Source organism: Cryptomeria japonica, chromosome 2 (genome assembly GCF_030272615.1).
Source record: "Cryptomeria japonica chromosome 2, Sugi_1.0, whole genome shotgun sequence".
Classification (NCBI taxonomy): Eukaryota; Viridiplantae; Streptophyta; class Pinopsida; order Cupressales; family Cupressaceae; genus Cryptomeria; species Cryptomeria japonica.
The window spans coordinates 322,373,888-322,445,976 of record NC_081406.1 but is presented as its reverse complement, the minus strand read 5'-3'; the positions used below and the strand labels follow the sequence as shown (position 1 = coordinate 322,445,976).

The following is a 72,089-nucleotide window of genomic DNA, read 5'->3' as shown; positions in this document are numbered from 1 at the left end:
TAGCGAGTGTATTATGAATGAGGACTTCAATATACAAGGGAGTGTTATGGGGATGTTGCAAGGACATGTCATCTTCTTCAGTGAATGATAAGCAGTGAGGGGTTGTGAGGTGTCCCACCATGGTTTGGAATTGATCTACATCAAGATCTTTGGACATTGTCGTATCTACTAATTCTCTTTCAATAATTTCTTTGTGTGCAAATGAAAGCCTCAAAAGTTCTAAGATGGATATTTGCATTGGAGTTTTTTGTAGTTGATCCACTAGACTGTATTGTTCTGAAGTGGATGGCATGTTAGTTGTAGGACCCGGCAAAACAACTTTGGCTTTGCTTCTTGTGATGGCATGAGCGGGTTCTTGATGTTGTTTCTCTTTAACCACAATCACATTTACCACATTGTCATATGCATGAGCATAGTTCACCTTTTCTTTACCCTTACCATTATGTGTTGATGATGATTCACCCTTCTCATAGTTAGGAAGCAGAGTTTTGAAAGTTGTATGATATTTGTTTGTCATATGTCCATCCACAGTTATCACTCCATTATCAATAAAATCTTGGATGACATGTTTCAACCGTTGACAATTATCCATTTGGTGTCCCTTGTTTCGATGAAAATCGCAATAATGGTTGTCATTCCACCAAGAGGGTTTCACCTGGGGTTCAAATTTTCTTCCTTCTGGCAAGGTAATTAACTTGTTTGCAAGAAGCGTCTTTAATGCTGACCCAAGTGGTTCACCAATGTTTGTAAATTTCCTTCAAAAGAAATTGTTGAAAGTTGATTTTTGGTGATTGTTGTTTTGTTGAGCAGATGTTGAGTGATTGGATAAATTGAAAACCAGTTGCTTTGGTTTTACATTTTTGTTATCCACTATCCCATCGTTGACTACATTTCAATTTCTATTCCAAAATTTGGGCTTACCATTGTTTTTGTTGCTAGTAGTGTTGTTAGGAGGATTAACTCCTTTGTATAGCTTCAACTCACCCTTCTTTACCATAGCTTCCTCCATTCTGATTCCATTATCAATCATCTTTTCAAAAATTTGATGGCATTGCATCTGTAAATGATATCTCATTTGTCCGTTTATATTATCGATGAATATGTCCATTTTCTCGTATTTTGGCACTCTACGAGGATATCATGAAGCTAATTGTCTCCATCTCTATAGAAACATCATGAAAGATTATCCACTCTTTTGTTTAGTATTACATAGGTCTAGCATTGTGACCTCATTTTGTATGTTGTAAAAGTATTGTGAAACAAACTTATCCATCAATTCTAGAATGATCTAATTCTAGGTGGAAGTTTGGAGAACCATTCCATAGCTAGTCCACTTAAGCTCTTTGGAAATAATCTCATCAGGTATGTATCTTCATGTGAAAACTCCATACTCATCGTGCAAAATTACCGTATATGATCCTAGGGATTAGTGCTTTCATTATATTTATCATATCTAGGAGTTTCAGAACCTGTAGGAAATGGTATCATGTTTAGATTTATGTCGAATGGGTAAGGATAGATCTATTGAAGCGAGTACCTTCTAACAATTCCTCTCTACATATCTTGAATTTGTGTTTGCAGCGTTTGTATTTGTTGTGTAAGAGTTGTGAGAGGATTATCCACATGATTTAATCTTGTATAACCATGAGTTTGCGTTCTAGTATGATCTTGATCTCTTCTTATATCATCCCTACTCTTTCTTGTATCCTCATTAGATTTGGCATTGTTGAGAATTTCTACGTCATCCTTTTTGGGAATGGAAGTTTCCTCATTAGTTCTTGTGTTATCAGGAATTGATGTGTCATCCTTTTTGTGAATGGAAATCTCCTCATGTTGTTCATTATCATGGAAAGGGTCAATTCTCTTTTGTCCTAAATTGCTCACATCAAAATCTTGGGGGAGTGTAGCACCAGATTTTGCTAACATTAGGAAGTATTTTTCTTTTTCTCCCTCCAATATTTTCTCCATAAATTTATCGAATTTAGGCTCTTGTTTGATTTCTTTGATATGTTGATATGTTATGTCCTCTTTTTGTATTTCGCTTTGGTATGCCATGTTCCTATGATCTTTAGTTATTTCAAATGTTTCTATTTCTGTTTCTGCAATCTTATGTCTATGCGCTCTAGTTAAAATGGGCATACACGTGTGTTGAATATTGTTCAAGGATTCGATTGTCTAAAAGGTGTTGTGATAAGTGACTGGCTGTCAATGTAGATATGATAGATTGATATGACACGAAAAGATAATTCAAGTATTTGTAAGTTTGTAAGTTTTTTGATCTTAGGTTGGAGTGCAATGATGATTTTGATAAGACCAAGTCCAATAGGAACGATATATCCTATCATATGGGAAGAGGTTATCCTGATCAAACATTATAATTTTGTGATAAAGGATGATAGATCCTGATGAGAAACTATGTTTTGACTGATCAATTTATCAAAGAAGGTGATGATGCACTTTGAGATTTAGATCGATACTTGAAAATTTTGGGGTGTCTAGTTCTAGAATTCATTTTGACAGAAGATTACTTAACTAAGAGAACGAAGAAGACAACCTAAGCACAGGATGACAAATATCAGGTGTATGCACTCACTGTAAATTGACCAAGCAAACATGACAGATCTGGAAAAGACATGCAATAAGACAGCTCTAGACTAACAAAGACAGAACCTCGTACGACAGTTTAATAAGCTCCAAACGACAATTTATACAGTCCCATATGACAAACTAGGAATCCTGTACGAAAATTTAGAGAATGCCATACAACAAACCGATAACAAAGAACCTCTGCTAATCTGACTCGTATGACAATTTAGACAGAACAAAACGATGAACTAGCTTTCTCGTACGACAAATTAGGAAACTCATACGATTCATGACAGAGTAGAGACAAATTTTTGACTTTGACAGATTTTTGACCAATGATGTTTAATATTTTGATTGTGTTTTCCAATTTTTAAATGTTTTAATTTCAGTGCCAAGGATGAAAACATAACAAACATGCGATATGATAAATAACCTCAAGCACAGCATGCTAATCTTAAGGAAGTTGGCTAAGAAAGAAAACCTTTGCTTGTAAACTTGGGTACACACCCAATAGCTAATCAGAATACGCTCATTGAGTCTCACGCAATGGATTCTCAATGTCATATTATCCGACTCCAAACGCTAATGGGGGCACGATATGGCAAGTGTCTTGGGAGAGTTACTATCTCTCTTGCACAAAGATTATCCCCCTTTCGGAGGTGAACCGGGTAGCTTCTATCTTAGGGTTCGTAGTAAGGATTTTTGTTTGGAATTACCCCTTGCAATCGCGCAAGCGCGATTTAGACACATAGCCCAACAAGGTATCGAAACAAGTAGTCACGCAAGCATGATTGAGACCAAGAGGCTCTACTAAATATCTAATATGAGATCTCAAAAGAGAAAACTCAAATAATCCCATCCTCTGATACTTTAATCCCGAGAGGCCTATTTTTTAGAGTGAGTCGGAAAGCTTAGGTCTAGTTGTACTCACTTGGGTCGTTCTCACAGGGTGATTACTTTTTCCCAACGTGACAGGCCCACTAAAGGTATTCAAATCTCAAACTAGAAGCACTTCAAGGGTCGGGATTTCTGATTTTCCATAAGGACAAGAGCATACTCTCCTACCTTTTAGACAACTTCTCGAGCATAGAAAACAAGATTGTTCATTTACCATTAGAAAATTAAGTGTGCCTAGAAAACTTTAAGAAGACACAAAGTTTGGTTGAGTTCCCTTAGGCAACCTGCAAAACCAATATATTAGTAATCATGTTGTTTTGAGTAATTGATTCTTTGGCCCGTGTAATCTTGGACAAACGTTCTGCAATAAACCAGTTAGGCTGCTAGAAAAATCATAAACAAAACCAGGGTTAGCATTAGTAATGGCCAAATTTAAGCATAAAAACCCTAAAATGAACTGTTTATGAAAAGACAAAAACAGAAAATCGTACAAGTTGTCTCACCTAGCAGTACGAGTATTCCCATATACCCATGCAAGTGCCCAAAGAAACTCGTACGGTACTGCAAAGGTACTTGTATGAGATTCTGAAGATAGTACGGCCAGAGATCTATGAGATTGAAGATTTGAAGATGCAAGAGGCCAAGAAATGAGATTTTCAGCCCCATGGTGGGTGCCAAAATGTCATGAGTGTGAAGTAGGGTACCTACAACTGCAACACAAACACTCAATAGATTATTACAAGCATGGTTAGAAAATTGAAATCAAATTAAAGATAAACCATGGCAAAGCGACCTATCGGCTCCTAATAGATGCGAGTGTGGATTTGTTGTCAGATCTAGATGAGAAATCCTAGTGACTTGACTACACCAAGACAGAGGATTTAAAATGATATGATGTGCAAGCTAGATGAATGCATGATTAGGCTAGATTGATCCAAGAAGCTAATTATGCTAATGATACGCATTGATTATACTAAATGATGATGCAATTAAGCTAGATGAGAGATTGGTTATGCTATATGATTAAGCAATTATACTAGAAGATGATCAAATTAAGCTAGAACTAAGATGCAATAAATGATAACAATTCTAAACCAGAATGTTATAATTGATATGCCTATAATAACAATGCTTGGTATGGGATCCATTGTGCTCCAAAATGGGGGATATTTATAGGTTTTCCAAGGCCAGGGGTGAGGTGGCAGGAATCAATGGTCAAGATTGAATCTGAAGATATCAAGGGTCAAATTGGAGGAGGTTGGAGAAGAGGTTGGAGGGAGGGAAACTTGTCATCTCTGTGGTGACAAGTGCCAAGGAATCTTGCTCACAAGAGGGCAAGTGTCCAAGGCAAGAGACATATGGCAAAAGTGTCGTGTGTCTCAAGGGGAGAATATCCAACCCATAGGAGGTTAGATAAGGAGGTTAGGATGTGCAAGATGGGATGGGGATAGTTAAACCCAAGATTAGGTGGAATGGGTTAGGTTAAGGGGTGGTTAGGTTAGGTGGTTAGAAGTTAGGAGGCATGTGGGGAATTTGAATTTAAAAATTCAAATAATAGGAAAAGGCTAATTAACTTTCAACAAACTCATAAATTGATTTGTTTTAATGAATTAGGGGATTAGAAAAAATGAATTAAATGGGGGGAGGATTAATTAATTTAGATTTATTAATAAGCAGATGAATGGGAGAATTTAATCAAATTGCTAATGAATTCAATTAAATTGTGAAGGGGGATTAATTAAATAATCGCTTAGTTAATTATTTATCTTCAGACCATTTCTAGGTGTATACAACTATAACCAAGAAGTCAAATACAAAATATAACCCAAGTATCCAACCTACACAATGCCAAACCCTTCCCTATTCAACCTCACCCTTACTATATTGTGTGATTGAAACAAAATTGGGAAGACTTTTCTTTTGCCTTTACACAACTATCCAAGAAATGGTATCTTCTAAGTATTTAGACCTAGGAGAGAAGGGGCAAAATCTCATTCTAATGACTAGAGTAGGAAAATATGTTTCCAATTCCTTATTCACCTTTAGTTTTTATCTACTCTCTACGAAGATTCACAATCTAGAGAGTTAAATTAGCATTAATCATTTAAGTTACAACCTAAAAAATTAAAGTAACAAAATGTTCGTATGAATTTGGTGATCATATCTACAGGTATGGTGAGCATATTGTGGTAAGGAGAAACACCAAAAAGAGTATATTCCAAGATTAGTCCTAAAGGATGCAGATTTTTCAAGTCTAGAGTTGAGGGAAGAGGGATATCATTTCCCATTGGTACCCACCTTATTCATCTTTCCCCTCCCACTTGTTATTTTTATGCCAAATCTAAAACTATCATGCATAGCTTTTGGTTGTATCCATGCTTAAATTTAAGACTTTCTTTATTGTCATGCCTTGGTTGTCATGAATTATATCTTTTCTTCTCTATGTTTTGCAACTCGTCCATATATATGAATTATAATGTTTTTCTTGATCCTTTATTTAGAAAAGTATCCTCTCTTTTAAGGTAACATAAAAAAAATTTAAAAAATTTAAAAAATTAAAACAAAGTGGTTACTAATTATCAATGAAAAGGTGTCGATTATTAATCATTAACAATAAAATTGGTGTCAAATGCTAATGAGTTACAAACTAGACTAGAGGAAGTCCAAAATCCTATGGATGAATAAAAGCAAAGTTTTGTTACTATAGAGATTAATGAGAAAAGTAAAAAAAAAATAGATATAATGCTTGATAAGCTTAGAAAAAAATTGTACAAAATTTGAATACGAAAATGAAAGGGTTCATGAAGAAGGAAAAAAAAAATTGGAATAAAACAAAGGAGATCTGCCTAAAACGATGCTCTAATTGAATGCAAGATAAAATTGATGATATACGAAAAACAGGATTAGAAAGAAAAGAGCAATGAGATAACCTTTGTTGCCACAAGTAAGAATTTGATAGTCCCAAGGATTAGATCACATAGTTGGAAAAATCACCAAGGTCGATAAAGTTGATCAAGACCTTATGTAGCTCCTATTGGGGGGCATCATAAAAATTTCAATAGGGATGAAATCTACCTAAAATTTATTTGACTTAATACAAGTTTTGAACCTAGAAGTAAAAGTTAAGGTAGATAGCATCTTGAATACCTTCTCCTAAGATGACTCTTGTCAAAATTTTCATTTAGAAACTATATGGTTGGACTAACAATAGGTTGAGAGTAGTGAGCATCGTCGATAGAAGGGATACAACTCAAAAGATTAATGATGCATTAGTTAAGGAGCAAGCTGCATAGAAATGCAATATTGAATTGGCATTCTCAATCAAAACTATCACGAGTATGAGAGCCCAAATTGACCTACTTGTGCAAGAGGGGTTACCTTTGCCACTAGATGAATATCAAAGTGTTACCAAGTGAACAATTTTTTGTAGTTTCTTAGATAAAAAAATGGATGAGTAGTCAACATTTCATTATTAGTCAAAGCCACTTAGCATTAAATGTGCATGCAATTTTAAATCATCTTGCATGATTGCAATTACAAGTAAAAAACACAATCAATAGTCTACAATTTCTCCTATAGAGACACCATTGATCTCGAAAGAATGTTTAAAGCTTTTTAAAAGTTTCACTCACCCTCCAAAGATGGGTGGAAAGAGCTTCAAGTAGCCCCTTACAATCTATGACGTTTTCCACTTAATCAATCATTGTTCAAGTCTTAAAATTTTAAAGAACCCTATTCCCCAATGGATGTCTTTTGCTAGGTTCCATTTCATTCCACCTGAGAGAGAAAGGTCCTAAAAGCTATGAGCATATATGATTTATAATATAAGCTCAAGTTAAGGTGATTTAGGTACTTGATAAGTTTGGGGCGAGTGAATGATAATAAAGTGGAGCTAATAATCACTATCAATAGCTATTTTTGATATTGATAAAAGTTGAACTGAAAGGACCTAAACCCTCGTACAATAGAGCAATCAAAAGGAAAACAAAGAAAATATTATTAAATATGGGGCAAAGCAAACAACCAAATGAAACAAATCAAAATGATATGCAACTTTAATACAACCAATACATACAATAACAATCAAAAGAGATGTTAGACACAATGCACCACTGAGAGGCGGGTGAATCAGTGGTTCTCAATATTTTCCTTTTAACTATCCTATGTGAGTATACCGGTTCTAAAATTCTAACTCAATGTAGACTTACCAGTTAGTGGGGAGACCAACACAAATGCAACCACACACAAAGGGACATCTCATAACACCAGTATGTACGAAGAAAACACAAGATGGGAAAAACCTCGATGAGCAATGTTGTTAGAGTCTACTGCTCCAATCCAACCTCACAATGAAACATGTTACAAAGTTTAGGGCACCAACCCAAGGAGATACAACCCCTGATTTAGGGCACCAACCAAAGGAGCACCAACCCATAACTCGGGCTACATCCCAAAGGAGCTACAACCTCTGCTATTTTATGGGCACCAATCCAAAGGAGCTACAACCCCTGCACCAAGATACAACTCAGTGATCACAATGATAGCTTCAAATACAAAAGTGGTCATACTGTTACAAGTGAATCTTCTAACCATTGCATATACTTCACTCTGTCAATGAGACACCTTCTCTGCTACACCGGTTCACTCTTCTGCTACTCTCATTTGTTGCTGTATTGTCGGTAAACTCTACATGTTCTCCTCTGTTAAACCCTATCACCGGTTTAACCTTCACTCCCTCAGTCACTGTTATCTTCTACTATTTTCCCTCTAACTGATCTAGTTGTCTTATGCAGCACTCAATCACTTCGCAGCAGCTCTATCTTCTCCCATCCAGCAGCAACCTTCAATGCTTTTGGCTTCCTTATTTATAACCTGGTTTTCCTACCAAAAGCCAATTCAAATCACAGGCGGTTAGGGTTTCCTCATCAACCTTGAGGCAAACCAAATCCAATCAGATCTTATCCAATCTTATCTCCTAGACAGTTGTTTGTAAATCACCGCCATTAATGCGCCTTCCAATACACATTTTCTAAACTTAGCAACCATGACCCTGTATCTCAACCTGCATCTATCAAAACACCATTAATATTTCTACTGTTTCCTTCTCGAGGTCTTCTCACAATTTGATTTTCTTGCTTCGATTCAGGTGTCAACAAGTCCCTGATTTTTCTCTGTCGTTCATTCTTCCTTGAGCCACACTCCTCTGATCCGATCCACAAATCACAAGATCCATATTAAATGCATACCTATAGAAACACCTATCCCTACACGGCACTTCACCGACCTCTGCGATATTGCCACTTCATCTCTTCATGGAATCCATGTCGACCTCCACCTCTGCTAGATCATATGTGTCGGTATGAACAGGATCATCGACCAACCACTCAACCGGTTCTTCTTTTCTGTCGGTTTACTAACCCTCTCGGTATCTCACACTTTACCGGTTACCCTTGATGTCTGCTCTTTGTTGAACTATCGGTGGAACACCTTAACCGGTCGCCAGACATGTCTATCCATAGCATGCTCATTCTCATCATGTAGAAGCACATTTCATAGCCTCTTTGCTTCCTTACCAGTTCCCATGCTTACCGGTAGCCATCCTAATGACACCATGTCATCAACCTTCAGTGGTTTCCATCTAAGGCATCTACTTGTCAGTTTCATTCTCTATTTTTAGTTGCTCCACTTTGCCTTCTTCATCATTAGACTGAATATCATCTCATTCGGCTTGTCAAGTTGACAAACTCATCAATTCTTTACTCTTCCTTTTATGTTCTGGTGGCATAACATGCCTTCTATGTCAATCCATGCATATCCCTAATTTTATGCACTTGAGGCATCCCTTTGATTCACCGGTAGATCTGGTATCATCCTTCAAACATCTGCTTTCTATTTTTGTCTTGTCTCACAGAGCTAAGATGCATACTTTTGCATAATAGGAGATAAGCTCCACTTACCGGTGTAGTGATTTCTTGTCATTTGTATCCTGCAATGCACTCATGTGGCTTCCCTGTTTGTGCAGCAAATCTTCAAACACGCACATGTGATCCGATGTGGGCACATTCATTGTCAACCATCTCTTCACATGGTGATTGTATCTCTATCCGGTGGGATTCCTATTGTTCTGCATCCGCACAGCATACCAGTGACCTGTTCATTCTTCTCCTTCGATGTTGATGTGATTTTAGGTAACATTTTGCCTCTTCATCACAAAAAACATCCAAGCATCCTGCTCATTGTCAACACTTCACTTACTAGTTGACATACTCTTCCTTACCAATGAAACACTGTACCGGTAACCTGTCCATTTCATTCACACCAGTTAAACACTAACTTGTGTACCGGTGACTCCAGTAATCATTCCTCTGAATGACATTTTGTCCCTTACCTTATCAATATTCTGCAACACAAGGTGATATCAAAGATATCTCATCTTGTACTCCTCCATGAGAGTGTTGCACAAACATCTCTTATACCGGTAGTCATCCTATACCGGTTGACATCAATGACAACACAATGCCAACAATCTCCCCCTTTGGCATTGATGTCAACTCATGTAGTATCCGGCATACTACATAATCTTTCTCCCCCTTTGACAACAATGGCAAAGGGCACTGTCAGGATATCATTTCTCCTTGTATTTACCGGTCACTGACAGAATTCTTTCTCCCCCTTTATCTTCATTGGATGCATCTCCTCCTTTGATACCACCTGTTACATCTTCTCAAGTCACACCACTTGAGATGGAGGACTCAACCATCAACTAGCACCAATTGAGTATGAAAATATGATGCAAATTGTTTAAAGCACTCAATTGCAGAAAGATGTGTCAGTGAATACTATTTACCTGTCGGTCAAACTGCATCATCTCCCGTTTGATCCCCAATTTATTTAGAATCGAATGTGATTGTACTATAGATATAACCAACCAAATGACAAATAGATACCCTTAACCATTAAATTCTCTTGGGTATTCCTACTGCAATTTTCATCATATGCAGTTTGGGCAGTCAGTATACTTACAAGTTCAAGCATGTCGGCTCTACTTCATCATCACTTGAACTCCCCCTAAGTCATGTACCTCGGGTTCTTATTGCATGTCAGGTCAAATAGCAGGGCTCCAATCAACTCCATATACCGGTTGAACTGTGCATATGTGATCATCTAATGATCTTTAGCTCCATTATTTCACCACAGCCTATGACATGATCTTGGATGTACACAATGCCATACAATGTTATCATCAAGTCATAGATCAAATCGGTTAGCCCAATAACATGCAAGCCTGCATGATCAACAACCGGACCAACATATGTCATTCAGGCATTTTCCAATACCACCTGAGACATAACTTCACATTCCATGCTACAAGGGCTATTGCAATGATCTCCAACCTTGTTGTCTTGCATACCCTGTAAGTACCTGTTAGCATTCATGCTGGTAACATCCTGCACATACCGGTAACTTGTACCGGTTCATCATCACTTCAGGAGCACCTTCCTGTTACTCCTGATATTTTGTGTCACCTTGTATCTGATTCCAATTGTTATCTTGTCATACATTGACACGGCAGTAGTGATCCAACACTGATCTGAAGGTGTGTAGCCAAGGCAGCCACTACACACACTTATCTTCTCATTTCCATCCTTCATACCGACAGCACCTTGTTCTTCCAAGTGTCCTTGGTGCAGGAGCACATGTGAAGCACCTATGAAGACCTAGGGAGGCAAGGTACACTAGGGTCGTTGATAGGCCCTCATGGAGAATAAATGAGTAATGAAGTCTAAAAGGCCTTTAAGGTCTTAAAACAATGTAATCATGGCCTTAGAGCCAATAAATGCAATGAATTGTAATAGAAGGATCAAAAAGTGTAAAATTGTCAAAATTGCCAATTAGGCCTAGAAAGGGCTAAAATTGGGTTTTGAAGGGTAGAATAGGTAATATGATGAATAAAATAATGTAATAATGTTTAAAAGGTCATTTTATGATCATTTGGGTTGGGTAGGATGATTAGTTTCCAAGGTATCAAGTTGACAAATGAAATTGTCAATCTTGAGCAACTTTTTGAGCAACTTTTATTGTCAAAAATGCAAAAAATGACAAAAATAGGTGGTTAGAGGTAGTTGGGTGGTTATGGTTCGGTCTTTAAGGCCACAATCACTATAAAATGTTGTAAAACAATGACATTGGGAGATTTTGTGAATTTTTGGTCGAAAACAATCAATTGGAGCAATAAAAACCATATTTTCATGTGCATTTTCTGAGTTTTCAACGTGGACAGTCAGATCTTTTGTTAATTTTGATGCATTTGATGTTTGTATTTTGAAATATTATTGTTTGGGGATGATAAAGGAATGATCTAAGTCTGTTTTGGAGGCAGTGGCATTTGATTTGGTGTTCATTTGATAAAGATATCAAAGTTTTACTAAAATCTGCCAAAACCTTGAACTAGGGTAACCTGTGACCTTATAAATGTGATATTTTATTTTAATGATTATCCAAACCTCATTTTGGCAGGGATGAGGGAAAGGATGTATTCTACCTATCCAAGGTGTGTGCAGGGTTCCATGAAGGAGTTGGCACGTGCATGCAAGAGGTTTTTATGATTGTTGTTGTCACAGGGGCAGATTGACTGTTACAGTCAAATGGTGGAGGCTTTGTTTGTTATGGCAGAGCATGTTATGGCCAAGAGGGATTAGAGGAGTGTTGGAGGGTGTGTCTACTACCTTACCAAAGTGTTGGTGCAGGTGGAGTGCCCAAAGGAAGGGCTTAAACTAGTGGGTTTCCAAAGATAGCAGCAGACTGTCATAGTGTGACAAAATGACAGTCACAGAAAAATGCAGCCTGATGCGGGGGCCATATCTCGGAGTTAAACCGTTGGATTTGTCTAAATTTTGGATATTTTGTTCCAAATCAAGTTATTCAAAATATCACCGGAGAGATTGAGGATTTTAGAACCGAGTAAAAAGTTATATACCTCTGTGTATAGGTATATTTAAGAGGACAGCAAGAAGGTAACTTTGGTTTTATTTAATCAAAGTGTTGAACATTTTTGTCTTGTGAACCTAGTTTGGAGTCTAGTGGATTGTAGGGATTTCAAATGCAATGTGGGAATAGTATACCTTGGAGTTATGGTATGGAGAGGCTTAAGATTCAAGCATTGATCCTTGAGTAGGGTCCAAGGGGTGAGTAGGTTACTAAAATATTGAAAGTGCAGTCTTAGTCATATTGATGAGATGATCAATCATGATCAATGGGAGTTGGAAAGGAGAGTGTGTTTCACCTAGCATGTAGAAGGATCCTCTGGAGTGTCACCTTGAGTGATTGAACCCTTGAGAGGTCTAGAGTAGGGAATCCCTCTGCATCAGTCCTTCTTCACTTAGGGGGTGAATGATCTAGTTCTAAATACTACTCCCCCTGAGATCATGCATCTCCTTTAGGTCTTAGGAGATATCACATGTGCATTGAATGCACAGTGCCGATCCATGTTTTTCTTCCTCCACACCTGCTTGGTCTCATTCTTCTTCCCATTTTCAGTCTTGGGAGCCGGTCTTTCCTTTTTCTGTTGATGGTCCTTCCATTTCCTGATTTTGCCTCACAGTCGAAAGTAGTGCTATAGTAGCACACAGCATCCATCCCAACTTCATGATTGGGGAATCTCTTGACATATCGATTTGACCATCTTCTTCTGGTCATGTTTTTGTGACTAGCAACCGAAACCGAAGGACCTCTTGATCTTGCAGGGGCATTTCTCCTTCGGTTCCATGCAGGCCTCTGACTTTCATATGCTCTGTATCCATTTTTTCTGCAGAGCATAGTTGTTGTACCGACTTCCATGTGACTACAAATTCCTCTTCCTACATTCAAACTCTTTATGGCAAATTCCATTGCAGTTATAACATACAACATTTGCATAACGGGGAGAGGGGTCATGCATGTACCTACTCATGGATACATTTTGCTCATATGCATGAAGTCTATGAGATCCTAGATTATTCCTTCTAGATCTCTTTCTACATTTTTTTGCCCTATGGCCATAGCCATTACATGCAAAACAATAACCAGTAAAGGATGGCATATGACTTACAAATTTATTCTGCCATGCATGGGGAGATCTTACCGATCTGGTGTCTCCATTTCTCCTTCTTTGAGGATGGACTATGGGTTGTCCATTATTTGCATTTCTTCCATCTGGTCTCTTCTTCTCCCACACTTGCTTTGTCTTGTGGGCGGTAGCACTTCCTTGTCTTCTACCGATAGGAGGTCTTCCTTGTTGTCTTCTCATGTTCTTGTTTCCGGTGAAGTTGGCTTCTCCCTTCTTCCCTTTTCCTTTGGGATCTGCAGTGTTCCTTCTTCTTGCAGCACCGGTCTTCACTTTCAGCTTCATGTCCTCACCGGTTGTGGTCAGATCTATCCTTTTCTTTGGAGCATTTCTAACAGTGAAGGTTTGTCCCTTGTTTTCTTCATTTGAGGAGACAAACAAAATGTCATTGTGGGGGACATTCTTGCTGGTGGAGCATTCACCAGCACCACTTCCTAATCCTTCAATGTCCTTGGCATGCTTTTGCTTTTTCAACATTTTGTCCAAGGCACCACTGTTGCCATCAAATCGGATTCTTACCTTGAGCTCATCTTGACACTTCTCAAGGTGATTTTGAAGAACCTCCATTTCTCCAAGCAGCTTCTGATATTCTTTATCTTTTACTTCTAGATCACTGCACCAACACTCCTTGGTGTCTTCTTCTTGAGACTTCAACTCTGAGATACATTTCTCAGATTCTTCAAGGCATTTTATCAACCGGTTCTATCCACAATAGCAGCATTCTTGAATAGCTTGTATTCCTTTCTTACTCTATTGAGTTCTTCAAGTGCATTCACAAGCTCACCTTCAAGATCAATTTCTGCTTTATCCTCTTCTTCACCTTCATTGTCAAATAGATCTTGCTAGCTATAGATATATCTGTCTTATCTCCTCCTTCTTCATCTTCTTCATTATCACTGCCAAACACATCATATTGGTGGGATCTATCTACATTATCCCCTTTTGATGTGTGATACTCAATATCTATCTCATGGGCCATGAAGAGATGAGTTTCCTCATCACCATTGCTACTGCAACAAACTGATCTATCTCTATCATTTGTACAGGTGTCTGCAACATTGTTCTTCTCACTTCCACAAACTGATCCAATGGTGCAGGGTTCATTTCCATAAAGCTTCTTTAGTCTATCCCATAGACTCTTTGTCGATCTGCACTTGTCCACCTGAGCAGAAACATCACCAGTTAGTCCACTGAAAATAGCCTTCATATCTTCATCGTTGCACTTGCATCTTCTTTCTTCTTCAGAGCCAGTGGGAGGACTGACATTCCTAGGGAGACCATTAACAACCGCCATCCAGACATCATATCCTAGGGAGGACAAGTAGACTTTCATTCTACAACTCCAAATGGCATAGTTTAATCCATTAAACACAGGAGTAGATATTGATTCACACTTGACCATTGTGTCTTAGACAGGATCTACCCAAGCTAGAGAAAGCTTGAAAAACAGGGTACCTACGCTCTGATACCAATTGTTAAACACAATGCACCACTGAGAAGGGGGTGAATCAGTGGTTCTCATTCTTTTCCCTTTAACTATCCTATGTGAGTATACCGGTTCTCAGATTCTAACTCAATGCAGATTTACCAGTTAGTGGGGAGACCAACACAAATGCAACCGCACACAAAGGGAAATCTCATAACACCAGTATGTACGAGAAAAACCCAAGATGGGAAAAACCTCGGTGAGCAATGTCTACTGCTCCAATCCAGCCTCACAATGAAACATGTTACAACGTTTAGGGCACCAACCCAAGGAGCTACAACCCCTGATTTAGGGAACCAACCCAAGGAGCACCAACCCATAACTCGGGCTACAACCCAAAGGAGCTACAACCTCTGCTAGTTTATGGGCACCAATCCAAAGGAGCTACAACCCCTGCACCGAGCTACAACTCAATGATCACAAAGATAGCTTCAAATACAAAAGTGGTCATACTGTTACAAGTGAATCTTCTAACCATTGCATATACTTCACTCTGTTGGTGAGACACCTTCTCTGCTACACCGGTTCACTCTTCTACTGCTCTCAACTGTTGTTGCATTGTCAGTAAACTCTACCGGTTCTCCTCTGTTAAACCCTATCACTGGTTTAAACCTTCACTCCCTCGGTCACTGTTATCTTCTACTATTTTCCCTCTGACTGGTCTAACTGTCTCATGCAGCACTCAATCACTTCGCAGCAGCTCTATCTTCTCCCATCCAGCAGCAACCTTCAATGATTTTGGCTTCCTTATTTATAACCTGGTTTTGTCGCCAAAAGCCAATTCAAATCACAGGTTGTTAGGGTTTCCTCATCAACCTTGAGGCAAACCAAATCCAATCAAATCTTATTTGATTTGATCCCCCAAACAGTTGTTTGCACATCACCGCCATTAATGTGCCTTCCAATACATGTTTTCTAAACTTAGCAACCACGGCCCTGTATCTCGACCTGCATCTGTCAAAACACCATTAATATTTATGTTGTTTCCTTCTTGAGGTCTTCTCACAATCTAATTTTCTTGCTTCAATTCAGGTGCCAACAACTCCCTGATTTTTCTCTGTCGTTCATTCTTCCTCAAGCCACACTCCTCTGATTCGATCCACAAATCACGGGATCCATATTAAATGCACACCAGTAGAAACACTTATCCCTACACGGCACTTCACCGACCTCAGTGAGCTTGCCACTTCATCTCTTCGTGGCATCCACGTCGACCTCCACCTCTACTAGATCATTTGTGTCGATATGAACAGAATCAGTGACCAACCACTCAACCAGTTCTTCTTTTCTGTCGGTTTACTAACCCTATCAGTATCTCACACTTTACTGGTTAACCTTCATGTCTTCTCTTTGTTGAACTGTCGGTGGAACACCTTAACCGGTCGCTAGACATGTCTATTCATAGCATGTTCATTCTCATCAGGTAGAAGCACATCTCTTAGCCTCTTTGCTTCCTTACAGGTTCCCTTGCTTACCGGTAGCCATCCTGATGACACCATGTCATCAACCTTCAGCGGTTTCCATCTAAGGCATCTGCTTGTCGGTTTCATTCTCTATTTTCAGCTACTCCACTTTGCCTTTTTCATCATTAGACTGAAAATCATCTCAGTCGGCTTGTCAAGTTGGCAAACTCATCAATTATTTACTCTTTCTTTTTTGTTCCAGTGGCATAACATGCCTTCTATGTCGATCCAGTGCATATCCCTGATTTTATGCACTTGAAGCATCCCTTTGATTCATCAATAGATCTGGTGTCACCCTTCAAACATCTGCCTTCTACTTCTGTCTTATCTCACAGAGCTAAGATGCATACTTTTGCATAATAGAAGATAAGCTCCACTTACCGGTGGTAGTGATTTCTTGTCATCTGCATCCTGAAATGCACTCATGTGGCTTCCATGTTTGTGCAGCAAATCTTCAAACAAGCACATGTGATTCAGTGTGGGCACATTCATTGTCAATCATCTCTTCACATAGTGATTGTATCTCCATCCGGTGGGAGTCCTGTTGTTCTGCATCCACACAGCATACCGGTGACCTGTTCATTCTTCTCCTTCGATGATGTGATTTTAGGTAACATTTTGCCTCTTCATCACAAACAACATACAAGCATCCTGCTCATTGTCAACACTTCACTTACCATTTGACATACTCTTCCTTACCGATGAAACATTGTACCAGTAACTTGTCCATTTCATTCACACAAGTCAAACACTAACTTGTATATCAGGGTCTCCAGTGATCATTCCTCTGAATGACATTGTCCCTTACCTTACCGGTATTATACAACACAAGGTGATATCAAAGATATCTCATCTTGTACTCCTCTATGACAATGTTGCACAAACATCTCTTATACCGGTAGTCATCCTATACCGGTTGACATCAATGACAACACAATGTCAACAAGATAAACATGCAACCTCAGAGATCCATATTAAACAATGTCAAACCCAACCCTCTTTAATCTCACACCCTTCACTCTAATACAAGATTGGAAGATAAATTTGGTAAGATCTTTCTCCAATCTTTGTATTAAAAATATGGTCGCTCAAGAGCTCCACGATTGGTAAAACATTGGTGTTAGCATAGTTGATCTTAGTTTCTTCTGTTGCAGTGTGACTATGCACTGCGTAAACAGCAAATTATTATCGAATAGCAATATACTCAATGGACCCGTGGAGTTTTTTCCTATCGATCGGATGCAAGTATGTCTACAAATATAGACAGCTTGATCATTTTTCCTTATTGCTTATTTTATTTTTTACTTCTTGTTAAAAGTACGTCAGGATATTCAATATTCCAGGCTCACGTTACTAGATATTCTTATCTATAATTTTTATATCGTTACTTTTTTCTTTGTTAGCTCTGAAATCGTACCTTCGCTCATGTGTGCAAATTATGTGGTTTTTTGTAACTTGCAGATGTATATGGAATTGACGTATAACATATTTAGCTGTGATAAGTATTTGGTCCTACTTATGTTATTATTTGTGTATGAATATTTACCTTTTACATTATTATTAAGGTGTTCAATTTCTCTTCTATTGATTAATTAAATAGCGTTTTATCATATCTCAGCGATAAATATAGAATCATAATCTTGGTTCGTCGCCTTCTATGAATTAATAGTAGCTTTCAGTTACTTCAGTTTTTCTCTGCAAGAAAAATTTAGTGAAAACATATTGTGAATCTACAAAGAACTTGCCTTTGGAATCATGAAGATTGTTCTGTGAGTCAACCCATGCTTGCAAATATTATTCTATTCTTCACATAGAGCACTTATGGTTGCATCTAATAAACCAACAAAGATATTTATGATATAATTTGGACGTATAATGGTATGCTACAAATAAGTCTAGGATTCATTTTCAAACATTTTTACTATGTTTAACTTTAAAAACCTATTTTATTTTAAATGTATTTTAAAAATACCTATATTTGTTTTTTTAAAACTTATTTTATTTTAAATGTATTTTTAAAAACCTATATTAAACTTTAAAAAACCTATTTTATTTTAAATGTATTTTAAAAAACCTATATTTAACTTTTAAAAACCTATTTTATTTTATTTAAAATGTGGTCCAATATACACCCTGGATTATTCGAATTGTTTATATAATTCCAACTTATTTAGAATATATTCAATTTATTGTTTCATACAATTAATTTAGTTCAAATTATTTGAAAATAATCTTGATTTAATTAATTTGGAATAGTGTGGTTTATATCAAATAAAAAATATAAACCAACTCATTTGGAATGAAATCCAAAATATTCTTAATAAATTTTGGAGACCTTTACTTGTCACAAATTTAGATTATTTGAAATAGTTGAAATAGAATTCAAATCATTTTGAATGAAATTCTCAAACCTAGAATTACTTAAAATAGTGCAAATTCGAACACGGGAGTGTTGCATTCCAGCCTAATTACAACAAATTACAGCATGAAAGGAACCGTGCCATACAAGAGGTTTTATAACCCAAGAATCATGACAAATCTTTGACAGGATAGCCATGTCTTACAACACAGAAATGGCATTCCAAACACTTTTAACTGCTTGCCCACAGACTGTCTTATCTATGACAGTTTTAGTCACAAGCGAAACCATTTGTCTCTGTCATTTCCATTTATAACGGATGTCTTATCTGCGATGATTTTAAACATAAAGCAAAACCATTTGCTTGTACTATTCCATTGTTAACAACAATTATGGTTAAGCTGCTATCAAAACCATTACTAATGATGGGTGTGACTGTCATTTCCACTGATACTGGGTTTGTCTTATTTTTGCTCTTTTGAGTTTTCGATAACCTCTAAATAATCTTTGCCTTAAGGAATGAATCTTCTTGTCAAGTAATTAATCGTCTTCAGTGTCAATGATAGGCAATTAATAACTCGTCATATATATTTCAGATAAATATGAGCCTTGCTGAATAAGAAGACTACCTAGAAATATGGTACATTTAGTTAAATGATACAGGTTGGGTTAAATGATACAGGTTGAATAAAACTCCATTCTAAATTTCAATTAAAATTAACTAGTCTTTGCCTATTTCGGATCAAAATTAGCTTTATTTAAGACTAACGGATTGAGACGGACCTTAGTAAGAATATATTTGAAATTAAATGACATAGGTTGAATGAAATTCTATACAAAATTTCTATCAAAATCAGATAGCACAACATAAATTCAAAATTAGAAAGCATTAGATAAATTTAAAAATAGAAATTGTCTAATGACAATAGCATATAGCAAGTTGAGGTAAGCACAATAGAACATACATACTCCTCCACTATCCGAAATGTTTACAAGATGTCTAATGTTGTCTACATGGCTAGAATGAATAAGCTATTATTAGATTTGAAAGTCATTCACTCCAATTCATGAAAGGACCAACCATAGCGAAATTCAAACATAAAAACAAAATGCAATAGCCGACAAAATTTGAACTTCTGTCTATTGTTTGCCACAAGCTAGCCAATAGAAAAAATAATCCTAACCAACAGCATGATCAGTGAGTGTGACTCTGTGGTAAAGACGGTGTTACTAGAAGACCCAAGTAAAATCCCCCCAGGAACCACTAGGCAAGCACCTGCTGCATTCATATAGCAAGTGAAAAACGAATGCTATGCATGCTTAGGAACCCAGCGCCTTGTGTCCCATGGACTGAATCAGTTAACCCTCACTGACCAATCAAAAAATTATTTATATTTGTATTTACTGTGCAAAATTTTTTTCTCGATCCATACATCTTTAGTGCTAAGACAAACATCATCAAAGAATTGACACCAATTAGTAGTTAAACTAACATATAAACCTCAAGGCAACTCAAACCAAAAAGGTGCTAATGGCATAAATCCTCATTGTGGCTATGACTTGCTCAGGAGATAATTCAAGGGAGCAACTAGGATTCAAGAGAACAAGCACTTGCTTCCAATGAATATATAGAACGAATCCCTATTTGAACAGAGAAAGTAACCACTCAACTAAAGATCGTTAGTGTATTGCTTTCTTTAGAGCGTTCTTTATGTACAAAATTGCCTCATAAAATGCAAAAGCTTTGAAAAATTAAGAATCCAAGAAAGAAACAAGTGATATAATATAGCCTCTAAAACCTACAAATGAAGAAATAGATTCCCTCATTAAGATTCAAGGGAACAAGCAGTGGCTTCCCAATGATATATGGAAACGACTCCCTGTTTTAGAAACCATTCAACTAAAGATATTTTTGTATTGCTCTCTTTGTAGTCTTTACGATCGTAGAAAACAGCAGCTTAAAAAAATTGAGAATCTAAGCAAGAAATATGTATTAAAAAAAGCAGTGTTCTTCCCATAATGTGTTGGTTAAGTGGTGGTAGTGTTGTGGCCACCAAGGTTCAAACCCCTGCTGGGCCATTGTGATCACAGGCTTGTGCCTTCACCGATCCATGATGCTCGCAGGTTTGAGCCTGAGCTTTAATAAATGGGGATGTGGTCCCCCATTTATTGCCTCAACAGTTCATAGCTCTGGATCAAAAGCATTTCCCCTGGAGCTGGAGGGATGTCGTGAAAGCATCACTGGTCACGTTAAAAAGTTTACTGGGCACTTATTCAAATAAAAAAAATATATAAATAATATAGCATTTAGAGGATCTAAAACCTGCAAATGAAAGAAATAAACTCATTTATTGTTGGTAACTAATGTGCCCCTGCATCAATTCAATAGCCAGCAATAACACTGAATGGAACAAAATAATAGATGATAAGAAGGAACAGTCCATGAAATGATGGCTCCAAAGCATGGTAACATTTGTTATGAAAACGTCTACGAAACTAATAACATAAAAGTAAAATTTCATTCCAAATAGCTTCAAATACCATTTGAGAATGTGAAGTCTGGTAGTCTTGGGTCACAAGCTTCAAGATGATGAAAACAAAAAGAAATAATCATTGTTCTCAATCATCTCATAAATGCAATGAAGAATACAAAGTGTATATAATTAACCCACGTGAAAATCCTTTGTTACTTATAGCATCTCAGTAAACTCAGTCCATGCGTCCCTTCAAAGTACGTATGATCACTTGATCTGCCGACCTGCAATGTTGTTTGAAGAAAGTTAGCATCTGCTTCAATCCACAACTGATTCTTGAATCTTCCATCTCTATTATTCTAATCACATCACAATAAATTAGTAGCCGATGGCCCCAGGATACAATTGGTCTGCCACAAAGATAAAATAACCCTTCAGTGTGCACAGATCATCAGATGAACAACTGGTAATGGAACATTTAAAGACATTAACAAATATTTGGAAGAGGACGTAAGGCATCCTCAGGCAAAATAAGAATAAGAAAGCATACTGACTAAAGCCAAGAGAAAAGAGGTTCAGCAAATGTCAGAAATGGCCTGAGTTTTATATCACAATTGTCATATGCCAAAAGAATCATCCTCGTTCAATGAGTCACTTTAATTTTCTGAAAAGTTCTTTAAGGATGTAATCTGGGAAAGGGTTTGAACTTTGAACTTCGTGCATTTGAGAACCTCATTCAGTCTTAAGGCAGGTTGCCACAAATAAGGAAAAGCATTAGGTCATATGAAGCCAAAAAACTATTGATATGACCTAATTAAAAATTTTAAAGGACATGTAACAGCTCAGGAAGCTCACTAAAAATTCTTCTGGTGTGAATGTCATGCCTGTTGATAAGAACTAAGAAGCTAGATTTTGTAGCAAAGTGTGTTTTCTTCTAGACACAAACTAAACTTCTACCCAGTGGTAAAGTAAAAGAAAACGTTGGAGGTAATAAGAAAATGATCTTGGTATGCCATAAATATCCTAATAGCTAATGCCATCCACACAATTAATTCTAGCAGATGGTGCCAAGCACATCTAATGCTATGTTCAAAGCACAAAGAAACCCATCCAAATCCCTAAATAAGCAAAATATTTTTCATTATTTAGCTAGACAATGTTAGTAACAACATCCAAGCAGTTATGAATGATATGCCTCTTGAATAACAGACTTGGAATTCCAGTCTAACCTTTTCAATTCAATCCAAAAGAACTGCTAGAACTGAAAAATAAATGCCTAGGAAATGACAGAAAAATAAATTCATCTAAGTTGCTGGTTCTGGTTCGGATCCTGGTTTGGGTTCATGGTTTCCATTAGTGGATCCAGAAAACTTGTTGGGGGGTTGGATTTGTCCATACGAAAAACATTTAAAATCCCTACATATGTATATACACATCACTTGCAAATAGAGAGGTATTTTGGGGACTCGCAGATGGGTAGGAAACATCCCCCCACTGTCCCCGAATTTGCAGGAAAACAGGAAATGTTCCAGATGCTTGTATTGTTTTTAAAGAAACACCTAGGTACAGTAGAAGATGGCTAACCACTCCCTATGACCCATGTTGATTTTAGGCAATCAGATATTAATCTAATTACTTAAATTATAAACAGATTGAGAATAAGCAGAAATAATAATAAAAGCACACGACAAAAGACACAAGTACCCTGGGAAAACCTCCCTCTTGGAGGAAAAACCCAGCATCAAAGATTCAGATCAGTTCCTTTATTCATAAGCAGATTACATGAATCAGATTACTTATCTGATTCAGTGCCAATCTAGGGCAGACTGAGCCTAGTATATGCAGCTGTAGTATATCTTCAGAGAGAGCAGAATATCGACACCACTTGGAGAGGGAGATCACTGAAGTATAGAGCACCACCTTGCCCAGCAAGTTGTCCAATGGATTCGCTCCAGGATCAGATAGACTTGCAGCAGCATGAAGATATGGATCGCTCTCTTCCTCCAAATTCATTGACTGAATTTGCGTAAGACTAACAGCACTTGATAATAATGATGGTTGTGTAGAATGAGATTCATGCTCAAGTTTTCCCAAGTCGGCTTTTGTCAAATTCCCTTTATTTTACATATTTAATTTGCACTTTTGGCACCCAAATTTGGGGCCTACATAACTTGCAAGTTGAGGCACATTTCCTTTTTGGGCCCAGCCCTATTAGACATGAACCACACGTTACATTTGGGCCCAGCCCTATTAGACATAAATCACTTTAACCTTGTTACAATAAGATAATATTTTAATTGCCACAAGGCAACATTAAAATATGATCCGAACTAGCTAATCATTTCAACAACCCAGTCATGTTTTCAGTCAGTTTTTTGACCCCATACAACTGGGATGAACCATCAAGCTTCAACATTAAATGTGCATACATACCTTATTTTTCATATGAGAGGTTTGAGGGCAGGTGTAAGAGGGAGTAACACACATCAAAAGATAAATTTAGGATATGTTGATTTCACAGTAAATACCTTATCAATGTTGTCACAGGTCTCTATTGTACCGCTAGGGTATGGAATGCCTTTAACCAGACTTAGTAGGACTATTATAGTTGTATGAAGACCTTTCCCTAAAATAGTGTGAATGTTAGACAGAGTTAAGCCCTAGAGGGCACTTTTCATTTATTGACACCTCAGTCCATGCAGGTGATATTACGTTCTTGTACAGTGCATCTAGGTGATGGAAAAAATCACTTCCTGTGTTAAGAGGGTTAATTGTAGGTTCAAACCCAGTGACGCTAACTTTCTAGAGGAGCAAGTATAGTAATTTCAACATTAAATGTAAATGCATACCGTTCTATTTTACATTAACAGATTTTAGAGGCAATTTAAGAGGAAAAATTCAAAAATATACTTCAAAAGATAACTTTGAAATGTTCATGTCATCAATTTGTACACCTCCTGTCATTTTTACCATAGTTCACAAACTCGGCCAGTACTTGCGAGTTTTTCACCTCACCAAGTTGCTTGAAGTTAACTCCCCAGTCAAACTCGCCGAGATTTTGACAAGATAATTCGCCAAACGCATTTTTTTTTTTTTAAAGTGAAAAAAAAGAAGAAATTTTGCAGTGTCACTGTCTTATGTTATGCTCAGTACTTGATATAATTTGAACAAATAAGTGTGCTGGAACATTACACAAATCAAAGCTAATGAATTAAGGTTTTATATGTTTATGATGAAGGCCTTATCACTGTTATCATACAGATATTTGAAATTTCCTTATAATTTAAATTTTTCCCTATTTTGCCGTCCCCTACCATCCCTGCCCTAGAAACTTGGTGGATAAATGTCAGAACCCTTAACACTGTTTATTTTAATTATGCTTACCAAATTTAGAATTTTTACAAAGACATTCGGCAAATGTGGCACACAAGTTCACTTATGTGTGTTATTCATTAAAATTTGGGTTATGTATTCAAGTTCACATATTCTTCAAAGGTGTGGAAGAATCTGAATATGAGATTTTTGATATCACATGGGCATATTACTTGACGAATTTCATGTTTTCACTCAAAATAGAGGAAGAGGAATCTATTCGATAACATTTATTGAAGTTCAAGAGTATAAAGGATCAACCAGCAAGAAGCAACCATTAACCAAAAATTTGATTACAAAAAATTGGTGATAAATGTTCTTCGTAGCTTCCTCTATTTGGTATATTTGTTGAAACTTTCAATTAAACTGCTAAAGAAGATGATATAAATTTTAATAAATTAGATAGCAAATTATTGCATAAAGACTCTTGAAATAGGCAGTTTGGTCAGAGGAGTCAACCTCAAAGAAACTTTGTTAGAAAATTCTAGGTTAAAAAGCACAATCAGCATTTTTGTTCAGGCACGGGAGTCTGCAAGGGCTGCTCTGAGGTTAAAAAGCAAATCAACAAAGAAACAGAAATGGAGCTGAAAACCCTAGGCTCTTCTGTTAGCAATGGACGTGATTCTTCAAGCACAGTAGTCTACAAGGGCTGCTCTGAGGATGAAGACAGTGATGAGGAAGCAGTTGAGGATGACGAGTTGCTTCTCGACATCCTCTTGGAAGCTCGTTTGCATGCTCAGTAGACCTTGGAAGCCAGGAAGGAAGTTTCTAGCGTGATCTTTCGCTCAAGTGGTGCTGAGGAGTTCTAGTCTGAAGGGGAGGATGGTGCTTGTGTTGTAGACAAGGATGCTATGTTCGAGGAGGCTCTCTTGACTGACAAATCTAAGGATGATTTTATATTGGACATCTTGCTCGAAAACAGACTTAAGGGTACTGGGTTTGCCCCTAGATCAGCTTTGGGTCTGGAAGATTCAACCCCCTCTAACAATCTTGGATTCCATAGGGGCTTTCTTTATGCTCCCCCACCATCGACTTCTTTTGGGCTCACATTGGCTGGTTCCAGTGAGAGTTTAGTGCTATGGGAGGATCCCCCTCTCAATGTTGTGAGCCAGCATGCTGATGATTCTGTTGTTAGGGCGAGTAGTGAGTCCGAGTCACCTCTCTGCTTCAGGGGTGCTACCAATAAGGGTTCTCGCTCTTCCAAGTTCCCTGTCATCTATGTGGCAGCTCCCCATATTTTCCTTGTGATGGCTTTGTTGGATGCTATAGAGATGGGTCTGCTGGAATTGTTGGGATGGTAAAACATTCTAGGTCTTGTTGAGGATGTTCCTAAGGATGGTATTTCTGCTCCTAGGGAAAATGAGAGGTTAAATGATTTTGTTGGTAAAGATTTAGGTCAATCTAAGTTTGTTTTGGAAGGCAATGGAGTGAAGGCTGCTTCAATTGTTGTTGTTCCTGCTTCCCCTAAGGATTCTGAGGAACTTCGTGGGGAAGTAGCTTGCTTACTGCAAAATGATGAAGTTTTGTACTGTGATGTGTTGGCTATGGGTATTGGTGCTCCTGGGGTTGTTGCTTCTTCTCCAAACTATGAGGTGTTGGTTGAGCCTCCTGTGGCTGTTGTTTCCTCACCTCCTGTAGCTGTCCCTGCACTGACACCTATGGGTTCAAAGGTTCTCTGTGTTATGGAGATTGAAATTGAAATTCCTAATTCTCTTCTTGATGAATCATCAGATTGGCTTAGGAGCTCGATTGTTGGGAGATTTTGTGGCAATCTTCCCAATATTGACAGTGTCAGAAGATGGATTTTTCAAGTTTGGAAACTGAGGCCAGGTTGAGGTAACTGCTATGTTGTACAATTGTTTTGTTTTTCCCTTTTTCAATATGGAGAACTGCTCAAAGATTCTTCTTGAAGGCCCCTGGTTTCTGGGTTTAAGTGGCCTTTGTCTTACAAATTGGTCTTCTAGTCTCAACCCAATGAATGCCTTCAAGTTCCTTGTCCAGGTCTGCTTGCCAGGGTTGCCGTTGGAATATTGGAATGAAAAGATTTTTATGACCATTGCCAATTCGTTTGGGCAACTTTGTGCTACTGACTCTATCACCAAATTCATGAAGCATTTGTTGTATGCAAAATTTTACGTGTTTGTAGAGAAGAACAAGGTGCTTCCCACTCAGCTTACCTTATCCTCTAAATATGGTAATTGGGTGCAGCAAATTGAATTCGAAAGCTGTCCTATTGTTTGCAATTCTTGTGGTAAAGTGGGTCATACTACTACTACTCGGGTGAGCAATAAAGAATCTCATTTTGTATGGAGGAAAGATAAACAAATGCCTTCTATTATTGAGCAGTCTACTTCTTGCATGTAGAGGCAGATTGCGGATAATAGAGGGAAATTTCCTTGCTACAAGAAAAGGAATTTGAGGGAGAAGGATCCTGGTACTTTGGGTGGTTTTCTGTAAGGTTGTGTAAAGTTTTGTCTTTTGTTGTATCGATGTAGTTTCTTTTGGTTGTTCCTTGCTCTCCTGCTGTGCTTATTGCTCTATCCCTCTTATGTACAAGGTTCTGGGTCCTTTCAAAACCCTGCTTACCTAATCAAAAACAATAACAATTTTGTTCAGGCACTTCAACCACTTCTGGTAGTAAGATTTCTAATATTAAGTGTTACCTCTTGTGGAAAGAAGGATCTTACATGTAAAACAAATAAGTTCGTACAAAAATAATTATTCGTTGATAAATATTATATTAAATAATAATAATAATTGTTTCATTTATGCTATATATAACGATCAAGGAGGGGACATAACAGCATCATTAGAGATAAATGAGGAAAACAAGACTGGCAGATTTGATTGATGGAGAAAAGTGTATTGCTAGTGTCCCAAAGAAATCATCCACACAGATATTTGGATTTTTTATCAGACACTAGTAGCAATATGACTGACACAATCAGTATCCAAATTTTGTTCAAAACTCAAAAAAGATATTCAGTGATACTTGGTCATAACATGTTAGATTCTTGGAGATGTCATGACCAGCTTTACCAAGTCTAAGAAATTCACAATCCAAATTATCGTTTATGCTCTTGGCTTGACTTAAGAAATTGCTGCCTTTCAGTGAAATCTTTAGTTATGGGCACTTGGAAATTCTATTTTTGGATGATTAGTGAATGGTTAAGAAGAAATGCAGTGATACTCATTGCCAAGGGGCTTATAGAGTGGAGTTGTGTTAGAGATTTATGTTTTGGTTGCATGCTATTTCAAGCTCAGAATTTGGCATCAACGATATGGACACCCCAACAGAATCTTCACAACCAAAAAGCAATATGGTTATTGATTTGCTTACATTTAAAATTAGAAAACAGGTAATCCTCAACCTGTTCTAAAAAGTAACAGAGCAGGAAAGCATTCCTAAAGAAAATGGCGTGGAGGGCCACCTCTTATCTCAAATTGCTGCATGTGCAAAAGTTTGCAATTCAATTGAGATAAAACATCTGGCAATTCAATGATGAAATGAATACCGGTGCTTCATGCTTACTAGTTACTATTTGATTATTACAATAGGAACATTGTATTTTCTCAAAGAGTCAAACACAAGACCTAGGGGTTTGAAAATTCAAGCAGTTTAACGCTGTTGTACAGATTTAATCCAGTTTAGAAATCAATTTTCTACGTACTCAAAGCATTTGCTGATTTTTGGGCAATAGTATGAAGACACTCTTCTACCCTTTATACACCACACCAAAATGAAGTTGAGCAGAGAATCAAGTGGTAATGGAAATGACTGGATGTGTGATAAGATTGTAAGAGCATATCTATGTATTTTTGGGCAAAAGCAATAAACAAAACTGTTTATATTCTTAATAAGAACCCATCCATAGTGTTGCAATAAATCACACCATAGGAGGCTTGGTCAAACAAGACACCTAAGGAACATTTCTTTTAAGTCTTAGGTCCTATTGCACATGTTAATGTTCAAGATCAAGTTCACAGTAATTTGCCTGAACTGTCCAAGAAATTTGTCTTGGTGAGATATAGTGAGCAAACAAAAGCATACAATCATGCACATGTTTAATAAAAAGGTAACTATGGGCTGGGGGCCTAGCTTGATTGGCGAGAGCTTTCAGTGGTAAAACACAAGTTCGCGAGGTCTAGTCTCCCCCCAGCCCATGTGGTACCAGAGGATGTGTCACGCCAGTGTCACCGGTCACATTAAAAAGTTTACCCGGTCCACTGCAATTTATAGGGGGGTGCTATACCCGATTCCTGCAATCTAATAAAAAATAAAAATTTAACTATCAATAGGGAATGTAATTTATTTAAATAGGTTACACTGCTGCACCAATAAGGAGATAAAAGCAGTCCCATATTATAAAGGATTTAAGCTGCATAAGTTGGCCATGTAAGAGAAAAGTCATATGACATCTTACATTTGATGTTGGTGAAGATTCCACTTTTGTTGCTTATAGTGAGAGTGAACATGCTTTTCGAATGTCAGAGGGAAAGGCAGCTGAAAAGGCTGTATGTGATGCTCTGATACAGAACAAAACTTGGGTTCTCACTAATGTGACACCAGGAAGGAATGACAGTTTAAATAAGTTTACAAAACCAAATTAAAGGTGGATGGTTCACTGGACAAAAATCAAGAGACACTTGTAATGGAGGATTTTCCCAACAGGAGTGCATAAACTGACTAAACATTTGCTTCCTCTTTGCTTCTCCAATAATCAAAATTCGGTTTACACTTGCTTAAGAGGTTTCCTAACATTGCCAAGCACATTAGATTCTGGAAAATGATATGGTGTTTTTTATGATTTTCAACCAGTTTGTTATGCAAACTTACATTGAGTTAGTTGATGCCAAGAAATCAACAACAGAACATATCTTTAATCTTGAAATTGATGAAACATCTTGGGTGAGCAAGAAACAAAAGACTCTTGCTCTGTCTTAGACAGAAGCAACGTAGAATGCTATTGTTTTGGCTGCACGTGAGACAGGTTGGCTGAGGATGTTGACTGATTAATAGTTTCAGATCTATGCTGGAACAAACATTGTTTACCCAAGGAAGGCACCTTTGGATTGTCAGCATTTCAAAAAGAATTCTGACAGACGGCCATCTCAAGGCTTCAAGCCTATCGGTATAGAGTGTCCATTGTGTTGCCCATTGCGTTTGAATGATGAGGAAACAACAAACCATCTCCTCCTAAATTATTCTTATGCTGTTCAACACTAGGACTGAGAGTACAACCAACTAGAGTGGCTCAGCACACTTCCAAATTGCATAAGAAACCTATTCAAATGTGCCTGAGAATCAAAACGAAATCAACTTTCAAAAGATTAAGGACAACTTGCCCATCCATAACAAGGGAAAGTGAGCGTGGTGGTAAAGGTTTCTGGGACGGGCGGACAAAGGACCTAAGTTTATGGACAGCAGGGCGCAATGGCAAGGCAGCAGGGGAGAGGTGCAAATACATATTGTACTTGAAAAATTAGTTACAAAAAGATGTATAAGAATTACAAATGAAACTTTGCCATACTAAGTAAACAACTTGCAAAATTTACGTTACAGTAAACAACATAATACTTACACAACATAAACCTGACCTCCCCAGCCGCTTAAACAATCACGGTCCACGGATGATAATAAAGCCTGTGAAACTGTCTCAAATAACTCCTCCGGTTCCTAATATTGAAGATAACAGCCTCAATAATCTTGGCATCAATATATAGATAACTGTAATCTTAGATATTTGAAAATTAATTTTAAGTAAAAAAGTTCAATCTTTTGGCATGTATCATTCAACTAAGTATTTTATAAAAACACAAACCATGTCGGGCTTGTACATAGACTCGCATGCACCATAAAGTGACTCTGCAGCAGTACCAGCAACAACAAAATCCTTTGCTAGTTCCCTTTAAGCAATAATAGCAACGAGATCAGAAAAATGCATTAAAACTGTGGCAACAAATTTTCAACCAAACGTGAGAATACAATGCTTTCCTCATCTGATGCATGTTAACCCAAACAAGTTCGCCATAGTAAAAGAAAGTGAGGCAGAAATAGTCAGATAATATCAACCATCTTGTAAAGTGCTGATAATACTGTTAAGAGTAAATGTATGAGGTTTTGAAAACGTCATGTCCAGCTAAGTTCATAGTAAAAAATCTACTTTGATTAAAACAATATTACCTTGAGCATAAGATGACACATGCAAATTTATTGTGATTCAATAAGAATTATCAACTCAAAGCTATAACATGAAGATATTGAAGCTGAGATATTTAACACCATCCAGGATTTCTTTTCTAATACCAAAAACAATTTATTTCTCCCTATACCTTCCTGAAATCCAAGATATTAATTTATAACCCATCCCAATTATTTACCAAAAGAGGTTAACAAGACTCAAGTAAATGGTAAAAGATGAGTGCTCCTTGTTATATCACAGACCAAGCCAAACACCAATTTGGTGTATGACACCTTTTGTAGAAATCCACAAAGAGATTTCTTTCCAATTACCTTATTAAAGTTCAAATTTGTAGTCATTAGACAGAGGTAACAGCCTGCAAGAGTGCATCCAAAAGGGCATAGCTCATTAAGCCCAAAGAAATCTCAATCAAACTCCTTAAATAAGAAATCTGAAATACCAAAATAACTACATTAAAGAAAAAAGACAGCTACTCTTATTTTCTAATCCAAGTATAGTACACTTTAACAAGGAATTGTACAAGAATGTCCTCTATTGAATAACTTGCACTAATGTTTCTTTAGGAAAGATTCTCGTACAATGGAATGTTTCCACAAATAGCTGAGGTGACCTATGAGGAATCACTCCTAGCACCCAAGGTTGATGATGTCCCCATGTAGATCTCATCCTCCTCCAAAGATTTTGGTGATTCTCTATCCACTTCTTGCACTACACTAACAAAGATGCCTGACCCTTCTTTGTGAGGTCACCAAGTTCAAGCATAGATCTCTCCGTGGTGGTCCTAGATATACCAAACTGATTATTTCTTCTTTCCAACTCATTACAAGACATTAAGAACCCTTTGGATACTATCGATTCATGTTAAGATAGCTCATGCTTGCAATCCACTACAGCTAAGTCTCCTCAGCACCCTGGTTCTGACTCTAGTGGTCATGGCTCTATCTCTTCTTGTTGCTCAATGTTCAGGACCCTCTCACACCCTCCTTTCACAGATCTTACTAGCAAGCCCAGATTACTAGTTTTTTCTCCTACCACCAACAGTTATTCGGTTTGAATGTTAGGAGAGGTTCTATGCAGAATCAACTATCTCCTAGGATTGTCCAGCCTGCCTCCCTTTGCACTGAGCTTTCCCCAACAAGCATTCTCAGACTCCGCATTGGTACTCCTATAGTGATCGATAATAATATTGTTAGTTCCCCCAACGCATCCTTCAACACTGACACTTGGGGATTTGGTTTCCCGCCTGGGTGGTCTTCATCTCTTTCTGCTGCTTTGCAGGTTCTCACACTCCCTCTGCCATTTCTGGCTTTTCTTGCCTTTTCATTTTTTGCTTTCTGTCTAAGGCCCCTTTTCCTCCTAGACTTTTGTTCTGGTACTCACCATACATTTCAGTCCCTCTTATTGTTTTTGGTCATTTGTGGTCATTAATGAAATGTCTTTCTTTCTTTTTTTTCTCATTTTGAATCCTAAATACAACCCAATTCAATGGTCAAGTAGTATGATCAAGAGGTTGATGCCTAACAGATCTGTGATTGTCAACAAGAGCAGTAGCCAGTCCCTATTTTCCTCCTTCCAGTGCCAATAATAGGATGAGAGGTGGTATTTAAAGTAGTTGTACTCAGATGACTCTGCAGTGGACTATAACCAAGACAAAAGTAAACAACTTCATGATGTATAATGTTAATCCTTTTTTATTGGTGTGTCTAGAAAAGGAATATATAGATCTGTATTGGATTTGATAATGTAGTAAATATCACCCATTCAAGGGATAGCAGACAAGAGAAACAAGGAAGAGGAATTAAGATGGCAGGCCCCTAGCAATGAGGCAGTATTGAATTTTGATAGCACATCTATAGAAAATCCTGGTCCAGAGTGTGTGGGATATGTTTTAAGAAACTCCAGATGTGATTTTGTGTTAGGAGGCTCACAATTCTTGGGCATCGCAATTATTAGGTATTAAGGCTACATATAGCTTACAAAAGTGGAACTAAAGGAGAGTCCTAGATTGTGGTCAATGCGGTTAATGAAGGCCATTGACCTAGTTGGCAATTCAAAGCTACATTAGAAGAAATATTGGAGTGATAGTCTAAATTTGTATATATGAAAATGTTGCATTGTTGTAGGGTTCAAACTTCAAAATAAAGCTGCGGATTATTTGGAGAATCAAAGAGTCTTAGAAATCCATTTATCTTCGGTGAAGAGTACATGACTAGGAAGTGTACATGTTTTAAATGGGCATAAGGGTGATAATAATGAATGGTTAAGGGCTTTCATATGGTGAGAATTATATAGCCTTTGAGAAGGCCCTCTTGCACCAAAAATTGCATCAAAAATTGCAACTTGTAGGTTTAAGTCCAGACATCATAAGGAAAGATGGCATATCTTTGGGTTTGCTGCTTGTGTGTGTGTGTGTGTGTGTTTGGCTCTGGTTGGGAGAGTTTGAAGCTGTTGTCATTTTATTGGGGGAATGTGAAGGCTGTGTTTCTAAAATAGTGCGTGGTGAATCCTCTCATGATCCTCTGCATCTGGGCCTGGTCTCTGGCCATTGCTTAAAGTGCATTTTCAACTATGAGAGAGCAGGTAATTTGAGGATGTTTAAAACAATTCTCAGGGTCGATGGGCTTGCAGATAATGGTATATTACTATATTGCATAACAGAAGCCCAAACTATAAAATGCTTGGACGAACCTCACTTGTAAATCTCGTGTCATTTTTACTTAATGTAATCTACAAATATCCTTTTCCTGTCCACTTCAAATACAAACATCCTTGTTTAATGCTCTGGCTTGGATGAAAAATTTTGAAGTGATATTACTCAATAAAGAAGATTATATTTTTAAAGCATCTGCTGAATAGCTATAACAGGGTTCAATGTTATAGTAAGTATTTAGCTCAGCTTTCTATATATGCCTCTTTTAGGACATCATCTACAAAAAGAAAGAACAAATCAAACTACACTTCCAGAAAAAACAAGGTATAATGGTCCACTCAATTTTGATCAAATGAGCCTTGACCTAGTCAAAAAATATTTCTATCTCAACTTTCTTATGTATCTCTATTAAGTAATCCAAAGAACAACTCTAAAAACTACTGTATAAAGAAATCCTGTCAACGTTGACCTTATAAGCCTATACCACATCAAACAATTGAGCTTTGACCCCACCTTGTCCCCAAACATAAGAGCAACCCTGGGTTCATTTTTCACGAAGTATGAAACATGAACATGAGAGCATGTCCTAATCCTAGATATGTTAAGAGTTCTCTATTTGGTGACGGTGAAAGCTGGGTGTTAGGAGGACACTATAAACACTTGTACATGCAAAGCAATAAGTATAACACATTACATCCTAACATATTATCTTGCTTGTTCGACCTTTTTTAAATGTAACATTATTCAATAATTAATTCCATTATGAATGAATAAAGTGCAAAATACAGCTTCCACAACAGTCACGTGATCTTTATACAAAAAAAAAAACATACTTAGCTCCAATAGAATCCATTGTGCAGATAAATGGTTTGTTGTCATCTCCTAATCCAGCTATCACTGGTTGACAAAAGTATGGCCCAAACCTAAGAAAAGCAAACGATTCTAATTAGCTTTTCCAAAATGAAAACTCACCAGAAATATTTTAATTCACTTGTGATACAAAATCTCAACCAATCTGTTATGAGCAAATATGCAAAAGCAAAATGGCACAGCCTCAAATTACTCTTTGGCATACGATCCATAGCATATATTCATACAAAATTCCATCCCATTTTTCGATAACCATGTTTACAATATAAATTTATCTTTGGGATTAAGATCCAGAGTACCATAAACCTGTGTTTCCATGCACACATACTCATGCACACAGGCACACAAGTGTGTGTAACAAATAGAGAACAAACCAAAGCACATGTGTGGTTCTCTGTTACATCAAATGCTCTTAAATGAACAGGACAGCTAGGTGAGAAATGATTAGATACAACTGCAATATCATCCCATGCAAGATATCAAATTTAATCATGTTAAAAGATAGACTTTGACGATAGACAAACAGCGAATGGTAAAAGATAACCATCACCATAAGTTTAGAACTGATGTATTCTAACCAAATATGCCGTGCCTTGCCTGTAACACCACTAGTTTCATCAATTTTAATTACATTCTATATTACACCACAGATTACCATATAACAACATGTACGATCTGTGTTGCACATCATAATGTTTAATTATACGATTTCAATTATAGAATATATGCTCTTGAAAATTGAAACACTTAAATGACATTTTTCCCAAATGTTCATGAACCTACTATAACATTTTACAGCAACGTGCATGACTGATTCATCCGATAGAAAACAGTTGCTCAAATGCTTAGAAGTATTTTAATTTAAAGTACTTGAACTTATATTGTCAGTTGTTTACAATCTGTAGATAATTTGATGTATTTTTTGGCTGGTTAACATCACAGGTACTCTTGCCAAGACTGGTCAAGATCCCAAGTGCATCTACCTCCTTGAGGGCGAATGAATCAACAAAGCACAATGAGAAGGACAGTTACAAAAAGCATAGTCACATAAAATATATCAGCAAAATTAGATTATTCACATCAAGAGGATTCAAACTACATTTAAAGCGCAACAGTCTTTTCTACCAGGGAAAGTTTGGCCCCTAAATTTGCTCATTAATAGTACATGAATAAAAAGGCAAATAAGTTATCATATAAGGTGGGAGGCAAGTGACTAGTCAACAGGATACATAGATGGTACAAGTTTAATCAGGAATCATCACAAAAAAGATAAAATCATCCATAAGCGATCATTTACACATGAACTAAAAAGGTACGTTGAGGATCTTGCTAAAGAACTAAAGAAAGGTCCAATCGGTAACAGCTGTAACATGAATAAATTTCATTTTGCTTTACACTGTAAGTTGCAACCACTAAAGAAGAGATCTTCGTGACACCGTGATTGTCGTTTCCATCCAGGAAAATATCCCTTGGGAAGTATATATGAAGTTGGAAGAAGAAAATGACATGCAATTACAGACAATATTATTGGAAATGAAAAATTTCCCCCAAAATCATTCAAAACATCAATTACTGTGGAAGGAGAGAGACAGAAAAAAGAAGCAAGAAATGGGGACAATGTAATACAATCCTACTCCATTTTTTCCAAGTTTAAACACTTCAAAAAATTTCCATTATGAATGGTACTTTTATATGGCAGATTTTGTATCACTAGTCTATGAAGGGTGGATAAAGTTTTTACCATCTTTACTCATTTTAATTTTCTGCATTCTTTTGGCCTACATTTTTATTACTTCCTACTTGTTTTCCTTTTTTTAGGCCACTGCTATGCAGATGCTTCAATGCCTAAATAGAATAATGGAAATAACTGCCACAGCAGGTTGAATATAAGAGTAAGTGAAGACTCCCCTGCCCTCAACCTACGTAGACTCATTCCTGAATAGATTGGTAATTTCTGACTTGATTGTTGCACTGCCGTATCTTGAAATAAAACATGAAAAACTTCATAGGCAAAAATTTAGATATATAAGTCTCAATCCCCTTGTCCAGAAAATAGCAAAAGCTTAGTTTATCAAGTAAATATCTAATGCCTGACATGTAGTATAAAGATACAAGGTATGGATCCCTTAATCCATCCTAATTAGTGCTTAAAAGCTTCATAGTAAATGATGGGAAGCAATAAGCATCTGCCACATTGGCATGGCATACCCTTGGGAGAAAATACATTCCATACTAAAACTAATTGATTTAATTGCATAAAGTAATGAAAAGCAAGTTAAAAAGTTCAATGAGAATGACCAAAAAAGCCCATTCTATTGTACCACTGCTTCTGAATGTCAATATTCATTTTCATGACAGACAAGTAGTTCCAAATCATTCAAATCCCACGAACTTAAATACTCATAAAATGATTGAGCCTAACAAAATACCATGGTGAACTGTGCCGGGATTTTCATTGGTAGTCGCAAGCCTCATACCAAAGCCATGCTCTGACACCTAGCTCTCTAGACCAATTTGTCAGAATAAGCTGTGTATTTTCTTTCCGTGAATATGAAACATAGAGAAAGGTCTATCCCCACTGCACAATATTTTTTCTTCAATGAGAAAGACTAAAAATCTACCTATTGCAGACTTTGTTCTCATTGCATTTAATCTGCCTTTGACTCTCTGTTCATGTCCTTTTAGGATCTGTTATAATCTTCCCAGACTTTGAGCATTTCACTCTCGTATGGGGAGACATGAGAACGTTAAAAGGTAACAACAGAATCACAATCAGAATATTATGAGCAATATTTAAACAGGAAAACAGCAGTGGGAGTGAGGATGGGGGGCAGGGGCAGGATTGCATATCTGTAGAATATAGGAACTTTGTTTTGTTTTTCCCTCATACATGCATTTTACACTAATCCAAGTGGAATATGGGCTTATCTTAGAATATAAACTAGTCTATTCATGATAAGATAACAAAAAATTTAGAGCCAAGCTGTTGCAAACATAAAAGATATTGTTAGTTTTTTTAATGTTTTGCTTGGCTGCTGTTCTCCTCCAGCCAGGTGCAAGAAACCAGTTTTTAGTTTTTTGTATTTTTGTCCTCCAGCTAGGTGTTGAAAACAGAGCTTTAAGTTTAGTTTTAGTTTTGTATTGTTTCTCTCTCTGTTTTTAGCTATACACTGAACTCTTCTAGTTTTCTGTCCTTTTTTATATTTAGAGGAATTCTAAATTCATGAAGATAAGCTGTTTTTTATTTCTACAATAAAGTGCTCATCTTCTATTTAATTTAGCTTTTTGTTCTAGTTTTTTATAAAAGCCTTTTCTACTAAATGTGGCACTTCAACCGAGTTAGATGTCTGTAAAGCTCAAAAGGTTCTCTTAGTCTATAATGAAGCAAATCATCCTAGATTTTGGCAAAGGATCATTTGATCCCTCACATAGCAGAGAAGACAACAAAGGAAATGTAACAAAGTGTGAAGGTTTCTCACAAGATGCCACTAAAGAGAAAACTAAATGCCACACGAGTATCTTATGAAGATCACTGAGCTTCATGACCAAGCTGTCGTAATCAGGGTTAAAAGTGGATGATGATGAGTGAGTGCAATTGTTATAAATGGGTTCTCTTCATTCTGGGACACATTCAATCAAAGCATCGACACTTACAAGAAGCTTCTCACTTTTGAGCAGCTATGAGATGATACTATCCAAGATGAAACAGACCAGATATTATTTCTGCTAAAACAGAAGAGAATCAAAATTAGATCCTTGTGGAAAGATGAGGAAAGGTGGTAAAAAAGGAACAACCAGTAAGGGAAAAGGAAAAGAGAACTCAAATTCTTCTCAAAAGGGGAAAATTCAAGAACGACTTGACCCATATCAAGTGTTTCAATGCCAAACAAGTGGCCACTATGCTTCTCAATGTCCCTACGAAGAAGAACAAGGACACGTAAGAACAGAAAAAGTAGTTTGCAAGGAGTACAAAAACTTCAACAATGAATAAAATGGTGCAGAGTCCACAGGGAACCAGTGACTTACCTAACCCACAACCCACAATCCTTTCCAAAACTCCTTTCCTCACCCAACCACCCTCCAATCTCCTTATTACAACCTCTCAAATGGCCAACTTAAACTTCCTCCCATTGATCACAATCCTTGATCTATGAGACTCCAACCTTCCAAACACACTTGGGATGGACTAGGGACCCTTTTCCACCATCCTATGACCCTAAGAAACCAAACCAACTCAATTCCAACACTAATTTGTGACAGACACACTCCCAAGGGTGATTTACCCAATTAGGACCTAATTTGGCTAACAGCCCTAGGTTTCCGGTTTTCCTCCCTTAACTCCCAATCTTCCCAAACAACCTAAGCAACAAATTGCAGTTTTGAGTACCCTTTTGGGGCTTACATAGCATATGTCGAAATGGGGTTCTGTTCCTACAAACCAGGGTCAACAACATTGACTGTCCTATTACGCCTAATGTGGCAATTAGGCCACTTTTACAAAGCAACTACGCTAGATTGGATTGATCCTCCTGATCCAATGGTTGTTTTGGGTCTGCACACATCCCTAAACACCAAATCCACCGTTTCTTGGCCTAGTCCATCCACATACCCTTCCTTCCAACTTGTTTTCCATTCACCCGGAACCAGTCACATGAGGATGCCTGTTTCTTCAATGGCCATTCCTCCTTCCTCCAGCACTTTCCTTGCCAAAATCCTCCAGAATCCTATGATACACACATGTCCCTGACTTCCCATCAAAGGCCATGAGATTCCATGGATGGAAAGTCAGGATAAAGCCATGTGAAGCCAAAACCCTAGGTAGGCGAGGGTTTCTGACCTGCTTCTACAAAATTGGATGGATCTCACAGAATTTATCACCACGTTGCAACAAACCAGAAGCAAATGGAAGCTAACTCACTATGCTACTCACACAAATGCATTACACTCCTTGATCAATCCGTACAATCAGGTTATGAGGGTAAGAACAGAGAGAATGACAGGAAATCTGGTTTATTTGCTTTCATTCACATTCCAAACTTCACCACAATACCAACAACCAACATCAACCCCTCCTCCTCGACCATCAAAGACATATATGGTCATTCACAACTGCCATCCAACCAAAATTCAAACTAAGTGACCATTGGAGGCAAGTTGTTTGCCCAATTACATGTTGTCACCCTAATGACAACTTTGACAACATTAGCAACTTTTACATTTGGGCACCAAACCAATTACATGGATGCCTTCCAATGATGAATGACATGTAAAATTATCCTAAAGGACCTACCCAATCCATCCTAAACATCCTACTGACCCTTTGACCAGATTTGACCATGATGGCTTATACATGCCAATCAGGGTCAATGGTCTTACAAATGGGTCCAAAGCAATCCTAATCAACACAAAATGGTCCTATGGACCTTATTATATTGAGGATGACTCATGAACCATCATGAGGCCCTCTGAGCCTTCCATATTCTGGCATGCTGTCTAGGTGCTCCTGCACCATAAAATTTCAACCAAGCTTACAATAACTCTCTCTATGGTGTCACCTCTATCCACTAACACTATTTCCAGTGTAGGATGCTATGCAAAAGTGAAGCATCAAAACATATAGCCTTAATTAAAAAGGCTTACAGCGAATTTCAAAAGCAGAAGACAAATATACAGGTGGAGTTCAGTAATGATACTGCATATCCTACAGGATCTGTTTCCTTCCACGTACTTTCAGTTGATGTTATTGAATGCCATAATGTCCTATATACATTACTAGTTTAACTAAGAAGTTTAAGAAACTACTTTTCATTTCAATCATGACAGATCTTAGGTGCATGGCTGACTTCGAAGATCAGCGTGTCATTACAAGATATCACAACCAAGATCCTAGTCAAGTATTAGCCAAAGGCATGCAAAAGGGTGGTGTTTTTGGTCGATTGTTAATTTGGTTGCACATGGAGCCTTAGTACATGACAGTAAACAAATTGTGCAAGATTTGACACAAAAGGTTTGGTCACTTGCACTTTGGAGCATTATCTATCTTGAAAAACATGTTGAAGCCTTGAAGGGATTGTGACGATTGTCAAACTACAAGATAGAGAAAACGTGAAAGTAAAGGGTTATGCACCTAGCAAGGGTGCCAAGACTGTTTTCCCTAGCAATGAGCACAGATCAGGAGGAATTATTAATCTTATCCATTCAGAAGTATGTAAACCTATTTCAGCCACTTCCTTGATAGGAAACATCCACTATGCTTTATTTACTAATGATTCCTCAAGGAAAAACTAGATGTATTTCATGAAGACCAACAACAAGGTCTTTTAGAGCTTCCAGAGTTCAAAGCTCTTGTGAAGAATAAGACAAGGATGAAGACTAAGATTTTGAGGTCTATGGAGGCAAGTATGCCTTCAAGGACTTTGATGCCTTCTGCTTAAAAAGTTATTTTATTTAACTTTAGAACTATTTTATTTACTACATATATTCAGGGACACAAATTTAATTTTTAGTTAAGAATTATTTTATTTTATCTACATTGTTTATTTTATTTTTATTTGAAGAGCTATTTTTATTTTATTTAAGAATTTTCTTATTTTACATACTCAATAGTTATTTGATTTTTCATTTTAAATTTTTTTTTGTTCGAGGAAACTCAGGTTTTTAGCCTGGTCTGAGCCCAAAGAAACCAATTACAGATGATCTCTTCCCACTTTAACTGTTCGAAGCCACATTTGAGGGGCCATCAGTCCCCATTAACACACATTTCACTTGTTCAAACACACAAGCACAACGGCCCAGCGAAGGCCCACAGTCTGCAAGCACAACTGCCCAGTGAAGGCACATATCCTGCAAGCACATCAGTCGAGTGAAGGCACAAGGCCTGTGAGCTCAATGGCCCAGCCGGAGTTTGAACCTTGGTGGCCGCCTCATCAATGAAATGACTTTAGTACGGCACTAAGCCTCAATTGGCAATTTTTCATTTTAATTTATGTTATCTACTTACGGGTTATTTTATTTTAATTTAGAACTGTTTAAGAATTATTTTATTTTACTTACATTTTTTACTTTAGTTTTTATTTAAAGAGCTATTTTTATTTATTTAAAAAAATTTACTTAAGAATTATTTAAGTTTTAGAAACATTTTTTAAATATATGTCCATTGTATTTTGGTTTTTATTGTTATTTTTTTACTTAGAGTTAATTTTTTTTTTTTATCAATAAGAGTTAATTTATTTTACTTTGGAACTATCTAAAATTATTTTATCATTTGTTTACATTGTTTACTTTATTTTTATTTCAAGGCCTATTTTTATTTACTTAATGTGAAAATCAGATTCACTGGTAAAATATCTTAGTTCATATTAACTGGTAAAGATTACAATTTATAGAAATACAAAACCTGTAGAAATTAATGATATTACCTACCTCTATCTACCTAATACTGTAGATACATTAATGAAATCTAACAACCTAGGTTGACCATTAACAATATAAGAAATTATTATTCTAACACCCTCCATTAATGGTCAATCTATCAAAAACACCAAGTTGCCCCTTGAATTTTACAAATTTATCCGGACTCAGAGACTTGGTGAGAATATCTGCAGTTTGATCCACTATCGGAACATATTGCAACTGAACTGATCCGTCTTCTACCAGCTTGCAGATGTAGTGACAATGAAGTTCGACATGCTTGGTACATTCATGGAAGACTGGATTTTTGGCCAGTTTGAGCACCCCTTGATTATCAGTATACAAGGGAGAAGGACCTCTCTGTGGCATCTGCATGTCAAAGAGCATCCTTCGGAGCCAAACTGCCTCACATGTGGCCTTGACTGTTCCCCGGTATTTGGCCTCGGTCGAGGAAAGAGCCACGACCTGTTGCTTCTTGCTGCTCCAAGTGACGGCACCAATACCCAAACTAAATACGTACCCAGATGTGGATTTTCTGTCATCCATCGATCCTGCCCAATCTGAGTCGGTCTAGATCGTTGCACCTTGTATACAGAATGTCATAGTCTGAAGTGCCTTTCACATATTGTAACACTCGCTTCGCTGCAATCCAATGAAGCGAGAGATGTAGCTGACAGCGAAACTGATGTCAGGTCTAGTGGCAGTGAGATAGATGAGGCTGCCTACTAGCTGTCTGAATTTTGTTTCATCTACTGCAGGTGAATCAAACTTGGCTGATAACTTCAGCCCTTTCTCCATAGGTGTGGAAGCAGGTTTACAATCCTGCATTCGAAACTTATCCAGCAAACTGTGGGCATACTTGGACTGTGAAATAAAGATATTGTCATCAATCTGCCACACTTCGACACCTAAGCAATAATGGAGAAGCCCCAAATCTATCATGTCAAAAGATTGGCACAAGTCCTGTTTGATTGCGGCGGCAATCAAATGTGCTGAATTTCCAGTAATGATCAAGTCATCCACGTAGACAACAAGAAAAAGGATCTCGTCACTGAAAAGTTTGACGTACAGATTAGTGTCAGAGGGACTGCGTTGAAAACCATGTTCAACCAAATACTGATCAATCTTGAAGTACCAAGCTCGAGGGGCTTGCTTCAGGGCATAGAGGGCTTTTATCAATCTACAAACCTGATGTTCCTTACCAAGAACCTTGAAGCCAGGAGGTTGAGTCATATAAACTTCTTCGTGCAACTTACCATTGAGGAATGCACTCTTAACGTCCATCTGGTGAAGTTTCCATCCAAACTGAGTTGCAATGGCGAGAAGAAGACGAATGGTACTCATCTTAGCAGTAGGAGCAAAAATCTCCTTGTAGTCAATGCCCTCCCGTTGTGTAAAGCCCCAAGCAACCAATCTGGCCTTGTACTTATCTAAAGTACCATTTGCATGATACTTGACTTTGTAAACCCATTTACAGCTGATAGGTTTCTTCCCAAGAGGCAAATCAGAAAGAACCCAAGTGTTATTCTTCAGAAGACTATGGCATTCTGTCTCCATAGCCTTTTCCCACTTAGGAATGCCTTTAGCCTCGGAATATGTTTGGGGCTCATGGATGCTGTGAATGTTGGCCATAAATGCAAAGTTGACTGTATTTTGTTGCTTTCTCTTTCTGCGAGCGGATCTACCCTCAATAAGCTCATCATCGTGAAGATCTCCGTTAGTCTTGGCTCACCACTTAGGCCTGAGGGTAGAAGTACCAACATCTGGCATTGGAGGAACAACATCCCCTGGAGTTGTTGGAACAAAGTCATCTGGATGCGAATCCTGTGAAAAATCAGGTGGTGCTGGATCAGTAGATTCCTCATCTTCAGAGTCAGAATGCTCTGAAGCCCTCCCATTATGAGAACCAAGAGGAAGACGAACACCAACATCAGGAGTCTGCATAGTTGGAGTCGCAGGACTAGGAGTAGTAGGAGGCATGAATGGACCAGTAGTCTCATCAACCACAGCATCACGACTGAAAATAAGACGAACTGTCTCCACATCAATCAACCTGTAGGCCTTGTGGTTGTTGTTGTAACCAGTACACATAAGCGTTTGGCTCTTTGAATCTAGCTTAGCACGTTTGGCGTCTAGAATCCATACATGAGCAGTAGAACCGAAGACTTTCAAATGGCCCCTTTAGGCTTGCGTCCTGACCAGACTTCTTCAGGAGTCATCTTCTTGACGACATGTGTAGGTGACCGATTCAGAAGGTAGACTGCAATGTAAACTGCTTCAGCCCAGTATTTCTTAGGAACATTTCGATGCTCTATCATAGAACGAGCCATTTCAGCAATGGTGCGATTCCAGCGTTCAACTACACCATTCTGTTGAGGGGTGTATGGTGTGGTGAGTTGGCATTTAATGCCACGTGTAGCACAAAATGTAGAGAAGTCATTGGAACAAAACTCCCCCCCATTATCTGACCTTAGAGTGACAATCTGAGAACCGGATTCTTTCTCAGCTAAGGCCTTAAACTGCTGAAATGTACTGAACATGTCTAACTTTTTTTTAGTAAATACACCCACATTTTACAACTGAAATCGTCAACAAATAACAAGAAGTACCTACAACCAGTAACAAATGGAGTGTTCATTGGCCCACATACATCAGCATGAACCCTCATTCCACGGGGACACGACGTCCCCCGCCGTCCCGCCACTGCCACCCAAGCGCCGCCGGGACGCGGGGACGTCCCCGCGTCTCCCAGGGAGACGGGGAGACGTGGAGACGTCTCCTTGGGAGACGTCTGGGTGTCTCCCAAAGAGACATGGAGACGCCTCCACGTCTCCTTGGGAGACGTTTGGGCGTCTCCCCGTCCTTCGAGAGACGTGCAGATGTCTCTCCAAGGACGGGGAGACGCCCAGACGTCTCCTGTCGCCCCCGCGTATATGCAATATTTAATATTAAAATTTAAAAAAAAAAGTGACTTTTTAAGTTTTTTGAGGGTTAAGGGGTAACTCTAATTGGACGTGGGGCCAAAAGAAAAATAACACCCAACGCCTTTAGAAAATAATAAAAGTATTTTTGGCCTCGCGGGGCGCTGCCCCTCGACCCCGCCCTGTATCGCAACAGGGAACGCGCAAGGGGCGCTGCCCCCAAACCCCCATTGAAAAATATAGGGGGAAACCGCGCCGATAGAAGTAGGGAAAATCTAACCTCCGAGTCTGATTAGGCTCCATATAACAACACAACTTAGAAATCTTGGTATTTAGATTTAGTATTTCAAATTTCCTATAGTCTCATTTGAAATATAATTCTTACACTGTAATACTGTCATACATCTTTTCAAAACTAGTTTTTCAAGTACTATATGTATATGTATAACTATATCAGCACCACCACCCCGCCACCCCCCCGCCGCCGTCCCCAAACTTAGGCCCTTGGTCCCCTTGTCCCGGAAACACGTCCCCCCGTCCCCAACGCCCGTGGAACACTGGCATGAACCAATTGAAGGACCTTGGAGACTCACCAAGAATCACCATCCGAGAATGGTGTCCGATGCTGCTTCCCAGCTTGGCAGGCTGCACAAACTCCATGATTTTGAGCAGAGTTCCCAAACTCGCCGCGAGTCAGGCGAGTTCGCCGAGTTGGCGAGTCAAACCAAGCTCGGCGAGTTTTGCTGACTCGGGACTCGGACTCGGTGAGTTTGTATAAGTGACATTTCCTTATGTCTTTTCTCTCTCTTATACTTTAAGTTATATTCCATATATATTGTCAGGATGTTTGAGAGTGGTTTCGGACCTCCATGAGTTATAATGCAAAATCTAGTTTTTGGAGGATCCTTCAAATTTCCAGACTTAGTCAAATTTCAAGCCATTTCAGGATCAGGATGACATTCCAGTCTTTTAAGGCGATTTCACTCTGACCTTAATGTAAGGGACAGGACCTAGAAGGACACTATGCATTCAACCAAGGTTTGATTTAGCAACTTGAAGCGTGACCAGATAGTACACAAAAACACTAGGAATGATCTAAATAACCCCTAATCACTCAACTGACCTAACCTCCTTCACTCCACCTTGAGGAGATCCACCTGATTTGATGACCTTTGAGAAACTCAATCCCTTCAATGCAAAGGCTACGACACTAAAACGACCAACAACAAAACTAAAAGAGCTAACCCTAGAAAGCAAAAAGTGGGGGTCTTCATTTGCAATGGGGCAATGTGTGAGTACCTCACAACAAGGATGTTTCTTAAAATTTTGAAAAAAGGGGGTGAGTTGGGGACATTTCCTACCTGTCCCCACATCCCAAAAAATCCCCCCATGGGGCACAAGGTTATTTTTGGCAAGGGACATGTCTCTGAGGAGCATATTTTCAAACCCTTCTAGCCTCGCAATTCCCCCTTCCATCCAACATATATATAGCCTAAAAAATAAGAGGTCCAAGAAAGACCAAGGTCAACTATAGTCCCAAGGTAAAACCTAAGTTCAACAAGCACACTATTTAATGCTACCATACACAAGCACTTCTTACAGTTTCCAAGTGAAGATATTCATGATGTCTCATGTTGGTGCTCCCAAAATTTCAATTTGGCCAAAGAAAATACTAAACAGAAGCCCCAAACAAGTAGATACTCTATCAGCGTGCCTTTCATGGCATAACAAGCTAGCACACATTATAATTGGGCTATATTCAATAATGGGTGCATGAAACAAGTTTTAAATTGTTAAAAATCTCTTAATTTCAAGGGTTTTTTTATTTTGCCGAGTCATTGCCGAGTCGTTGCCGAGTCACGAGTCGAGTCGACCTTGCCGAGTCCGAGCCGAGTCTGAGTCTGAGTCTGGGAACTTTGATTTTGAGGTTGGATCTTAAGTAGACCAACAACCAAACCCTCCCGATATAACTGAGAGAGATAGTGCACGTTTAAGTGCCCATGACGTTGATGCCAAAGTGTTTTGATGGATGTACTCCTAGCAAGCAAAGCATGCTCTTGAGAATCATCGGAATCAGCAAGTCTATACAAACCATGATCTTCAAGTCCCATAGTGATTATAGTACGAATCTCCCTATCAACGATGTTGCAGATGGACGAACTGAAGACAACATCTAATTGAGGAGAATGCCTCATGATCTGACTGACGGAGAGGAGATTATGTTCCATGCCTGGAACATAGTAGACATCAATAAAAATTAAATTGCTACCTCCTGAGTTTATCTAGACAGTGCCCTTACCATCAACTGTGTACCCTTCTCCTCCTCAGAAGATTACTGAATCTAAGAAGGGTTAAAATTTCGTGAACCAATCCTGACGATGAGTATAATGTCATGACGCTCCTAAATTGATATACCAGGCAGAAGAGTGTACTGGATCTGTTGTTTGCTTAGCCATAAAAGCATAGAATGCAAATTCTTTCTGCTTTGAGTGTTTTGCGACATTTGCCTTCTGTTGAGACCCTCCCTACTTCTTCTATTCAGAAGCCAAACGAATTTGACACTCGGCCTTCATGTGACCAAACTTGTGACAATAATTGCACTGAGCATTCTTCTTCTTGCTGTCCTGAGAAGAACCAGAGCCTTTCGGCTGAGAAGATTGAGCTTTCCCTTTGTTCTTAGCAGAAGATTTGCCAAAGAACACTTGCTCGGTGGAGGGAGAACTAGTACTGTTGTCGCCACCGATCTTGCTGTAAAAGCTTGTTACAAAGATCGGAAAACTTCAAATCGACGTCAGTGGAAGTGATATTGAGTATTTTGATGAAATGCTCATACAAGCGTGGGAGACTCTTCAGAGTAATGACCACCATATCTTCTTCCTCCATTTTTCGACCAATAGCTTCCAGTTGGTCACAAATATCCTTGATCTTTGTCAGATGCTCCTGAAGAGATGTTTTCTCATCCATCATGATCGTGAAGAGCATATTCTTAAGAAAGAATGCTCTGCTCTTGTCAGAGGTTTCATGAAGACTCTTCAAATGATCCCATATTTCCTTCGCAGTTTTGCCCCACGATCCGGTACCTGAGGTAGTTGCTCATCAGTAACAGAGAGTTTGATGTGCATGACGGCTTCCCGATTGCGCTCATACCATTTGTCCTGATCTTTTCCAGCATTGTCTGGACATTGAGACATGCCTAGAACAACCGCATCAAGACATCGGTACTCAAAAAACGTCAACATACGCTGCTTCCAAGTGTTGTAGTTGCGGCCATTGAACTTCTGGCTGCTTTCGAGCATAATGTTCGTCAGCGATGCCATCACGTACCCCAAGGTCGAACTGGAGAAGGCACGAATGCACAAAAATGAGAGGATGAAAAATAGAGGGTTTTTAGACACAAATTCTGCAAGTCAGATTTAGAGGCAGAAACTGAAACCCTAGCATGGTTTTCGAGGCAGAAATTTTTCGGAAGATCCGGAAAAATCTGATGACAACCCATTTCAGATCTCGAGAAACCTACAAAAATTCTGCAAATAAAAAAAATTCTGACTTGAAACGAAGGAGATAATCTCAAAACCCTAGCACAGTTTTCGAAGTAAAATTTTTGACTAACCCAAAAAAATCCGACGAAGACCCAGAAATCCTTGCAAAGAACCCAGAAAGAATCTGCAATCAGAATTAATTTTTGAAAATGAAGGGTCAAATCCGCGGGCTCAAAAAACGAGGCACAGAAAACGATGCACCCATAAAAATCTGACGACAGCCCAGTTGAGCTCTCGAAAAACCTACAACGATTCTGCAACTGGAAAAAAAATTCGCCTTGAAACAGAGGGTCAAAACCCTAGGCGAAGTTGTAGAAACCCTAGGCAAAAAAAAAAATCTGCAGACCCGGAAAAATCTGACGGTGACCCAGTTGAGGTTTTGAGGTTTCAAAAAACCCACCAAGAATCTACGATCAAAAAAAAATTCACCTTGAAACAAGGTGTCAAAACCCTAGGCCTTAAAGTTGCAAAAACCCTAGGTCGTTAAAAAACATGCAGATTTTCTGAAGAAAACAGGTTTTGTGCCCTAGCTTTGATACCATGTGAAAATCAGATTCACTGGTAAAATATCTTAGTTCATATTAACTGGTAAAGATTACAATTTATAGAAATACAAAACACTGTAGAAATTAAAGATATTACCTACCTTTATCTACCTAATACTGTAGATAAATTAATGAAATCTAACAACCTAAGTTGACCATTAACAATATAAGAAATTATTATTCTAACACCCTCCATTAATGGTCAATCTATCAAAAACACCAAGCTATATTATTTATGTAGAGCTATTTTATTTTACTTTAGAACTATTTAAGAACTATTTTATTTTGCTTACATTGTTTACTTTATTTTTATTTGAAGAGTTATTTTATTTTATTGTACTTATTTAAGAACTACAATATAGTTTCAGTTTTTTTAATATATGTCAGCTACATTTTAATAGTTATTTACATTTACACGATCCCAACACAAAACTCCATGATGCTGCTGTAGAACACCTCTCTACATAAGAGTCCTCCAAGGCTTACAAGGTCCATGCTTCATCACAAAAAAAAGATAGAAGTGAGCCAAGATGTGAAATTTGATGAGGATGCTTGGTCCTCTTAGTATTAGAAGCCTCCTATAGAGTTTGATGAAAGTGAACAAATTGCTAGCCCAAGTTCTGATCAACAAAATTGAAAATACAGCACTACCAACTGCAATTAAGCCAACTTCTAGTGCACGGCAGATACCTCATTACCACCAACTATATCCAAAAAGTCTAGATGGCTTACTCAAACATTGCGTGAGGCACAAGAACAAGAATCATACCCCTAAGAAGCTTCTGAGATATGTTGCTTTGATGACTTCCATCATTGATGCAAAACCTTCTAGTTTTGAAGAGGTAAATTTAGAGAAAGTGTTGCACGATGTCATGACAGAGAAGTAAAACTCCATCAGCTAAAACAACATTTTGGAAATTGTGCCAAGACCAGATCAAGAACCAGTGACTGACTGATTCTAGGTGGTTGAAAAAGGTGAAACATGCAGCAAATGGGAAGCATACAAAAGTGCATAGCTAGATCCACTGCACGATGTTTCTCTCAAAGAGAAAAGAGTTGATTACAACGAGACCCTTGCTCCAATTGCAAGATACATTTCTATCAGGGTACTTATGTCTCTTGCATCTTATTTCAGTTTGTCTTTATATCAAATGGATGTAAAAACAACTTTTTTGAATAGCAATATAGAGGAAGAAGTTATATAAATCAGCCTAGAAGGTTTGAAGTTCATATATACAGATTGAAGAAATTCTTGTATGGGTTTAAGCAAGAACCATGTGCTTGGTACTCACAGATTGATAAGTACTTTTTAAAGTTGGGCTTCACCAAAACTATTGCGAACCCTAATATTTACAAAAAAAATTGATAAATCTAATCTTTTAGTTTTAGTGTTGTATGTGAATAACTTCATTCTTACAAGTAGTAGTGTAACAATCAGAGTTGCATTAAGCTCTCTTCGAATATAGTGTTTCATAACTGCTCCAAGGATATAGACATTCAGTATTGTTTCCTTAGAGACAGAATTTAGAAGGAAGCAATAATTCTTCAGTATGTACCCTCAGATGGGCAGGTTGCAGATATTCTGAGTCTTCCTGACAAAGCCTCTGGCAAAAGGAAAGTTTGAAATATTGAGAGAAAAGTGTTTGATGGAGAACCCCTTTCTCACAAAGTGGGAGTGTTAGCTTTTCAAATGTGTTGCTTGGTTGCTGTTCTCCTACAGCTGAGTACAAGAAATCAGATTTTATACTTAGTATTTTTCAGTGTTCCACGGGGACGCGTCCCCCCCTTTTTGGGTGCGTCCCCCCGTCAAAAACGTCTCGGGGACGGGGGGACGGGGACGCGACGTCCCCTGCCGTCCCGCCACCGCCACCCAAGCGCCGCCGAAATGTGGAGACGTCTGGGCGTCTTCCACGTTCTGTTGTGCGAATCGTACACCCATCCCCGTCTTGGACAGGGACCTCCCAGTTTGTGCGTTTCTGTCCTTGCGGAAGAGGAAGGGGATATGAAGGATCAAGTGCAGCTAAAACCAAATTCGGCCTCTAGGGCCATATTGCGAACTTAAAACTCCCCAATTCTCGCAAAATCGCCTAAATGTGAAGAAAGAGTTAAAGCCTGCAATGACGTTGAAATGCCGATTTTCGCCAAGGGATACAAAGGAGATAAAATATGCAAAGTGCCAACGTTGACAAACTCGCCCAAGTGCCCAAGCTTGCACTTGAAGAGAAAAGTTAAAAAATCGCCAAAATGCCCCAAATGGCCAAATTCGGACCTTTTAGCCAAAATTTGAAAAAGTAAAAGTTGGCAAAAGTGCCCAAAGGGCCCAATTTGGGCCTTTAAGTGAAAATCTGAAAAGTGAAAAGTTGGCAAAAATGCCCCAAATGGCCAAATTCAGACCTTTTAGCCAAAATGTTAAAAAGTGAAAGTTGCCAAAACACTCCAAAATCCCAAAGTTTGCAAAAGTGCCCAAAATCCCAAAATTCACCATTAAGGGGTGAAAATGACAAAGTTTTAAAAACTCTTCGAACGCCCCTCTTGCCCGAAATCGCTAAGAACAACTAAATTCGCGGAAGGAGTAAAAGCGTTAAAACTTGGGAGATTTTCAAAATAACCCTCTAGGCGTAAATTTTAATATTTGTTAAATTAAATTAATTTATTGAAATGAAATTGATCGTTCGCAAGTCGCAAGACGTCATTAGAAAACCAGGAGAAAGACCTGAAACGCACATCGAAGAAGGATCGCAATCAAGGCTAGGCGCTGAAGACTAGAAAAGAAAAAGATGTGGGAAAGCGCTGCGGGAGCGCGAGAGCAACCAAACATTGGGAACCGTGCCACTGAACAAAGATGAAGTCCACCACCGGGACCAAAGACCAAAGAACACTCTGAATGCTGCAAGTTTATGCCTTCTTGAGAAAAAGCACACAACTGGATTTAATTCCAAGAATTCAATTTCTAAAAAGCTGAAATTGTTTTATTGTAAAACTACTTGTAGGTCCCACTCAGATATTTTAAAAGAAAGGAGAAACAAGTCAGTTGTGGACAGTTATGTCCAACTACCGGATAGACTCAAATTGAAGTCAAATAGTGGCAGGTAGTTGAAATTGTGGTTGAATAGATGAGTGAGAATTTAATGGGCATGGGTTAAGGCTGCCAGTTTCTGGAAGGCAGATCAAGACCCTTGGATGCAATCCATCCTAGCCTTCGATTCAAAATTGTAATATCTATAAAAGGCAGAGGCCTTTCTTTTGTAAAGGGTTAGATGGTTAGATAGTTATAGATTTTTGTTAAATAGTTAGACTATGGTGAGAGAGTTAGATTTTAGAGTTAGAATAGGTTAGATTTTAAGCAATAGCATAGAGATGTTGCAGAAATTGTTATAATAGGCAGCTGAAATCAATATATAAACATTGATTTGGTGTTTATTGTCTTGTTTTCATCCTGTTTGCATGGTTTCTCTCAGCATTTTAGATAGATCTTTCTATTTTGGGTGTGCAGGTATTTGATAGATTCAGGCTCATACCATTGAGGATATACTGATTGTGTATCCTTTTATATGGTTAACCTGAGCCTTTAATTGTGCTTAGTTCAATTGCAGGTGTCCGTCTGAGTTGCGCCAGAATTGGGTGCTTAGCCACGCGTCTCTAGTCTGCAAATCTTCCAAGTCCCTTTGAAGATTGCACCGTTCCTGCAAGGTTGTGAGCTATTCTGGCCAAGCAGGTATTGGTTATGTTGAATCCGTCTACCCGCATACCCATGTTGTTAGTTTTAGATCTCCTAACCCTTTCCTTTTGCTCTTTATTACGTAATTCGAGAATCACAGTAGACCAGCTTGTTGCAAATCGTAAGTCCCCTTGTGCTCCCAGCAAATCACATCGACCACTGAGTAATCCCGCAGTCAAGACCTGACAATCAAAACCTTGAGGTTGTCCCCTTTGATCAAATAAAAAACAGCATTAGGGATTTCCTTATCTCAAGAGAGGATAGGATACTCAGCGAGTACATTCTATTCTGCGTTGGCCGGATGAAGTCGCAAGTTCAGCGATTTTAGACGCGTCAACACGTTCCCACATCAAAGCAAACCAAAAAAAGCAATTTTTAAAAAACAAGTGACTTTTGGGGGGGTTAAGGGGTAACCTTAATTGGACGTGGGCCCCACCCTACCCCCCAAAACAACACAAAAGCATGTTTCTTTTAGATTTCACTCTCATTTAGGAAAACTGATTTTTTTTCCAGCAAGCTAAAGAGGAGGAAAAACTTGAAGAAGACTGATTGAAGGGGTGAGAAAAAGTGATTGCAAGCGTGATAGGAGCTAGAAGAAGCAAGAAGAAGAGGAGGAAGAAGATTCTTCTACATTTTGGAGAGAATTTTCAAGCACAAGGTAGGGTTTTTCAACTATTTCTTGTTTTTTTTGTTTTATTTTCTGATTTTCATTGTTCTATGTCATTTTTGGATTTTTTTCCCTATTCATCTCAAAACTCAAAATGAGATTTGATGTTGAATCTTGAGGGCAAAATGATGCCTTCAAGATTCAATATCAAATCTCATTTTGAGATGAATAGGAAAAAAATTTAAAAATATATTGTTAAACTAGGCTGATTTTATTTTTATTTTTATTTTGTGAAATGCAGTGTCAATTTCACAATGAGCTCCCAAGGCATGAGTGAAGATGACATGGAAATCCATTCTCATAGTGAGAATGATTCAGAATATGAACCTGAAAATGAGGGGGGTGGGCTGATCCTGGAGCCCAATCTAGTTCTATGGCGAGTGCACCAGCTAGTACAGGTTGCCCTTCAGAGTTGTTGGCACCATATGCTAGGGGTCATTTTGATCCTCAGTCTCCTCTAAAACAGTTTGCTTCACGAATATCAGTACAAGGCACATCACATTCAAGTGGGGGAACAAGGAAGTGGAAGTGCAATATTTGTGACACAGAATGGTTCGGTAGCATTAGTAGGGTGAATGCACACTTTCTGTTTTGGAGAGGAAAAGGCATGAAACATTGTAAGTTTTTGGAGGAAGCCAAAAATATACAGTACAAAATTGAGTTTAACAGGCTTTGGGGAGTTCCAGATGACACAAATATTTCGATGCCTACTACTTTGTCTGCTAGGGCAGCACTTCAGGGCAACCAAAATGTGCCACATACTTCTCATGCTTCGCAAATGGGAGGAATGATGTTTGGATCTCCATCCACTTCCACTTCTACTGTCGCCAGGGCTGGGAAACGTAGGTTGCAGACACCACAGAGCAACCCCATTGCTGACATGTTTAATGTGTAGCTGAGAGATGAGATAGATGAATCCATTGGCAAGTTCTTCTTTGCCAATGGCATTCCATTTCATGTTACACAGTCTCCTTATTATAGGGAGATGATGGCTATGGTGGCCAAGGGAGGACCATCTAATGTGCCACCAGGGGAGACAAAAATGAGGACCTCGATCTTGGATAAATGCTATTCCAAGATCAATATTTTGATGGAGAAGATGAAGGCATGTTGGGTGGCATCGGGGTGTAGCATAGTTATGGATGGGTGGACAGACATTAGCCATCGTTCACTCATCAACGTCATGGTCACAAGTGCAGAGGGCCCATACTTCCTTAGAGCAGTTGATTGTACAGGGCATCAGCATCGTAAAGATGCTGATTTCCAGTTTCAGGTCCTTAGGGAAGCTATTGAGGAGGTTGGGCCACAAAATGTGGTCCAAATAGTGACAGATGCAGCCCATGTGTGTAGAGCAGCAGGGAGACTCATTGAGGCAGCCTATAGACACATTTGGTGGACCCCATGTTGTGTGCATGCCATGAACAATGCACTCAAGGACATGGGGAAGATAGATTGTATTAGAGGAGTGGTCACCGATGCGAGAGATGTGCAAATGTTTATCTGCAACCACCACACTTCACGTGCACTCTTCAGAACCTTTGCGAAGGAGTTCTTGAAACCAGTTGAGACTAGATATGCATCCTATTTCATTCTTTTGGAGAGAATGATTGAGTTGCAAAAGGCATTGCAACTCATGGTTATGACTAATGAGTGGAATAGGTGGGCTGAGGTCAAGACAGAGTAGGGGAGAAGGGTGAAGGAGATAGTGAAGAGTGATGTGTTTTGGACTGATGCGAAATACATTGTCTCCATCATTTCTCCAGTATTCCAGGTGATCAGATATGGGGATGGGGATGCACCTAACCTTGGAGAGGTGTATGAGTGCATTGACTCTATGCTTGACCAGATGAGGGTTGTTGTGCGAGTGAAGGACCCCTCTTTAGCATTCTACAATGAGCAAATTCAGCCTATCATTCAACGTAGATGGGACAAATTGAACACTCCTTTGCATATGGCTACCTTTGCCTTGAATCCTAAGTGGTACAAGGCTAGACCGGGTAGACTGACACCGATTCAAGATGATGAGGTGAAGGCGGGTTTCTTTTGGTGCATAGAGATGTTTGATTCCAGAGATGTCGGCACAATGCACACTGAGTGGGGAAGATTTGCCACTCTTAGAGGTTATTCAGATGCGGCAAAGATGGATATAGACACTATGGCACGGGAAGACCCACTTTTGTGGTGGAATTGCCATGGCCCAAAATCTTTGACCACCACTCTAGCCATCCGTCTACTTTCCCAAGTTTCCAGTTCTTCAGCTACTGAGAGGAACTGGTCTATATATAGCTTCATCCACTCTCTTAAGAGGAAAAGACTTACCTCTAATAGAGCAGAGAAGCTTGTGGTTGTACACAGTGCTTTGCGTCTCATGGACTGCAAGACACTTGTGTACAAGGAGAGTCCAGCGACACGATGGGATGTAGAGCCAGAGGAGCCTTCACAGATTGATGAGGATGATCCTACCACTTCAGATGCAGGGCTAGTTGGTGTGAGCTTGAGGGACCTTGATCTTCAAGAGTCCAACAGTTCCAGCCAGGAGGAGTTCGCAGATGATTAGAGGCCTCCATTAGCTACATTTTGAGTTTTGTCATTTTGTCTTTGACTCTAGTCTCTTTTGTAAAGCTATTGCTACCAATATTTGTATTTGGCTACTCATTGTAATGATGAATCATGTAATCATCTTTATTATTATAGACTTTGCAATGGCATCAGATATTCGTATTTTCGTTTTCCTTTTTCGATATTCATATGATAGAAATGAGAAATCTCCAATTTGACAATTTCAATTGTCAAATTTTATTTAGCATTTAGCAAATAGTATTACTAATCTAAGTAATCTTGGTATTTCCTATAGTTTCATTTGAAATCTAATTCTTATACTGTTATACATCTTTTCAAAACTAGTTTTTCAAATACTATATGTATATGTATAAGTATATGAGCACCACCACCCCGCCACCCCCCCACCGCCGTCCCCCCGTCGTCCCCAAATTTAGGCCCTTGGTCCCCCCGTCCCGGAAACACGTCCCCCTGTCCCCCCGTCCCCCCATCCCCAACGCCCGTGGAACACTGGTATTTTTTGCCCTTCAGCTGGATGCTGAAAGCAGCTTTAAGTTTAGTTTTAATTTTTTTTCCTCCCTGCTTTTAAGCTGAGCATTGGACTCGCCTAACTTTTGTAGCTTTTCTCACATTTTGAGGCTTTCTATAATATATATTCATGAAGATAAGTTATTGTTTTTTCTCTAGAATAAAGCACTTTGTCTTTTATTTTATTTGGCTTTCTGCTTTAGACTTTTATAGAAATGTAGTCTACTGAATTTGGTGCTCCAACTGAGTTGCATGTGTGTAAAGCCCAAAAGATACCCTTGTGTCTGCAAAAGAGATCTCGGGCACGTTACTTAGCAGCAGAAAAAAAAGTAGAATACAAAAGAAGAACAGCAATTGAATGTAGTTTAGTTTCAGTTTAGTAAATGACAGTTTTTAATAAGTCTTTTCAGTAGTGTGCGTTTGTAGGTTATCACACTCAGGTCTGCTGTTTTGATTTAAGTTTCAGTTTGCAATTCCAGTTATTTTCTGAAAGCAGAAACTGCTTACCACGGTCTAAAGATTAACAAAACTGAAACGAAGTTAACAGCTCTTCAAAATCATGTAAAGAAGGCTAAAATCCTGACAGTAAGTGCAAGTCTAATGTCAGAATTTAGAATGGTCGCTTCAAGAACCATCAGTGATCTTATTAGGGCAACTCAGCAACATGTATTCTTGCACTGAAAGCTTATCAGGCATCCAACATTTCAGCTCACCATACTGAGAAAAAACAACTCGCTAAGAATGAGCCTTTTGATATTTGAATTTTGAAATCACACAGTAGTTGGTCTAAAGCAAGGTAGAAGACATATAGGAGTAGCCCTGCATGACAACAAAGAATCCGATTTTGGCTTCAGCGGTCTACTGCAGATCACTGAGAAGTTTAGATATCTTAGATGCTTCTTACTGGTTACATCTTCCTTGCAGCCATGGTCCTCCCTTTTCCCTTTTCATTTAAGAAGACCGTGTCAAGGTCAGTAGCACTGTTTCATTACAAGTGTCAGAAATTGTAGACACCATGGGTTCTTTTGTCTATCTATAAAACAGGCATAGATTACAGGGTTAAATGTGGAAGGCCCCATAAATCAGGCTGAATTCTCTGAGCTGCAGGAAAAACCATGAAGAAAACCGGTTTCCAGAGTGTCTCTATCTTTTCAGCACAAAAATTGAAAATTTAATCTATTCTTAAATGTTGTTATTGTTATTATTTTGCACGTATGTTTCTGTTGAATTTCATTTACAGGGGTTCCTCACAATTTGGAACTTTCCAGTTTCCAAATTCCATTCTGTTTCTGATTTTGTTTCTGTTTCCTTGTAACATGGAAAATTCTGAACGACTTCTCAAATGACAATGGCATCGGATGTATAGTTAATTAAGTCCTAAGATTCAAGTAAAAGAGAATCATTATTGCAAACATAAACTGCATCTAGAAAAAGTCAAAATACAGAAAGAGCCCAGTTCCCACATACCTCTTTTCATAAAGCAATGCAGAAACAAGATTTGCAAAAGTTTCTGGTTGCATATTTCTCTCCTCTCGAAGCTGATAAAGCTTATGCCGAAAAGCAAGTCTCTGGTACCTGTATGAAAAAAAATTCAAGAGGATGTCAAATAATCCATTTACAATCATCAACAAAGCTCTTGCCTGTAGCATGGAAGTTTACAGAAGCATGCACAGAATATCAAATTAAGACCTACTGTACTTCTTCAAAAGATTGTATCTCATATTTCCTTTCAATTCATCAGAGTTGAGGCTGCATCTTTTCATAGAAATAATAAAAATTTCTTATAAACTTGAAAATAACCTTACAATGTCTGTGCATCTGTGGCCAACCCAGAGAGACCAACATAGAGCATATCATGAATCTTGGAAATGCGCTGAAAATCAGTCGCTATTGTTTGCAATTGGACACCTAAACGACGATCACTGGCAATGGCAAAACAGTCTTTTCCAACCATAGCAACCAAAGCACTTCCATTGTATTCAAATATCTGCCACATCACAGTATATAGGCAATTCCTCAACAAATCCAAGCAAACTTTAAAGAGACAAAAAAGATAGAAAGTTAGACATTCACAACTTTAAAACCCCAGAAGATTCTTAATCTCGCCACGAAAACCCAAAACCCCTATGCAAAGTAAATAGTAAATATCTATAAAAACAGAAATAAATAAGCAATAAACCAAAAAGAAACCTCCAAAACTCCTTAAACCCCGTTCAGCGTATTAACAGCCCAACGAGCCCATTACCAGCAATACAGTAGATAAATTTGACACTATATAATTTTTTTTCAATCCGGATTCCAAATCAAACAACTAATTTGCTTGAAAGTTGATCTCAATCGCCTACAACTGTCAAATTAATAACAAAAAACTCTAAATTTATCAAATAAAATCAAAAACCCTAAACGTAAATATAATGATAGTTCCATAAAACTCTACAAAGGATAGCCAAAACGCCTGACGGAAACAATAAAAGATAACTCCATCCATTCTAATAATGCATTGAAACCAAAGACAGAAATTGAAGTGAGATGAAATCGGTAAGTAAAAACAGTGAGATTAGTAAGCTATTCAAATGCTAGAGAGCATACCGACATCTCTGTGAAATGCAAAGCTTCTCGTGGTTATCTAAACCTGCTTCTCGGCTGTCTTTCTCTCCTCTATCAATCGACTTCTCTGAAAAAATTCAGCACACGCAGAAAATTTGTTTGCCCTCTCCGCAAGGCATCATAAAGGTACTACTTTTAAAGTAATGTAATTAGATTTTTATATTTTATTATTTTTAATTTGGCGAAAGGGTCTGAGGTGCCTTGCAATTTCTTTAACAAAGCAAACAAAGTGTAGGGGAAGAATATAAACCAGTGTTAAAAGCTAACTTTGTCATAAGCTTTTAAAAGGGTTTTTGACTCATAAAAAAATGTGTTGTGTCTTAAGAGTTCGAAGTTATTGTTTCAACTTCTAAGTAGTTATGAGAATGTAGGATGATTAGTTATGTGCACAAAGTTCAAAAAGTGGTCATCTAGAGGTGACATTGGATACCTACTTAAAGACACCCTAAATGTGCACTACAACCACCTCAAAAAATTGTACAAATAATACAATACATATTCATTTGATGATATGAGATTTCCACAATCCATAGAATTCATTTGTGAGTCGAACTTCTGGAATTGATTGTGTGTGAGTTTTTGAATCAACGTTTCAAATCACACTTCGTGATACATTTTCCTCTAGTAATTATTTTTACCAATAATTGTGCACAAATGCCCCAATAGTTGTATGTTATGGGTACCAATAAAGTTGCACAACTCCTTCAATTAAACATTAATATTTTAGCTATTGGGGATACAAGTGGGCAGCTATTGGTACATGTAAAATATCTTAGTGGGTTTTTAATTATCATTTTTTTATTTTATTTTTAAGTTAGTAATTGGGGGGTTGGGTGAGTAAGGAGTGACCAGTTATTGGAACATGGGCGGTAACTACGCTCCTTTCCCTAGCAGTGAATTACATACCCTCCATTTTTGTCTTTCGCCAAGAATTCACTTTGACGTATATGTTTTATTGTAATAATTGATGTGTATAAATAAATAATATAAAACGTGCTAAAGTGAAAACTCAAAAGAAATAATAGAATCCTAAAAGCGATAATTTGTACAAGACTATATTTTTTAAGGATAGCATAGCGCAAAAGCATAGAGGTGCAAAAAAAGAAAAGAAATGAGCCAGTTTTGTCGCATGACCCTGCTTTCTTTTGGTGCCCTTCAACGAAAGAAGGAAAATGTGAGTGTTTGGATATTAATGTATCTGTGATCACGGACAAAGACACAAAGACCTTTTACCATTACGATCATTATTGATAAAGTTTTGGGCAATTTCTAAAGTAGACGAGAGATTTGATGATGGATCAAAATAAATTGGGAGAAAGCAAATGAAAACTATGTTATATTAAAACATTTTTTCCTCGGTGACTTCAATTATGAGATAGATAGGGAAGTAATTCTAAACAAAGGCCCATTGCGATTTGGGGAATTGTATGTTTTACTAAAAAATTGATGTCAAACTTAGACCCTACGGAAATGTGCCCTTTGAAGGGCCCCTTCTAGATCAAGTTATATAATCTACCATTTGAATATTGGTCTAAGGATTGTATAAATCATATCGATAACTGCCTTAGTCAAACACTACAAGTTGATATGGATGATGGAGACTCTATACTCTACACTCACATCTAAATCGTTTTCATAGAAAAATTATCTTTATCGATCTAGCTTCAAACTGCGGTCGGCATATGGACAAAAAAAGTTGAAATTGAAGAGAAAAAATACGTTTGCCTTAGATGTGGGAGCAAACCAGACTTTGAAGATAGATGCATGCACCCCCAATACAAAGATGGATCCAAAAGAAGCATGTGCGGCCAATGTGCAAAAGAAACTAGTGAATCAAAACAAAGAAAGGATGCCCTAATTCTGATGATGGCCAAACCAAAACCAATCATAATTTGGCTTCGAACCAAACACAAACAAGTAGTGATGGAGATAGCCTTCCTATGGAACATGTTCCTACCACAACACTGTTTGTCAGGGAAATTGAAAAACCAAACACAAATAAGAAGGAATCAAAGATCAATAAAAAAGAATACAAAGAAGAAGAGCCAAATGTGATGGGACTGGAAGAGGAATTGGCATTTGATCAAGAAATAAAGGATGATACATATAAGATATTGTTGATCCAAGGAATATCAACCAATCAGTAGCTAAATTAGTAAAATTTAGCCTTATTAGGACAAAAATAGGTTAAAAATTTAATAAGCAAAAGATGGAGGAGGATTCCCTACTTCATGAACAAACCTTAATCAAATCATGCATGCTAAGATCCAGTGGAGGTGAGCCCTCCCTTGGAGGACAATGAAGATCCTCACATGGAATGTTAAGGGCCCCTAACAAGTGGTGCATGATCAAGGGCCAATTGGAAAACCATTGATCAATATTGTTCTCCTTTCAGAATCCAAACTTTCATCCAAAGAAGCTAACAACTTTATAAAACATTGCAAGGGGTGGAGTGGTCTCTTCAATGACTCTGTAGGGGCTTCTAGCAGCATTGGCATAATGTGAAAGCCTAATAAGATATTGGTTACCCCAAGGAACCTCAATCAAAATTGGATGAAGGTCATGGCTCAAAGTCTATCCACAAGCATGGCTTTTGGTGTCTACAATGTGTATGGGTCAATCAAGACTAAAGTAAAAAATCTATGGGAAGATATAGCTTATAATATTAGATTGACTAAAAACAAGTTTATTATGGCCAGAGACTTCAATGCAATCCTAGATTCCAATAAAAAAATTGGTGGGCTCAAGCGGATAACTCAAACAAAAATCAACTTCGTTGTCTTTGTAAAATCAAACAAATTGATTAACATCATCTCATCTAATGGGAAATTTACTTGGACAAATCAGTGAGGGGCTTCACAAACATTGTAAAATGATTGGATTATTTCCTATTCTCTAAAACTTGGTTGGAATCTCCCCTCCTTCCAAGCTCTCAAATCAAGTTGATCTCCAGCTTAGATCATTTCCCAGTTGAACTCCAAATTCTTGAGGATGCACATCCTACAAAGTGTCAATTCTAGTTTGAAAATATGTGGTTTAGAAGACAAGATCTAAAATATTTAGTGAAGTGCTAATGGATAGAGTCTATCACTTACAATGGAACCAAAATGTTCATCTTCATCAAATGGCTACAATTTTCAAAAGGGAAACTTGAGACATGGAACAAGATGTCCTTCCAAAACATCTTCAAAGAGAAACTGAGAATCGAAGTTGAGATGAAAGAATTAAGTGAATTGGTCATCAAAAATGGAATATCACAATCATAATATGTGAAGGAGAAGGTATTTTGGGCCAAAAAAGGCGATATCCTAGCCAAAGAAGAGTGTTTTTGGAGATCAAAATCAAGGAGGTGTGGCTTAAAGAAGGAGATGTCAACACATGCAAAGCTCTTTCATAATTCAACGAAATTAAAGAGAGGATGAAATAGAATTGGAGGTGTGTATAACTTTGTTGGACAAGTGGTATCTAACGTAGAGAATATTCAAAAGGAAGGAGTAAAGTTCTTTTAAAGCCTAATAGGTGGAATTGGTGCATCAAGGCCTATTAATAATGAATTTGTGGATTTTGTCTCACAATTATTTTCCAATGATGATAACAATTTTTTTATGGCTCTTGTCTCTTTGAAGAGGTTAAGGTAGCTACCTTTCAATTACATCCCAACAAGGCTCTTAGCCCCAACAACTTTATAGCTATGGTATTCTAAACATTTGGGGGATTTATGGGTGAGGACATTCTAAGGGTGGTTGAGGACTCCAAAAAGAAAACACGGGTGTTAAAATATCTAAATAACACAAATATCGCCCTAATCCTTAAAAAATGGGATCACTCTTCCTTTGTAGATTTTTGCCCCATTTCTTTATGCAACACCAAAATTATTGCGAAAGTTATGGCCAACATACTCAAACAAATTTTGTCAAAATTGATCTCCCCAAAGAAAAGTGGATTCATTCTTGATAGGAAAATTGTATATGAAATAATCATAGCTCATTAAGTATTTCATTCAATTAGAAAAATTCAATTTGAGAGGAATGATACCAAGACTAGACATTAGCAAAACCTATGATCGAGTAAGATGGGCATTTTCTTATTAAGATTCTGGTGTAGTGTGGTGGATTGGGGCTCACTATTATAAACATATAAACTAGGAATCAAACCCATTTATATCAACATACATTGGGGAAACAATTGATAGGCCCAACTACAAACTCTTGGAAGAGTTGATCAAAATGATTAGTTGCTTCTTTTATTGTGTGTAGATGTAATTGGATAAGATAGAATGGTTAAATGTAATAACTATAGCTAATGATGCAAAATTTAGAGTAATCAGCATAAATAGTAAGTTACAAATCAAATATGCAAACTCAAAGTACAAATATGGAAACAAGGAACAAAAAGAAACATGTATTTGCAATCTGAGCTTAAAAGTACTAGAATATGTGGCTAGGAAACTAATCCTGAAGGTATCTAATGCATATATTGAAAATAGATTTGGAATTAGGATGTCGCTCTAAATATCTCCCTAGAATTTTGTCAAAAAAGAGTCAAACTATGTGGTTAAGCCATAGTTGTCTAGGTTTTTTGCTTCTTCAATGCCTTCTTCTCTTTGTCTTATTCTACACTTTTTGAATCCATATTTATTATTTTATAAACCTATAACCTCCACATATGAGAGGAAAAATGGTGTTGGGTTGATAGGGGTTTGCTTAGGTCAAGCTATGAGTTTGGAATTAACCGTATATTGATGAATGAATAGAAAAGAGAGCTTACCCTTGTAGGGTAGAGGCTAAAACTAGAATAAAAATGCTTAATCAAAATTTTATACCTTCATTCATGAATCCTCCTTTATCTTGAATTCTCCTTTATCTTAACATTTGAAACATCTCTCGATGATATTTGAGCATCTCCTTTATCTTAACATTTTATACCTTCATTCATGAATCCTCCTTTATCTTGGAAACTTGTGCAAAGATCATCGAGAGATGTTTCAAATGAGGGTTTAATACTTTCTTTTATATCCATCCTCATGAAACATGTTGAAAATTATGAAGAAGGTCAGCATCGAGTATCTTTTCCCACTCAAGTTTTTCCAATTGTTAGAGGATATAAATTTGGGCCCCTTTTGCATGGACTATGGTGCTTAGTGCTCTAGTATAGTCCTTTTGGACTAGGCAAAGGTTGAAGGGAGCAAGAAAAGGAAGTAATGACCACAAATTGAGCACTAGTTTGAGTAAAATTAGGCATAATTAGCTCAAAGAAGGCAAAAACACTAAAGTGAGACCTGAATGAGCATGAAATTGCATTCCCATACAATTTAAGATAATACATTTACCCCCAATTTGGCAAGAGTATGAACTTAGGCTCATACTCTCGATAAAGTACAAGCTAACACCAAAAGACTTTCACCAAGACATTAAAGAGACAAGAAACACCAAGCCCCAAAGGACTTAGTATCTTGTTGATCTAAAGCATCTAGATAAAAGGAGCAACAATGATTAGAAACATGGAGGATGCAAGAAAGAATAATAGATATGACTTTGAGGTATAGGAAGGAGCTACTTATTGTGAACCAGATGGAAAGAGAAATAAAAGAGAAGAGACATGACTTCTCGGTCTAGTAAGGATATTCTTACTATGAGTCATGCTAGCACGAAGAGAGATTACAAAGAAAAAACTTAGTTTTCTAAATAATCTAACAAAAATTTGATTACAAAATGGGTACTACAACATACACTAAACACAAAGACCACAAAATAAAGTCTCATCTTGAAAACTAATTCAAATAAGAATCAACTTCATAATGGGTGTCATAGCGTGCACCAAGCATATCATGGTGTGTGATCCAAGTGTACAAACCAAACCTCGTGATGTGTGCACAAAGTGTAACAAAGAGTGGAGTGTATACCCCCACGTAAAAGCGATTGTGTACACCTTTTTCAAGAGTAACTGCTATAAGGTGTCATACGTACATCCAAAAGAAAAGCATGCCACAATAGCTAAATGCCCCGAAGAATGGAAAAATCAAATGAGATGATTCACAAGACACAAGAAAGGGCACATAAGGGATCCACTATTTAGGTTAGTATGTGATCAAATAAATTATGTATATCAAGTATGATTGTAATGAATTAACCTCATCCCCCAAAGGTGGTGGAACTATGAGAACAATGAAAGAAGAGCACATAATATGAACAACACATATCGTTTTGGGTCAACATGGAAGAGACCAAAAAGAGATCTCAATGCTTTGCATCATCCCCTAGTAGACAACAAAAAAACACATTTATGACACACCATGTATACAACATATATAAGAAGTGAGATATAAATAGAGGAATGCCACAATAGAGTTAGTCCCTTTGTTGCCTTGTGCTAATAGAGAAACAAGGGTCATCCAAAGAGAGATTAACATAACACAAAGACATGCCAAGCATCACATTACAGGGGAACACATCACATGCAAGCAAACACACAAAAGAATCTACTACACAAGTGAAGCTAGTCTACCAAATGAACTGTGTCCAATCTTGCTCAACGTCATTTAGAGATTGTGGACAATATGTTAGAGGAGCCACAACAAGTACGATAGATGGAGCTATCACTAGTTCCAAACAAGGACCATGCTCTAATGTTGAATCACTATGTGTTACTAGGAGCTAGAGTTGAAGCTTTTGAAAATCTCAAAGATAACTCATGATTAATCTCAAAAACTTTGTGCATATCATCAGAATCATTAGTATCTATATTATTGGTATCATCATCCAAATTAATCAGAATAGGAGGTCTCATGCGCGAAGGAGATGAAGAAGAAGAATATTTTTGCATAGATAATTTCAATTTTTGATAAGGATTATTAAGATAAAGATCCTCCACAGGATTAGGAAAAGGTTAGTCAACATTTGACTGCTTAAGGGAGGAAAAACATTGGGAAGCAAGCTCACGAGCCTTGGTACGACATCTTCGTCAATGTTCTCTCACACTACAATTTCTATTGGTATTACTTGAAACTTGTGTGGAAGAAGAGTGGGGATCACTCAACATAGGCTTCTTCTCTTCCTTTGTAGAAGGGGGAACTGAAGAAACCTCATTAGGTTGAGATATACAAGATGTTAGGTTCTTCTCTCTTTCACCTTTATAAGATTTAGGAGGTGGAAACACAACATATAAAGGACGAATAAGATGTGTAAGAAGAAGTCTAATTCTAGGATGTGGAGGTGGAATATCCATATCCATAGATGAAGAATCATTAGGTTTACTAAAGGTCAATATCCTTTCAAATTTTTACTTTTGATAGGACGGGAAAAGGACATCTTGACAATGTTGCAAAGGTTAAGGGTTTTTAGGCTAAATGCAATCAAGGATGAAGTGTCCATGATTGGTTAAGGGTTTATAAAGACTATGATTGATCGTTATAGCATGCCCATTTAACTTCAAATACTTATAAATGGTATTAGATATAGCTTTCATAGAATCAAGGCAACAGTGCCCCAACTTTACTTGAAATTGGTTTGAGGTAGGGATAATATCAAAGGTAACATATAAGCACTTAGTACCAAATTCAATGGGAAGGGTGATAGGACCTATAGAGGGAAAATTGAAACCATCATGCACCTTAATTGCAACATTAGATTTATCATATGTATCTTGATAAAATTATTGTGTGTGGAGATTTTTTTATGAAAACATTCACCATACATATTGGACCAATGAGCAATTCACATGAGATCTTTCTTATAACCTTCATAGTAATGTGTAATGGTCCATTAGGTTCTTTAATGATATATCTTGAGTAAAAGGTAATTCAAGGGTTACAGTTAGGCTTAGGTTGCTCAATGAAGTTCACAACATTGTTGGATTCACTAGACATATCATTAACAATTGTAAATCTTGGATTCTTATGCTCAACAACATTGGTAAAGTGAGAAGGCAAATGATTGGTAAAGATTTGCTAATTTTGATTAAGATGTACCAAAAAAAAAATTCTTTATCATTCATACCACCCACTACTATAGTAATAGAATCAATAAGTTCTTGAATTTCATGCTTCAATCTAAAGTACTTCTCAGTGTCATGGCCAACTTGGCAATAGTATTGATAATAGGCTTTAGGATCAAAAGAAGGTGGCAAAGGCTTGGAAGTATCTATGGGATGAATGGGAGGAAGATTCATCTTATTATAATTAATCAATTTAAGCATGATGCTATCCACTGTTTAGAAAGAAGAGTGAAGTTGCAATGTCTAAATTTTGAAGAGAAGGGAGCTACAAAAAGTGTTGTGGTTGCCACTTGAGAATCAATATGATTGGAACAATTATTATTGGTATTGATCTTGATGAAGTTTTTGTTTTATATTATAAAGTTTTAAAAGTTTTGATGAACATCTTCATTGTTATCAATTAGAATTAATGATGAAGAAGGTTCATATTAACTCACTTGAAGCTGATAATTATGAAATGTTGTGCACAATTAAAAAACCGCCAAAAACCCATTTTACAATGTGAAAAACCCAACATAAAAACGAATTTTTTTAAAACACCCACATGATAAAAACGAAGAAAAATGATTTTTTTCTAAAACTGGCTAATTTTTTTAAAAATCAAAACTGAAATTGACGAAGCTAGGTTTTCTCAGGGTACGTACCGGTGGACCGTAGGCTGCAGGACACTCATGTCGCCGAACTTGCTCGAATCTATGTTGGTGGTACAGGATCACCATTTTCTTCTCCAGAGCAAATTTTTCAGCAAGATCAAATGCACAAATGAGGAGTGGTAAAAGTGATGTTATTTTTTAAACTTAGAGTGGGACATTTAAGTGGGATTTTTATTCCACTTATTTTTAATCAACTATTCAACTAATCAGCCTGGCAAGGCAGCATTTTCAAATTTCTTATCGGGAAATGAATCGAATCACCTCTGAAAATATTTAAAAAATTATAAAATCATTAAAAATCTGAAAATCGTGAAAATTTCAAAAATATCAAAAAAATCGCAAAAAATTCAAAAACATCGAAAAACTATCCAATTCATCTCCCGAGGGGGCATCCTCACATCATAACTTATCAATCAACATCTGGGGCATCATATCGAATCATGTCCACATCATATCAAATTTAATTTTATATCGAGATCAAATCTGCATCGAATCATATCACATCAACATCATCGAATCGAATTTTCTTTGAACCAATGCATCGTCACACATCGCTTCAAAGAGGGGCAAAATGTATACACCTAAAAAATGGTCTGAAGATAATTAATTAAATACACAGTTATTTAATTAATAATTCTTCTCAATTAATTGAATTCGCAAATAATTTGATTAATTTCCCCATTCATCTACTTATAAATAAATACAAGGATTTATTCATCAAGTTCATTTCAACATTCCCTCTTTGATTAATTAATTCTAAATTAATTAATTCCCCTCATTTTAATAAATTATTCTAATTCCTAATTAAGATTAACAAACTCAAGTTTGTTGAGATTAATTAGCATTTTCCTAATATTTGAATTTCTAAATTCAAATATGAGCACATGGCTCCGAACTTCTAACCACCTAGCCTAACTACCCTCTAACCTAGCCCATTTTATCTAATCTGGGTTTAACTAACCCTATCCTCTTGCACATCCTAACCTCTTTTATTCTAACCTCCTATGGGTTGAATATCCCCTCCTTGAGACACATGGAACTTTTGCCACATGTCTTATACCTTGGACACTTGCCCTCTCATGAGCAAGGTTCTTTGACACTTGTCACCACGGAGATGACATGTGTCCCTTCCTCCAACCTCTTCTCCAACTTCCTCAATCTTATCCCTTGATATCTTCAGATCGAATCTAGATCGTCGATTCCTGCCACCTCAGGTTTGGCCTTAGAATTCCTATAAATACCCCTAATTTTGGAGCAATAAAGATCCCTTACATTCATAATTTTTGCATACTTACTATAGGCATTTTACATCTTGATCATCTAGAAATAATTGTTAATTATATTAATCATAGTTTATTTCCATATTAATCTAGTTGCATTTTATCAATCATGTAGCTTGAATAGATCATTCTATCTAAATCATACATCAATAATCATGCATCTCATATCATTTGTACAATCAATCATGATCAAGTAGCTACTCAACTCCTGATTTGTCACTATTGGAGGTCATTGCTCCGCTGAGAGCCAACAATTCTACAACCTTCAAGGTCCTCAAGAATAGAGGAAGATGGGATATCTTAAAGGAGACCTTTGGTTTGCATATTTTATTTAGTTTTCAAATTGTACTTCCTAGTTCTTATTGTTATCTCATCTATGTGCATGTTGAATACATAATTAACCACAATTTTAGCAACACATTAATTGGCACCCACCATGGGACCTAGCCCCTTTGATCTTTAACAAGTTTATTTATAGGAAATCTCATTGACAGGTTGATTAACTCTTTTGGCGCATAGATTAGCTCTTTCGAGTTCCAGATTCACGTTCTTGGTCTCCGTTTTAGCATTTTGGCACCTCAAATGGCATTTATGGGGGATTTTTCAACTCTATTTTTTTGTCTTTTTCTATACTTTAGTGTTTTCAATCTCTGTCTTAGAGATCTTGGTCTATTTTGCAGCGTTCTTGGTTATTATTGCAGCGTTCTTGGTTATTATTGCAGCGTTCTTGGTTAGTTTGGCAGCATTCTCAGTCAGTTTGGCAGCGTTCTCAGTCTGTTTGCCAGCGTTCCCGGGGTTTAGCACAACGTTCTTGGTCAATTTGATAGCGTTCTTGGTTAATTTGATGGATTTTTTGGTTAATTTGATAGCGCTTTTAGTTTTTTATTGATAATTTCAATATTGTATTCTGTATTTCTTATTTTTGCATCTGGACTGTCATTTTCCCGAACCTAATTTGCAGTTTGTTGATTTTGCAGGTACCTATTTCATTCTGAAAGACTAGAGTTATAAACCATTTCACCGCCAAATAATGCAATATAAACTACTAACTTTGTTTGCAGTCACAAGATTTTGCACTTTTTTTTGATAAATTAGGCACATAGACTAATTACAATGAAAATGAATGAACATGTCTTATGTGTTTTGATGATAGGCAAGTATGCTCTCACCTTTCTTAGGTTATCAGAAAGCTAGACTCGTCTTTTCTTTTCAATAGTGCATATCTTTAGCGGGCATGCCCTCCTGAGAAACCCATAAGGCCGGTGAGAGGGGAACGACCCAAGTGGGAGTGGCTAATGCCAAGTACTCCAACCCACTATAAAATAAACGTGATTTGATGAAAATCAAGTCAACGACAGTGCTCGAGAATATCTCTCTTTCGTACATTTGGGTATATTAAACCTTGGTTTTCAAGGCTGGGAGACCTCTTAATTGATTTTATACCCCGACGTGTCTAGTTCCAATTAAATTAGAAGCTACCTAGTTCACCTTCGAACATTATTAAATTCTTAGTGCAAGGAGGGGGAAGAATCTCTCCCAAAGACACTCACCATATGTCCCTTTTGAGACCTTATTTCTAGGCTCAAATGGAACTCCAGTAGCTCTTGCAAAGGCAAAAACACGGGCGCCCTTTAGGGGGTGACAAGGTTGTGTGAGCTGACAGGGTACCAAGTGTGGGCTAAGAGCTAATAAAGAGCCAATCTTTTTAGGATATACTAAATGGTGTATTTTCAATTGTTCAAAACCCATGAAAACTGTTAGACACAATGCACCACTGAGAGGGGGGGTGAATCAGTGGTTCTCAAACTTTTCCCTTCTAACTATTTTATGTGAGCATACCGGTTAGGGGATCTAACACAATGTAGACTTACCGGTTAGTGGGGAGACCAACTCAAATGCAAACACACTCAAAGGGATAACACATAACACCAGTATGTACGAGGAAAACCCAAGATGGGAAAAACCTCAGTGAGCAATGCTGCTAGAGTCTACTGCTTGAATCCAGCCTCACAATGAATCTTTGTTACAATGTTTAGGGCTACAACCCAAGGAGCTACAACCCCTGATTTAGGGCACCAACCCAAGGAGCATCAACCCCTGATTTAGGGCACCAACCCATACACTGAGCTACAACTCAGTGATCACAATAAACATTCAAATACAAAAGTAATATCCTGGTTACAGAAGAGTTTTGCAACCTCTGCACACAACTTCCTTCTGTCGGTGAGACACCTTCTCTGCTACACTGGTTCATTCTTCTGCTGTTGCATTGTCGGTAAACTCTACTGGTTCACCTCTCCTCTGTTCTGCTCTACTGGATCTCCTCCTCATTGCTCTACTCTTTACCGGTACTATACTCTGTCGGCTCTATGTCTTCCTTCTCTGCAGCTTCCTTCACTTCTGCTCTGTCGGTATGGACACTACCGGTTCTGCACTGCTACCGGTTGAACACTTCAACCTGGTTCTCCCTCACACTCAGTCTCTTCTCAGATATGCATTGAGTACTTGACTGATTTTCTCTCACATGCAGAAGTAACACTTAATCACTTCACAACAACACTATCTTCTTCTATTCAACAACACTATCAATATCTTTCGCTTGCATATTTATAGCTTGGGATTCCCGCCAAAAGCCAATTCAAATCTCAGGCGGTTAGGGTTTCCTCATCAACCTCGAGGAAAACCAAATCCAATCAGATCTTGTTTGATCTGATCTCCTAGACAACAAACTGTACATCTTCACCATTAACGCACCTTCCAATACACGTCTTCTAATTTTAGCAACCACGACCTCGTCTCTCGACCTGCCTCTGTCAAAACACCATTAATATTTCTGCTATTTCCTTCTTGAGGTCTTCTCACAATCTAATCTTCTTGCTTAGATCTAGGCGCCAACAACTCCCTAATTTGTCTATGTCGCTCATTCTTCCTCGAGCCACACTCTTCTGATCCGATCCACAAATCTCAGGATCCATATTAAGTGCACACCTGTAGAAACACCTATCTCTACACGACACTCCATCGACCTCTGCATGCTTGCCACCTCATCTCTTTATGGGATCCACGTCGACATCCACCTCTGCTTGAGCCACTATGTTGGTATGGATTAGATCACCGACCAATTCCATTACAAGGTTTATCTACCAGTATACTAACCCTGTCGGTTAAACCCTCAAACCGGTCTGTCGTCAACCTTGAATTTTGTTTG

The 72,089-nt window shown here is 37.8% G+C and overlaps 1 protein-coding gene across 1 annotated transcript; it reads right to left on the bottom strand.

The window, feature by feature from the left end:
* Positions 1–21,289: 21,289 nt before the first annotated feature.
* Positions 21,290–59,098, bottom strand: LOC131027207 (proteasome subunit beta type-3). The gene is made up of 7 exons (XM_057957211.2): positions 58,939–59,098; positions 58,155–58,336; positions 57,817–57,924; positions 34,426–34,515; positions 30,562–30,646; positions 30,322–30,416; positions 21,290–21,651 (listed from the first exon to the last, which is right to left on the bottom strand). Exons 1-7 carry the CDS (start codon positions 58,942–58,944, stop codon positions 21,603–21,605), a joined length of 615 nt encoding a protein of 204 aa, XP_057813194.1. The 5' UTR covers positions 58,945–59,098; the 3' UTR covers positions 21,290–21,602.
* Positions 59,099–72,089: the final 12,991 nt, after the last annotated feature.

What these genes read in the sequence shown, in the direction of transcription:
- LOC131027207 (XM_057957211.2), bottom strand. An exon ending in GCCACAGATGCACAGACATT is followed by an intron (nt 57,925 to 58,154) that starts GTAAGGTTATTT and finishes TTTTTCATACAG; the next exon opens with GTACCAGAGACTTGCTTTTC. An exon ending in GCATTGCTTTATGAAAAGAG is followed by an intron (nt 34,516 to 57,816) that starts GTATGTGGGAAC and finishes TGCTTTTCTTAG; the next exon opens with GTTTGGGCCATACTTTTGTC.